Raw genomic sequence first — 72,089 nt, 5'->3', positions numbered from 1 at the left:
GACATAAATATCATTTGATCGTGGTGATCGCATGATAATCATGTCCTCGGGAATAATAAAACCCGGTTTCAAAATAAGACACTCTTTGTCAGTAAATATTGTAGTGTACTTTTTATCACAAATCTACGATACACTCAATAAGTTATGATCAACCTTGTCACAATAATTTACTTTTTCAAATGTAATATGACCATTTGAAACGTCACCCTCTTGTGTGATCATGCCCCCAGAATTCCCAGCAAACGCTACATAACCACCTTGAATATTTCTTACGTTGGTTAATAGGTCGAGATTTCCGGTGATATGACGAGAACATCCGCTATCCATGATCCAGTTTTCACCTGAAATGGTCTTGGATGAACCCTACACATAAACAAAAGTGATTAGTTCAAAAAGGCAGCCCAGGCCTCAGTCTTGGGCACCTTTTGTTTTTCTCTTTGATCATTAACTTTAACAGATTTCAATTGTTGTTCAGCCACTTGTGAATAAGTTACAGGCTTCTTAGACTTTCGTCTTAAATAAGCTGCTTGAACAATGTTTGAATTCCTGTTTTGACATAAAGGTTCAGTTGGAATGAATTTTGGTTTCACTTGACCATGTGTCTCATTGATCTGAAACACCTTCCGAGGATTCAGATCAGAGAACAAAATATGAGTATCATCAGCATACGACACAGGTCGTTTCAGAATCTCCTTAACCACTGAAATTGGCTTAGATTTGTCCTTGATAAAAGGATGAAGATTTTGAAAGTTCTGTTGATTACAATTTTTCACAACATGACCTTGTTGACCGCATAAAAAACACGTTCGCATGTCCACATGGTGATGTTTAGAAGAAATTGGAATAGATGATTGATGATGACTCACATTCTTAGTCATGCTCTTAACAAACTCATCAGATAATTCAGATTTCTTCTTTAAATAAAAATCTAAATTAGAACTGTTTGAAAAACTTTTTAGTGTATCTGTTCCAGTTGACTTAACAAAGTTAATCTTCTTAGCTTGTTTTAAAAATTGTTTTGCCTTAGTCAATGGATCAGATTGGACTGATGTTTTTGTTTGAGCATACACACGTTCAAGTTCTTGAATTTTTGAAGTTTCATTGACAAAGACACTCTCAATAAGTTCAGGTTTGATAATACTTATTGGAATGTCTTTTTCAGTGAACATTGTGTCCATTCCTTTTAACTTAAAAACTCTAGCAGCAGATGGCTTAGAATTAGAAGGATTAATGAAACGCATTAGATCCTCATCAGAAATTTTCGGTTTAACTGACTTCTTTGCCTTCATAGAGTTCACTTTCTTTGAATTTTCCTTTGTCGCTTGAAGTTTGTGTGAACCATACACTGCTTCCTCAAATTCGTGAGGTTCGCATAGAATATGATTAGAACTGGGAATGTTCTTATTCTTGTGTATGATCTCTGGTTCAAACACATCCTCGATAATGACCTCATCATTGTGTTCAACAAACACCTTTTTGCTTTGAATATGAGATTTTTGAGGAGCAACTTGGGGTTTAACAATTTCAGGTTTAACCATTTTAGGTTTCTCAGAAATCACAGATTCCTTTTGAATCAAATCCTCTTCTTTTCTTGCAAAAGGATTAATTTTATAATCATTATGAAAAGGTGGTGGAATTTCAACAAAACCAATACCTTTCTTAGAATCTTTTTGTTTTCCAGAAACTTCAATAATTTCATTTAATTAAAATGAAGAATTTCGAAATTTACCCAACTTGTTCTTCAACTCAAGAACCTCATTCTCAAGCTCAGTTATCTTAGAACGATGTTTCAAGATTTCCTGAAACTTTTGGTCATTAATGGTCATTTTCACAGATAACTCGGCTTTGAGATCATGATTACTTGTCGACAATGCTTCAATCTTTTCTCGAGATTTCATTTGAGACTCAAGAGATTGTCGATAAGTGTCCTTAAGAGAAGCAATTTCTCTTATAAGATTATCATTTTGTTTTTTCAAAACTTCTAACTTAGAATTGTTAGATTCACAATCAACACATGATGTTTTAACAAATGAAGTAGAAGAAATAGAATTACTAACCTTATTGATCTTAGCCATGCAAGCAAACATTGATTCAGAAGACTTGTCGCATGAATCGTCAGAATCAGATCCAGAATCATTATCTGAAGACATCACACTAGCAGTAGCATCTTGAGAATCTTCATGTAAACCAAATATAGCTAAATTTGCTTGAACATCATTGCACAGTAGTCGTTGTGACTAATCAGTCCCATCTGCTAACATTGCTTGTGTTGTTGAAGAAGATGGTTTCTATTCAGCATCACTTCCTCGTGGTGAAGAAGCATTTTGACTTTGACCACGAGGTCCAGTGTATTCTTTTCTTGGTTTGTCACATTCCTTCGCGAAATGCCCGAATTCTTGACAATTATAACACTTCACCTTCAATTTGTCAAACCCAACTTCTTGTTTAACGCTGGAAGATCTTTTCCAGTTCTCTGCATGAATCTTTTAACCTTACGAACGATCATGGCCATATTCCATTTCAAATCCATGATCTCTAGATCATCCGGATCTATCTGATCATAATCCTCATCTGTTAACTCACTTGTGGCAATTTTACTACTCACCAAGTTTTCATATGAAGACATAAATGCCGTCAGAAAAGCAAAGTTTTGCTCAGCTTCTTTCATATTCACACTAGGAGGTGTAGCAAATGGATTAGTACTAGTAGAACTTCCAGAACCACCTGAATTACCAGCAGAGTAGAAACAAACTTTTGGATCATTAAATATAGCAGATTCTTTTTCACTTACGGCATGAGTAAGAAAAGCAGTGATAGGTGAGACTGTTGAACTCAAAGGCATACTTCCACCATAGAAAGCCGGATCTTGATTTTCTTTGGAAGATTTTTGACACTTAAGATCATATTCTCTAGCTTCGATCTTTTGTAGAAATTCAAGTGCTGTCAAATCTTCATTCAGAAAATAATCATTCTCTTTCAAAACCATGAAAAATGTTGAATAGGAACTAGGAAGCACACTCTTTATAGTGTCAATTTTATCTCTTTCAGAAATTTCTGTTTTCATCTTGTCCATTTCAGCAATTAAGTGACTAAATCTTGTAGTCATCTCTTCAACTGTTTCTCCTTTCAATAAGTTAAAGTTTCGAAATTGAAACTTGAGCATCACTTTCTTACTCTCAGCTGTGTTTCCCATGCTTCTCATACGCAGATGTTGAAACAAAGATGCACATCTCTTGATACTTCCAACTTGATGAAAAATATTCTCTGGTAAAGCCATAGTCAAAGTAGAATATGCTTTTATCTCGATTTCTAAAGCTTTCTTCTCTTCTTGTGAGTATTGAGAGACAGCTTTAGGAGTATACCCAATAGTATCATCACCAATCATTGGTGCAACATAAACCTCATCAAGACAATATGAACAGTCAGGATGAACAGATCCCAAATGTGCACGAAACCGAGGTTCCCATTTGGCAAAGTCACTGAACTTCATCAATCTTGGACATTTAGAATGTGAACCTATCTCGGTATCAAGTTGCAACATCTGTTGCATCAACATATTTTGAGACGCCAATGCATACATACCAGCCATAGTTGAAAATAAACAAGTAATAAAATATCTTAACGAATCAGTGAACAGTAGTAGCGAATGGTGAACAGTTGTAGCGAATCAAGACTTAACGAATCAAGTCTTAACGAATGAGGAGAATAGGTTAATGAATCAAAAGTCAACTAAGCGAGTCAACTTTAACGAATCACAACTAAGTTTAACGAATCACCCAAATGGCGAAACAGATAACGAATGTGATAAAGGCTTAACGAATCACAAGTCAACTTAACGAATTGACTAAACGAATTGACCAAGTCAACTTAGCGAATTGATCAAGCGAATTGACCAAGTAAACTTAACGAATTGATCACACGAATTGACCAAGTCAACTTACCGAATTGATCAAGCGAATTGACCAAGTCAACTTAGCGAATTACTAAGGAGTGCTTAGTGAATTAAGATAACGAATCAGCTACAGTTGATAGCGAATCAACACTATAGCGAATTATAATATAACGAATTAGGTTGTTACAACCGTTTGTAACAAACTTGATTCCTTTCTGCCACGTGGCAAAAAGTTGTTATGGCACAATTTCCAAGACAAACACGTGTCAAACGAATCAGTTATCTAGTTAACGAACTAGATAACACGAATTAATTAACTCACACGAATCAGTTAGCGAACTGATTAGCGAATGGCAAGAATTGATAGCGAATCAAGTTAAAGACGTAGCGAATCGCCTAGAATTTTATAACGAATCGCATTCATCTTCAAATCTTCAAACATTCAAGAACAAATTTCCCGAAATATGAAACTCAAACCCAGAAACATATCAATTCCAGATCTGTAATACACACTCAATTGTCAACCAAAACTAACAAATAATATACCAAAATGCTCGTAATCGCAAAGCGATTTCAATCCAACACATCTCGTAACCGATTAACACCATACACGAACCAATTTCGACCAAAACAAAACCCCTGTTCACGGACTCAAACCGAAAACACAATACACATCACAAATCCAATTAACAATCCAATTCCACACAGTTGAACCTCAATAATACCTTAATCAAACCAGATTTACTCTAATCCATCCGTATTCAATCCAAAACAACCCAAATTGATTCAGATTCAATCCAAACAGAAAAATAACACAAATACTATAATAATAACAATCAAACAAAGTGAATTGAGCCCCGAAAGCTCTGATACCACTTGTTTGATCCCTGATTATCACTCGCTCTAATCAATAACTTAGATCTGATTCAGATCTATATCTTGATATCGATTATACGGATCTAACTCTTTTATACCTTAGTTTGATTGTTATTGATATATATATTATCAATATAAGATTAACGTGAAGCTTGAGAGAGAAAGAGAAATATTTCTGAATAACATTAATTCTCTCAAAACTTCCACATGTACAAGTGAACAGTGGTTCACTATTTATAGAAGACGATCTGGTTCGCTAACATCCCCTAGCGAACCAGCTTCCCCTTCGTTAACTAAAATAACTTAACGAACCACCCCATGATTCGTTAACATCCCCTAACGAATCAGGAGGGAATACATTATAAAGTCCTAGTTCGCTAACATCCCTAGCGAACTAGACTTAACCTTAACGAACTAGTCTTAGTTCGCTAACATTCCTAGCGAACTAGACCAAACATAACGAATTAGATAAATAAACATTAAATATTACATTAAAATAATAAAATAAACATTAAGGATAATTACAAAGACTCGAGACGCAAAACCGTGCACTAACAAAGTGTTTGTACTTGCTTGACATATTTTAGTGAAGGCATTTTTAACACGGCTTCTAGTTTTTCTGGGTTGGCTTTGAAGCCACCATTCGTTACGATCACCCCCATGAAGTTCCCTTCTTCCATTCCGAAGGAACATTTTCCTGGGTTGAGCTTCATGCTTATTGACCTTAATGTTTTGAAGGTCTCTTCAATGTCCTTCAACATTGTTGCTTCCGTCTTGCTTTTTATGACCAAATCGTCCATGTATACTTCTAGATTTCTCCCGATTTGAGGCTTGAACTCTTTGTCCATCAACCGCTGGTATGTAGATCCTGCGTTCTTGAGGCCAAATGGCATCATCTTATAACAATATGCTCCGCTGTTTGTTCGGAACGCCGTCTTGTCTTGGTCTTTTACTGCCATGTGGATCTGATGGTACCCTTTGTACGCGTCTAAAAAACATTTGAACTGAAAGGGTACCAGTGCGTCCACTTTAAGGTCGATCTCCGGCAAAGGGTAGCAATCCTTTGGGCACACTTTGTTGAGATCCTTAAAGTCGATGCACATGCGCAATTGGTCGTTTGCCTTGGGTACCATTACTGGATTGGCTACCCATGTTTGGTATTGGATTTCGCGGATTATGCCCGCATCTACCAATTGTTGGACTTGTTCATCGCAGGCTTTTGCTTGATCTGGCCCCATTTTTCTTTTTTTCTGTACTACCGGGACGACGGCTAAATTAACTTTTAATTCATGTTCCGCTTTGCTTCTTGGGACCCCTGTCATGTCTGCCGGAGTCCAAGCGAAAACATCAATGCTTTTGATTAACAACCTCTTGAGTGCCACCCGCGCTTCTTCGGAGATAGTCGGTCCAATGGTTATTCTTTGCTCAGGGAATTCTTTATTGAGCACCCATTTTTCCACTTCTCCATATTTGTTAGTTTTTGACATCTTTTGTGGCGGTGTTTTTCTTTCTGCCATGTTGCACTCTTTGTTGGCGTGGATTATCGCTATCCCTGTTGGGGTTGGCACTCCCAATATTCCATGGGCTGTTGAAGGGCTAGCGTTGAAATTACCAATTGCTTCCCTTCCCAATATTATATCATAATGTGAGTGGGGTGTTTCCATCACTAGGAAGTCAACGTCTTCCGTTCGTGAATGGACTCCGTCACTCAGTTCGACCGGGAATGTCAGCTGTCCTAGGGGGTATTCAATACTTTGATTGAAACCCGCGATCGGAGTGTTGACTGTTATTAACCGTTGCCTGTCTTTGTCCTCCAGTAGGTCAAAACATTGGCGGTACATGATGTTGGACGTTGCCCCCGCATCGATGAAAAAACGCGGTATCCGGTAGTGACCGAATACAGCTGTAATCACCAAAGGCGCTTTCTTGTTCGCCCCTCCTTTCACTCTTGGGAAAATGACTTGCTCTTCTTTCCAGGTCGCATATTCCGTTTGCCTGCGTTTCTTGGATTGTGCGTTGCCTGAAATCATGTTGGCGTGAAGGTCTTTGATTTTCTTTTCTGGCCTTCCGCCATCTCTTGGAGGTGGGCGTCTGTATCTTCCTTTGATACTTTTTACGAGGTGATCCAGCTTTCCATTTTTGACGTACTCTTCAATGGCATCTTTCAGGTTAGAACACTGATTTGTTGTGTGACCATGCTGTTCATGATAATCATAATAGCTTTTCACGTCTGTGTTTGGACCCTGCTTGATTGGTACCGGTTTCTTTAGTTGGATTCCCTCTGTATACATGATGTGGGCTGAGCTTTTTGTCAACGGAGTGCATCTGGATGCGTTCGTCGGACCTTTCTGTTTAGCTTTGAAAGGTTCATATGCCGCGTGCTCCTTTTCATTATTTAGTCTCGACCATACGGAAGATATTCTTTTGCCATGGCGGGCTCTATTGATGTCATTTCTGGCGTCGTTCTTCGCCAGTTCTTTCCCCAGAATTTTCTCCATTCGCGCGTACCTCTTGGTCGCGGTCATAACATCATCCCATCGCTGTGGCATGCCATCTCTTCCCGTAAGTCCGAATGAGGTCGTCACACTTTACGTTTTGGCGAAAGGCTGCCCGCAGCAGTTCTTCACTCACGCCGCCGATGTTCAGGCCCTCTTGGTTAAACCTGGTAATGAAATATTCTAGGGTTTCATTATCTTTTCTGACTACATTCAGAATGTCTGTTGGGTCGCTGATGTGACGCCGTTGTTGGCTAAACTGTTGGGTGAATTTTTTGTTAAGTCCTCTCAACTTGTAATTTGTCCATCCGACAACCTTTCAGACCATGCTCTGGTGGCTCCGAATAGTGTCAGTGTAAAAATGTGGCACCATAACGACATGGTCCACCCCGACACTAGTCAAGCAGCTGTGAAGGTTTGCAGATGATCATCTGGATCTGAGATGCCATCATACTGGCCGACCGTTGGCTGTATTTTTGGATTTTCTGGTAACTCCGCCTCAGCTATTCTTGCCACAAACTTTTATTTTCCAGCTGACGTTGTTGGTCGGTATGGTTTGGAAAAATCTTCTGCCGCGTCTGGGTGATATTTCACCAGTTTCTTGGTGTCTAGACCTTTCCAACTTTCTTCATAGTCTGGATCGTCTAGACGCGAGTCTACTTCGAGATGCGACTGATGTGACTTTTCACCTGCCTTGCTATTTTGCTGAGCAAGTGGTGACTTGTTGGTTGGTGCCTTCGTACGAATTGGCGTTGAATGTTCTTCGTACTCTTCTTCCTCGTCGTTGCTACTAGAGGCTGTGTCGAACAGCGTTCTAGGTTTCACAACGGACGCCATTTTTTTCTTGGACCTTGTCCTTCAGTTTTTGGTGTTCGGCTTCCAGCGAAGCCATGATGTCTGGAAGCATGGTTGCCTTGGGACGTGATTTGGTTTTTTCTTTGTCTGTGACGGTATGGTGAATGGTGGACGTGTTAACGAAACCTTCACCGGTACCAGTGATGTTCAAGGGTTCTACATTTCCTTCTTGGTTAGCCTTTGGGTATTGGCCAACCTCTTTTGATGTGGTCTTGTCACTCATCTGAGTCAAGAACGAAGTGATTGTTTGGTAACTGTTCTAGCTTTATGCACGGATGGCGCCAATGAAGAAACACAAAACCTCCCCTCAAGGTCTAATATCAAGTATAAAATCATTTTATGCACATGGCACCAATATCAAGTATAAAATCATTTTATGAGTTCTCTTTTCTCAAAGTTTGTAAGGTGCACACTTATTTTAACTTAATATTGTTTAAACGTCATTTTTTTAAACATGAATGGTTAAAAATCTCACATTCATGAAGTTCATTAATGTATAATTTATTAATGTAAAACCTTTTATGTTTAATAGATTTTACTAAACACAAGAACATTATGTTTTCCCTTTCTTTTCTTTTTTTATGAAAACTTATTTTGAAGTCGTAGTTCTTAATTTTTCATAGCCATCTAAATAATCTTCTTACAAAACATATTTCCTAGACTAAAATATTAGTACATAAGTTAAGAAAATTTACACCTAGTAGGAATCAAATTTAACTTGAACTACATCAGTTAATTATTTAATGAGTATAAGCAGTTTTATCTTTTAGCATCTCGTTCTCCACTATAACACAAGTTGACGTTTTGAAAATAGACCATTGGAATTCCTTATTTTTATACACTGATGTGACAAAGGGTTTGATTGCTACCTGCGGAAGTATTGACGATTGGTGGCGTTAAGGTGGTGGTGGCTCCGGTGACGAGCGATAGTGGATGTTGGCCTAAAAATCTGCAGCATAAATAAATGGTTTAAGCGGCACTTCTGGTGGTCGACTTAGGTGGCGCGCAGTGGAGGTGGCGAGTGGTAATGTCGGTTTTGGGCTTAGTGTATGAAAGGCGGTGGTAGGAGATGGCTAGGTGGTTACCTTATCTTGAAACAGAAAGAACTAGAAGTTGATGACATGGTCATCTTTAAGACCAAGCCGAAATTTATAGTGAGGTCGGTGGAACGAGTGTCATCATGACGAACGACTTTTCTCGCGAGCCATATATAATCGGTTTCTTGCAAGCAAACTAAACAGGGTATGGTCTGTACACTTTTATTCTTCTTTTGACTTTAACCATCCTATTGTTTGTCTTTCATTGAGATATTTCTTTGATTTTGAAGTTTACTTCAACTTTTGGGTAAAGGAAAGTAACGAAAGAAACCAACCCGTAGGGGAAAGTATTTAAATCAGATGGAATTTTTTTTTAAAATGGTGTTTATTTGTAAAAAAAAAGGAAAATGGGGAAGTCAAAAAATAAAAAAAAGGCTTTTGGTGTATCCTTCTCTGTCAACAGCGGATTAGGAAGAAAATGGATTAGGATCTGCCATTGGCAGGAGAGGATCAATCATTAGGACCTATTCCTTCTCTGTCAGTGGCGGATTAAGAGGAACAACTTTAAACCCCGTTTTTATTCCGTTATCTTCAAACTAACTATGTTTATATAAACAGTTTCAAAGTTCCACCTACCATCCATCTCCCATCTAATTTTAACTTTAATGTGTGCATGCATAAATCCCTTCAAAGCTTCAACTTGTCCTCAAAGCTGCAACATTTCGCATGCTCCCTGCCAAACACCATCAAATATTAAAGACGATTCAGACCCGTGATATCAAAGCTGCCAAACACCTTCAATATATAAAAGCTGCAAAAGTTCACATGCCATCTGCCATTGTCGAGACCCTTAAGGAAGACGACGAGTTTGAAAAACAAAACAATTTCTTCCTAATCCTCTCCTGCCATTGGCGGATTAGGGTTTTATGTATTGTTCCTAATCCGCTGCTGGCAGCAGAGGATTAGGGGTTTTAGGTTTTTGTTCCTAATCCGCTGGTGGCAGTACAGGATTAGGGCTTATTCCCCCCCCCCCCCTTTTAGCTTTATTAAGTATTTAAATAATTCAAATGGTGTTCTAACGCACGTCGCTGGTAGCCCAGCTGGTAAGTATATTAGTTACGGAATGGGAGGTCTCGGGTCAAACCCCTCCAAGCCCGTTTTTGGTAACATTTTTTTAAATCAATTTCCATCATTCACTTATTTGTTTTTAAACTTTCCACCAAACGTTTTTTTAAAATCATTAATATTTTACCTACTTATTAATATAAACCTACCCAACTATTAATATTTTGTTTTTTACCTACTTATTAATATTTTACCTACCCAACTAAACCTAATTAATTTTTACCTTCTTACCTACACATGCCTTCAATAAATAATCTCAAGGACCCGTGAACAAAAAAGAATTTTTTTCCTAATCCTCTCCTGCCAATGGCGGATTAGGGTTTTAAAAAAAATTCTTCCTTATCCGCTATTGTGGAAAGAGGATAGGGTTTTTAAATAATTCAAATTTGTTTCTATCCTCTGTTGGCAACAGAGGATTAGGTTTTTATATAAAACCCTAATTTGTACACGATATTTTCAAGGTGGTGTATAAATAGTGAGATTAGTTGGTAAAATTACTTGGTGATTCATAATCGACTATAATGGATCCTAACGTTGTGTATGCTACTAGTCCAACAAGAGTCATTCCCAAGGAGTTATGTTACCTTTTTGGTGCTACTACTTTCTATCATATGATTTGCGATACGTGGATCCTATATTGTGTAAGTGTTTATGTATTTATTATCTTGATCAAATATATATGTCTTTTGATTGAGTAACTAAATATCTATTTTCTTAGTGTAATTGTGAGTTTCCTCAGCCTGAAGCAAAAGTACACCCTCCCACACAACCCCCCTCACCGGAGTTAACTTTTGAACAGTTGAATCCAGATTTGTTAGAAGACCCAGAAGTGTTGAAGAGTATTTATGAAAACGAAGGGAAAAAAGAAGTTGAACTAGAGTACCACCATGACCCGTATCCTGGAGAGCACTCATCGGATTCGGAGTGGTCAAATGATGATTGCCATTGGAAGTAATCTATGTTTTATTATAGTTGTTATGTGTTTTTTAATGTGTTTTTTTAATAAAGATGTTATGTGTTTCATGCATTTGTTTTTAATCAACTTGTTTCTTAATTATAGTTTGTTTCATTCTAACACTTTAAATCTAGACTTATAACTCATAAAGTTGTTTGATGATAAGTGAGAAAACTCTTATGCCTAACCTGAAACGTACACCCTATTTTAAGTTTGTCATATATGAGACTAATGATCCAATGACCATCTTCATGTATACTTTTATTTAAAAATTAATAAACTTACAATTTTTAAAAACTAAAACAACCTACTTATACTAAAAACTAAAACAACCTACTTATACTAAAAACTATATATATATATATATATATATATATATATATATATATATATATATATATATATATATATATATATATATCACCCCCACACTTCTATAATCTCACACTCAATTTCACAAACCACATCCAACACCTCACACCCAAATTCACCTAAGAAAATGAATCCGAACTTGCATCTCAACCCGGGTCCAAGCGATGATACTCTCTTGTACCTAGGAGCGGAACACCGAGCCCGAAAATTGTTCCTCAATCCACGAGAGGGGGGAGATTTCTACATTGGACTTTAAACGGGAGGATGGTACATTTTGGGTGCGAGCCATGGAAGGTTGCATACAACTAGAGGGTAGAGTTTTGCGGTATATTGATTCATTTGGATTTGGCGGTATTGTTCGTTGTGGTAATAGGAAAGTTGACCGAGCGTTGGTAGAAGCTGTGGTTGAAAGGTGGCGTCCCGAAGCGAACACGTTTCACCTGCCATTTGGCGAGGCGGCTGTCACCTTGGAGGATGTTAACGTTCTATGGGGGTTACCCATAGAGGGCGAGGCTAGCTGGGTTCGAGGAATCGTCCTACTACAACGAACGGAGGCACATGTGCTATACTTATTTGGGTTTTAATACAAAAGAATCTGATTATAAAAATCAACTTTTAAAACTCAAATGTATAGTAGATTTTATGTTAGAAAACCCAATATACAAAGATTCTACTGATATAGAATATGAACAGCGTGCCCGTTGTATCTGCCTAATAGTTGCTTCTAGTAACATGTTAGCAGATACAAATAATGGGTACGCCTCATTACATTTACTATCTCATTTGAAAGACCCTAAAGTTAGTGAGCGACTTAGCTGGGGTTTTGCTGTCCTAGCGTGTTTGTATAGAGAACTCTACAAGGGAACCAAACCCCAAAACAAAGGCAGTTGGCGGCCCAATTTCACTGCTACAAGTATGGGCATGGACACGGATTCGAACAATGAGCCCCACAATTCTCGATCAACAAATCAATTGGAGACATCCATATGGAGCAAGGTATTACAAGATTTTATAATTTTTTATAATGTTTGGTTGTATTAAATTTTGGGTTTGACGGTTTAATAGTTTGAATCATTTTTTATAATATTAGGTTGTATTAAAAGATTTTAAAATAATATAAATATCTATTATCACAAATTTAGATTTTAAAATTGTTGATTTTAAAATAATATAAATATCTATTATTATGATTTAAAACTTTTTGCATGTTGACACTTAAAAAAAAGACGTAAAGAAAATTAACTTTTGATAATGGTTAACAAATATCATTTAAATAAATATATAAAATAGATGTATATTTGCCCACCTTAACTCTATGTGAGTTCAATGAAAGCCCGAAAGAAACCTCTTACAAGTATTAGCATATTCAACCTATTAGTCTAAGTCAAGCTTCAGTTATAAGTCATATGTTAACATGTTCAACCTATTATTCAAGGACTGGACTAGGTTTGAAAGTCACAACCAAGTGACCAACTAGAAGGTACTTTACTTTGTCAATAAATAATTATTGAAGAGGTTGTTTCAAAGTCTTAGTTGATAAGTTAAATAAAAAGGTGATTGACATATTGACATATCTCCTTATCTTAATCTTATAGATAATGGTGTAGATATTAGTGACAATAGATGGAAAATTGGTAATAGAGAGGCACGTATCATGGGTAATTTTTTTATAGAATAATTTCTCATTTTATTATTTATATAAAAAAGAAAAACATCATACAATAAAAGTCACACAGAAAAAGAGTTTGATTGATATATTTAAGAGAATTTAAAAAATGTTAAAAAAATATATTTAAGTAGTTATTATATTTATATAAATATTGTGGAAAAAGGCAAAAAGAAATAATCCTTTTAAATGAAATATATTTAATTTCTTAAAAAAATGGAGAATTTGCTTAAAGAGGATTTGAAAAGGTGGGAAAGAGTAATTATAAAGTAAAAAATGTTTGTAATTCAGTTTTAAAATTATTTACTTTTCATTATATGTTTTTTTTCATAGGTGAACTAAAATGAAAGTTTATGAAAGGGCACTATGTTTTATTTAACTATGAAGAATCTTGTAACAAAATAATATTGAAATTTTAAGTAATTTCTATAGAATAAAAAGATAAGTTATTTTAATAAACAACAATGACACTTAATTAGACCTTAGCATTATTGATATTTATTTTTTATTATATGTAATCTCCTATAATTTATCAATTTGGTAGGTTATGTCATCAAATATATATGTAAGTAGTATAAGAAAACATATAATGCATGCATTATTATTTTCAACACTTTTGAGAGTTTGCTTTTATTATTTGCATGTGAAATTAATGGATCCACTTTCACTATTTTTTTAAGGGATTATTCCAAAGATAGAGATTTAATAGGTTGAATAATTATGCACACTTTAATTTTTATTTTATTTTGAATATCCTAGATAGAGATTTAATCTCGATTTATTATTGTATTTTTGAAGGTGGACAGAACATCACATGAGTAACACGGAGACTCCTTCACACGTGCTGAAGGCCCACCATACAACACTACAAAATATACGACAGGAGAATGGATAAGACTTTGGTCTGATTGTATAGGAGTTTTTGAACTAAAAAAGGAGCAATAGCTTCCCTCTTGATAAAAAAAGAGGGCGTTATGTATTTTTTTCGTTTACCATATAGGTTTTTTAAACATTTTAGTGATACTAAATATTAACAATATTTTTGATTTAACAGTTTGATTGGATGCCTTATCGGGACGTGATGAATAGACTCCCGCAAATGTGTGTATCAGGCGTAGACAGTTGGAGGTCATCATGTTGTCTAATTTATTGGAATGTCGTTGAGTATCATCCGGTGGAACAGGTGATGAGAAAGTTTGGATTTCTTCAAGAGGTCCCTAACCCTATCCCTTTCTCACGTGAAGAGCTCCGGAGACTCCGTAAGATAGCACGGAAAGGGAGGTTGACAATAGACTGGTCTGACGTTCATGCCCAGTATGTCGAAAATTGGAACCAAAGACACCAAAATGTGGTGCAAGGTATGCCGACCAACACGGCTACGGCACTCCAAACTTACAATGAATGGTTCCATCAACATACTGTGTTATACATTAAGGACCCGAGGCACGGCCCTGGTGTTGAACATAGTGGGTTCGATGATCACGGTGGAACGGCAAGATACTTGGTTAGTATAATTACTAATGTAAAATTAAATTTAATAAATAGGTAATGTGTTTGGGTTTTAATTAATTTTTCATTTTGTAGGTGGATGGACTAGGCCACATTAGTCAAGAAGCCATCATAATTTTTCAACTAATTCTTCAGGAGTCCAAAACATGGCTTCTCAACTAATTCAATATGTTAATCATGTGGATCAGGCATCCTACATACAGACTACTGAACCAGATTTGAGAAATGATAACACGCTCCCCCAACATGCTCCGCACCCTAGGGGGCCGCGTGGTCGACCTGGACCTCAGGCAAACGCTGTCAACGATGATGATCAGGGGCGGGTCCCTCCAATGTTGGAGGCCCTACTTCCGGGTATAGGGCGGGTCCCTCCAATGTTGGAGGGACTAATTCTAGGTATGGGGCGGGTCCCTCCAATTTTGGAGGGGAATAATACCGGGTATGGGGCGGGTCCCTCCAATTTTGGAGGCCCTACACCCGACCATTAGGGGGGGTCCCTCCATATTTGGAGGCCCGGCTGCCGACTAGGGTGGGGGTCCCTACAATTTTGATTGGCAAGAAGGTTATCGACCTTCGTTTCAAAATGTTGGACATGGATCATCAAGCATCAACAAAGATAACAATTGGGCATCCTCTTTGTTTGACTACATTCCTACAAGTAGCATGATCCCTGCGATGTACACAAACACCCCTGGAGACCCCCAGAATTACGATTATACCGGTGTTAGTGTACAACAACCGCATTACCAACATTCAACTCCGGTTCAAATGAGCTTGGAACTACAGCTGAATCAACCTGAATGCTCAAATCCACCAAATGATGATGAACGCCAAGATCGAAGACCACGAAGACATCCAAGACCAGTTGGTTATGGCACGGGTGGCTGTCTGAACCCACATCCGCATAGGAATTAAAAAATCGATTCAGCATGTGATTATTTGTATTTTTATTTATTTTGTGTAAAACATTTATTAATTCACCATGTGGATTGAACATAGATGCTTTTCTGTGTATGCTTCTATGTATGCTACCCAAGTTTGCAAACTCAAAATATGTTTTTTCAATCGTAAAGTTGTTTTGAAATATTTACAAAAAAGATACAATTATAATAAAGAGGCGAATAAACAGACAACAAGCTGCATCGCCACCCTATGTAATATAAAAAAATAATTTAGTTTACCATATAGGGTTTTTATAGAGATTGTAAATACTAAATATTAACAATATTTTTGTTTTAACAGTTTGATTGGATGCCATATTTTTGTTATTAATTATCATCTAATTATTTTTATTAAAATTGTATGCTTGTCATCTTTGCCAATATTATATTGAATGAAATACATAAAGAGTCCATAAAACATAATACATAAAACGTAAAAAAAAGTTTAAATGAAAACTAGGACATAAAATGAAACAAACAGCAACTTGAATACATGATAAAAAATACAATAGTTAATGTTGTCGGTTCAGACAATTGTTGATCCTGTGAACCGTTGATTTACAACCAGAACACCTACGACCCGTCTTTTCCTCAGCGTAGCTGGCCTCCATCTCGTTGTGCATCCTCCTAGCACGTCGTCTTCCCCTTAATATGGTTATCTTCGATGGGTCCCCTTGAATTCGCCAGCCGGCGTACAACCAATCTTGTTTATGAGGCATCAGAAAATACTGTTGACTATATTGTGCACGGTAAGTTTCTGTGTAATACCTTGGATCAACCATTTGTCTTTCATTTCCACTTATTTGGTGGCATACTGCAATTGCATGGATACACGGGAAACGATAAATTTGCCACTTACCACAAGTGCAGGTTCGTTTTTGGAATTCTACCATATACGGACTGAAGCCAGATTCGTCCGATGTTTGTAGGGATGACTCCACATGGTACCGTTGATGACGCGCTGAATAAGGGCACACTCGGTGTTGCCGAGCCCTGATTTCACATTGATGGTAAACTGTCCACATGCGGTGAGGATAGTCCGTTGAACAATTAAACGCGGTTGTGTAGTGTATGGCGTATTGCTCAACATCTCTTTTAAAGGTGCATTCAATTAATGCCTTTATTGGGAGCATCCTGGCACCACGTAACACATTGTTCATGCTTTCCGATATGTTCGTGGTGAGGTTACCCCATCATTCCCACTGTCAAACAAGACTGTCCATTTTTTTATCTATCGAACGGAGGTACCGCCACGCTTCTTTATTTGTTGCCTTAAGCTCATTCATCAGAAGATCATACTTTCTTCGTTGTGTTGTGCATCCGATCTCCCAACACATCCTTTTCAAGCTCACACTCTTGAACTTCGCCATGAAATTGCTTCTTACATGCCTTAGACAAAATCGATGTAGGCGTGGGGTTCCTTCCATGATTCTAAATTATCCATGGCATGTTTTATGCCCGCATGTCTGTCAGAAATTACGCACAGCTTTCGCTTTTCTGGGTCTTCAACGTTGTCAACAAATTGTTGAAGAAACCACTTCCAGCTCTCGTTTGCTTCCTCATCCACCAACGCGTACGCAATCGGCAAGATCATGTTGTTTGCGTTTTTGGAAACCGCCATCAATATTTTTCCCTTGTAAGTGCCTCTAAGATGGGTGGCATCTATAGAGATCACATGAATGCAAAAACTAAAGGCTTCAATACTTGGACGGAATGCCCAAAATACATACTTGAATACTGAGCAGTCACTTGGACTATAGGGATGATGTAACCACTGGACAACGGTACCAGGGTTTGCTTATTGTAGTGCCATTATGTAGCTTAGTAATTCATGGAAGTTTTCATCCCAGCTACCGTATATGTTTTCGATGGCTTTTTTCCTGTCAGCCCAAGCCTTGCCGTAATCAACATTCAGTTTCTCTTTGATCAGAAACTGAATTTGTTTCACAGTATACGATAAATTTGCAAGAACTTGTTGTTGGATGTGGGTTGCTACAACTTTTGAACTTAGGGCTCGGTTGTTGTTGTTGTGAGAAACAGTGGTGAAACAGGAGTGAGCCGGTGTCCATGTTGTCATTTTGAAACAATTGGAATTTTTTAATTTTCTTGCCGTGCATGTCCAAAGACATGGTTGAGAGGCATCGTGCTGGTTGTTTGTTTGTTTGATACTTTTACATTTCGCTGTCAAAACTTTGGGTCGGGTTTCTGCCATAAATCTCTCTGTTGTGGTTGATATTCCACATTCTAACGGTGTAATCAACTTGGTCTTGAAGTGAAATACATATTTAAACGTATTTCTGGATCTTTTTCGTCCCAAAGATCCATTTCATCTTCTGCAAAATTATCCATGGGAATATAGTCTTCATCCATTCCTCTACCAACAACATTAAGGTCGGGAAAATGGGTAAGTCCCTAACTTTGTTGTTGCGGAAAAGGAGGGAGTGGTTCGTCGTCCTCTGATTCATATTCTGAGACAGATGGTTCACTCTCTGATGTGTCTTCAACTTTTTCAGCAAGAGAATCTAACAATAAAAAAATAATATATAAATTACCATTTACAACATTTTTTTGAGTATACAAATAATTAAAAGGGATGTAAAATTGAAGTATAATAACCTTCATCGTGGTCTTCAATGAATGACGAACTACCATGCTCATGTTGTTGCAAGTATGGAACTATCATCGTTCATGGCACATGAATTATACAGGTGTAACCACGAAAAAGGGAAGCTAGTTGGTATATTAAATACATATCACTTTCTTTGTGAATATGTGCGGTATAAGAACCTCCATTGAATTCGTAGTAGAGTGTTAACTCTAGACAACAACATTGACGATCAATTTGAACACATCTACATATGTTGTCAACCAACTCGGAATAATTGATCGGTTGAGAAACTAAGAAGGTAGTGCTACGAGTTCCTGGAGCACCCATAACAACCCCTTGTGTGTATGACACTTCACCACCATAATATAACTGCACGGAAAAGGTGTTGAATGGCAAAGATTAAGCCATTTGATGCTTGAATGAGCAAGCTGTAAGAGGAAGTTTAATCAGAAAGTGGATGGATTATGGTATTTTTAATTGAATGAGGGTATTTATAATTGAAGGTGGTTTCCTATTCACTGGTCTCAACTAAATAAGGCTATAAATATGGAATAAATATTTGAATTCACAATCTATCTCTAATTGAGTTGCTTATAGAAATAAATAAATAATTCGAGGGGAAAGGTGTCATAACTCTCACAATTTACTCTCACTATTTATACACCACTTTGAAAATACCGTGTACAAATTAGAGTTTTAAATAAAAACCATAATCCTCTATTTCCAACAGGGGATTAGGAACAAATTCGAATTTTTTTAACCCTAATCCGCCATTGGCAGTAGAGGATTAGGAAGATTTTTTTTTTTTGAACCCTATTCCGCCGTTGGCAGGAGAGGATTAGGAAGATTTTTTTTAAACCCTAATCCTCCAGAAAACACTACTTGCAGCTTTGAATGCATCTGATGGTCAGCTCACTCACGGGTCTTAACTGTAACTCACGGGTCATCTTTGAAACACACTATTGAAGGTGTTTGGCAGGAGCTTTTAATGGTGCATGTGAAATGTTGCAGTTTTGAAGGACATGTTGCAGCTTTGAAGGCATGCACTATATTTATGCATGCATGCAAACATTAAAGTTAGATGGAAGATGGCAGCTCCCTGTATTTATGCATGTGTAGGTAAAAACATTAAAGTTAGTTAGCTATTATTAGTAGGCAAAAAAAAAATTTAGTTAGGTGGGTGTTAGTAACGTCGTTAGTTTGAAGATAACGGAACAAAACGGAATAAGTTGGTAGAACTATACGACATAAATTTGTAGATGAGTGGTATTGTTTTGTAAGAGATAAATATATCTTGTTTCAAACGATACATTACACAATTTCAACTATAAATACATACTTCATATTTAACATTTTCACATCAACCCTTCCATCTTTCAAACACTTAATTTTCTTCCAAATGGCGCATCGAAGAGAAAAAGAAGAAAATGAAGACTTTTTTTCTTCACAACCAGTTTCCAAATCGACAAGTTGGACTGATGATGTTTGGAGGCGTTTAACGAGGCCTCGTGCAATAGCTTCGGCATCTTCTTCGATTGTTCCCGAAAACCCCCACGAAAACCCCCACCCCTACAAAAAAAATAATTTTGCAGTTTCTAATCCAGCGAAAACAAGTTGATCAAGAGATGTAGTTGAGTTTTATATTAACGGAGACGCCCCATTTTGCTATACAAAGTTTGTACCCATGAAAATACTCAATCGAAGTTTCTGGGGTACTTTGTTAGGGTACGATTCCAGTGGTTCCCTTCTGAAACGGTAAAATTCTAGAGTTTTATATACTTTTATATAAAGTTGTATATAAGTTTAGATATATGCTTCAATAAATGACTAACTAATATTTTTGATAAATATGTGTTTTAGCACATCGAAGCGTGGACAACAAAATTGATGATCGTTCGATACGCAAAGTTAAGAACTAATCCAGATTTAAGACTACGTTGGACGGTGTTGCCCCCGTGTTTTTATGACGAAATTCAAAACGAAGACTCTATAGTTGCAATAGAGCTAGCCGAAAAAAAAAGACCCGTATCCACGATTTTGGGAGGTTGACCAAGTGTATATTCCGTTTTTGTTTCATTCTGGTGGTGATTGATTACTCGTCCGTATAGATCTGCGAACGAAGGAAATTACCCAATACTTGACAGATAAAAGATGGAGAAATGAAAAACTTCAAAGAACTAAAATGGAGATGTTATCATTGTTTTTCCCATGGTTTCTTGATCGTATACGTTACTGGAGAAACTCGAATATTTCATACGAGAAAAAAGAAATGGTTATCGGTTTAAGTGAAGTTAACGTGCCTCATGACAAGGGTAACACTTCTAATTCAGGGGTTCTGGTTTGTATGATGATGGAAATGTTGGTTAAAAAGAATGCCTTAGTGATTGAAAATGACGTTGATTTGGTATGTGCTATAACTACCGACATTAGATGGCTCTTGAATTATATAAGTGGCGCGTGGAACCCGAACTTGTTTAGCGTTTGTTGTATTGTCATCATATTGTACCTCTATTTATTTTATGTTATCTAAATTTAGTTGTAAGTCGTGTCATTTGCCTTGGTTACTTGTAATATTAATCTTCAATTTATATCATGTTATCATGTTGGTTAAAGTTGGTGAAAGTTACTCAAACCAACCCTAAATGCATAACTGATAACTCAAACGGATATTTAAGCAATCAGTTTTCAAAAACTCTTAACCAGAAATTTCGGTTACAACTTAAAATCAAAATCGACCCATTCACTTATTCACTTATGCACTATGCAATATTCTCATCATGTAATCATATAAATATTTTATAAATGGTCTTAAATTTTTTAAAAGTTCCCATTGGATTGTATGACATAAGATTTATAGTTATTGAAATATCAATATGAAATTCACATATTTATCTAATATTAAATTTGAAGGTGAGGGATCGGATGACCCATCATATCTTACAATTTATGTCAAGAAACAACTTTTAGCATCAACATTAAAGTCCATGTATAAGTAAATGAATGATGGAAATTGATTTAAAAAATGTTACCAAAAACGGGCTGGGAGGGGTTTGAACCCGGGACCTCCCATTCCGTAACTAATGTACGACGTGCGTTAGAATACCATTTGGATTATTTAAATAATTAATAAAGCTAAAAGGGGGAAAAAATTAAACCCTAATCCTCTACCTCCAATGGCGGATTATGAACAAAAAATAAAAACACCCCTAATCCTTTCCTGCCACCAGCGGCTTAGGAACAAAAATATTAAACCCTAATCCGCTATTGGTGGTAGAGGATTAGGGGTAAATTGTTTTTTTTTTCAAACTCGTCTTCTACATCATGAAGGTGTTGGCAGCTTTGATATATCAGCTCATCACGGGTCTTGAATAAGGAAGGTACCCTACCATTGTTGTGCAGCTTTAACTTTAATGTCTCACAGGTCTTGATATATTGAAGGTGTTTGGCTGCTTTGATATCACGGGTCTGAACCGTCTTTAATATTTGATGGTGTTTGGCAGGGGGCATGTGAAATGTTGCAGCTTTGAGGACAAGTTAAAGCTTTGAAGGGATTTATGCATGCACACATTAAAGTTAAAGTTATATGGCAGATGGATAACAAGTGGAGCTTTGAAACTGTTTATATAAACATAGTTAGTTTGAAGATAACAGAATAAAAACGGGGTTTAAAGTTGTTCCTCTTAATCCGCCACTGGCAGAGAAGAAATAGGTCCCAATGATTTATCATCTCCTGCCAATGACGGGTCCTAATCCATTTTCTTCTTAATCCGCTGCTGGCAGGGAAGGATACACCAAAAACCTTTTTTTTGACTTCCCCATTTTCCTTTCTTTTTTTTTTTTTTTTTTTGCAAATAAACACCATTTTAAAAAAATATTTAAATTAGATGGTGGTGTCATAAGTCAAATTTGGAAAATCTAAGAAATCTTGTGAAACCAATTCTTTTGGCAGGTGTGACTGTTCCAAGAGAAGGTTCTCAAAGATGTGCCCACGTGTGTCAACTTTTGTCAAGGAAGGAAAGATAAGTTGCAGGTTGCATAATGAAGGGTGCTTGAGTACTTATTATTTTTATTATTATTATTATTATTATTATTATTATTATTTTGCGTAAATATTTTTCATAAATTACACTCTTTATTTACTTATTATTATACAACATATAATATCATACACACATTTTGTTTTTATTATTACAACTATTACCCCCTTAAAAGAAATTTCGTCCTTGAAATTTGTAGGTTAATATACAAATCATTTCAAAGGTAATGAAATTGATGGTACCACATAAACACAAGGCAAACGTTAATTCAAGTAATAGGAATCCCAGTAGCGTACATTTGGGAACAAAATTCACAATTATGTTTGTGACCATAGTTGTCAATCATATCACAATCGTGCCAGCATGTTCATCCCAAAATTTATCTTAATGTTTTATCTAAATTAACGGTGTACATATTAGATAACATAGTGGTCATGGTTCAGAGACATTCATATGAATCAGAGAATTGTAACCGATGTAGTAGCGATTTAAAACCAATTAGAGATAAGGTTCACAGTTACTTGGACTAAAGATTCTATGATTTAAGCTGAAGTAATCTACGCATAGGGTACCCAAAAGCGCACATCTGTATGCGTAATTCACAATTATGTTCTAGACCATAATTGTCAATTACTTTACAATTGTGCCCTTATGGTCCTCCTCCCCAAAGCCCTAACAGACGAACAAATCGGAACATTCAAATAGACATTAATATGCATAACAGAATTCCCATATGCACACCTTTGTAAATTTAATTCACAATTATGTTCCAGACCATAATTGTCATTTAAATTACAACTGTGTCCTAATGGTTCTTAATAATGTATCTTAATGACCTATCCAGTTATACAATACAGAGAGTTGGCAGTGAATTCTATCTCACATCTTAACATGATCTTTTTTTTTTTTTTACTTGAAAAAATATCAAGTTACTTAAGGACTATAGGAAGCTTACTGATACTTGTATCTCCTACTTAAGATATCTACAGCCCAAAGCAAAGAAGCTAACACGACTTTGCAAGATTACGTGTGAGTTATAAACCTAGAATTTGTTATTACAGACACGATCTCTTTTGACTTGAACCGCCTAGACCCGAATTAAATTAAGCATTTTTTTAATCGACCTGTTCTGATCGACTCAAACTTGCCCGACCCAATCTAGTTGCCGGTCCTGCCTCTACGGGCAACTAGGGTCTTATTAACACTTTCATGGAAAAGTTTATACCACAAGGCACAAAGGATTCCCACTTAATCTTAACACTTCTTATAAATGTTTATTTATATTTTTGTGACCGACTCCTTTGACTAGAGACAATCCTCTTAAAGTTTTACTTATATATCCAAGGTGACACGTACGTGTTTTCTTAAAATATAAAACGGCAATCGACGTGACATCAGCACCGTTGCTTTCATGAAGAATACATTATATAATCTCTATACCCTTCTTGTTTCTTCTCATGCTTGACCGAACGAAAGTGCAAGGAAAAAGAGAACCTTAGGACTAAATTTGCAGGTTGTTAAATAGATGAAGGGCTACTTTCGAAATTTTAGCATTGACCCCATGACGACTTCAGGATTATATAAACCTCAACGAACAATACATCGTACATTATCACAATATTCATTAATCAGGACAACATGATAGAAACGGTGGGTAAAGTTGTAATTTCCATTATTGTAGTTTTGGTAGTGAGATTGGGATGGAAAATACTAAACTGGGCATGGCTGAATCCAAAGAAGCTAGAGAAATTGTTAAAAGAACAAGGGTATAAAGGTAATTCATACAGGCTGTTGAAGGGTGACCTCATAGAGCTTGCAACAATGGTGAAGGAAGCAAGATCAAAGCCTATACCTATAACCCATGACATCACTTCACATGTTTTGCCATATGATGGTTATATCTTCAACAAATATGGTAACTTAATCTTGATTAAAGTTTACAATATCATGTATTAATGTTACACGTTACGCGCGTCTTTGACTTTTCGATCTAGAGTTTTTGGATTCGTCACTGATTATGATCTAACAGGTAAAAAGTTTTATATATGGTTTGGACCAAAGCCTCGGGTTTATGTGAATGACCCGGAACTCATCAAGGAGATATTAACAAGACCCGAGGAGTTCCAAAGGCCGCAACACGAGGCACTTCGGGATAGCATCATTGGTGGACTTGTGGTATTAGAGGGTGAGAAATGGGCTAAACATCGTCATATAATCAACCCAGCCTTTCATCTTGAAAGCATCAAGGTCTATTGCTTATTTTTCTATTTTCAAAAAGTCACTAGTTTTGAATTATCTAAATTAATATAAACTGATTGTATTTGGTGATTGCATAGAATATGTTCCCGGCAATTTGTTTAAGTTGTAATGAAATGATCAAGAAATGGGAAGTGCTCACAGCGGGAAGTGGTGTGGCAGAATTCGATGTGTGGCCGTATATCGATAACTTGACTGGAGATGTGATTTCACGAGCAGCATTCAGTAGCAGTTATGAGGAAGCACAAAATCTATTCAGTATCCAAAAGGAACAAATGGAACTTGCACTCAAATTGCTTTTTCTTTTATATCTTCCCGGAGCAAGGTATCAACTCTTACCAATCTTTTAATTTTATTTCTTCTGAATGATCACAAATATTAAACAATCTTTGTTTACGACGAGAATTAAATCCGGTCTCCACCTTATCAAACACGTACCAATCTTGTCTTTCTTACTTTTTTTTTTTTTTCATTATTTACTTTTTTTTTGTCTAAGTGATATAGTAAAGGAAGAAGTGTCTAGAAAAGCAAGACGTGTTTAGGTGGAATTTCGAAATCAACTGAGTTTGGTTGTTAATTCAATAAATTTATTTAATATATGATTTCATTTTTTTGTAATTTAATAACTTCTGATTTAAATTTTTTAATAATTTTCAATACACAGTTATGGTTGACCTTTTTTTTGTCGATATATACACCGATATTAATGTCATTAGAAACCAAGCTATTAAAAAATATTATATTTAAGTGACAAAAAATACTTTAACTTTGAAACTTGGTTTATAATAGAAATTATATCGGTATATCGACAAATAAAAATTAACAAAACTGTGTCTTTTGAACTTTTAGCTAAGTTAAATAAATACTTACAAGATATTAGAAAAAAAAATTGAATTATATGTTACATGGTTAATTGAATAAAAGTAAATTAAAATTAATTGAATTTGAACTCGACTACCTCTACTAGTGGACTTTAACTTTCTTCTTAAAGTTCGTTACTACCACTAGCAGACAACAAACACTTAGAAACTCCTAAGCCGTCGATAAAAAAATATTTCCTAAACCAAAAAAACAAAAATTATGATGATTTATCTTATACGTAGGTTTATACCTACAAAAGCAAACAAGAAGTTTAACGAAAATCGCAACAAGCTTCAAACTCTTGCGAGGGGCATAGTTGACAAAAGGAAGAAGGCAATCGAGACCGGAGAAGCTAGCAACAATGATCTACTTGATATTTTGCTCGAATCAAATTCAAAAGAAATCAAAGAACACGGAGTTGGAATGAGTATAGAAGATGTGATAGAAGAATGCAAACTATTTTACATTGCAGGATCCGAAACAACTTCTAGTTTGATTATTTGGACCATGGTTTGCTTAAGTTTGCATCAAGAGTGGCAAATCCGAGCTCGAGAAGAGATTATGGAAGTTTTTGGTACTCAAGAACTTCACTTTGAAGGCCTAAGACATCTCAAGATTGTAACCATGATACTAAACGAGGTTCTTAGGCTATACCCACCAGCCACCATGCTTCTTCGAGCTACCCACAAGGAGACAAAGCTAGGAGACATGATGCTACCATCGGATGTGAACATAATCATACCTATAATTCGTGTTCATCATGACCCCGAAATATGGGGAGAAGATGCAACTGAGTTCAAACCTGAAAGGTTCTCCGAAGGAATAGCGAGTGCAACCAAGGGCAAAGGATCGGGTTGCTTTCTGCCATTTGGTGGCGGTCCAAGGATCTGCATAGGGCAGAACTTTGCGTTGATAGAGGCCAAAGTAGCCATAGCGAAGATTCTGCGTAGGTTCTCGTTTGAGCTTTCTCCATCATACAAACATTCTCCCTTTGCGGTGTTCAGTCTTCCACCACAGTTTGGTGCTCATTTGATTTTACGTAACATTTGATAGTTTCATGTGGTATGTAGTTGGATGTGTGTATGCGGGTAATTTTACAATTTTCCAAATGTGTACCAAACAAGTTACATATATGTATATATGTAATAAAATATGTATGATTATAGAACTACATATCACAAATGCTATAGTTATATATATAAAATTACCTATATAGACTAGCTTGACCAACTTCTTTCAAAAACATACATATTTATTTTCGCCTACAACTTCACAATATTGTTTTTTCGTCTAATAATAAATTGCCATGTAAGAGGAGTCGATTAAGCCTTAGCCGGCTATTTTTGGGCAGCGAAATTCGTAAATAACTAATCTGTTAGATACGTAAATCAAATTGAAGAAGGACGATGCTTTAATTTTGCAGAACATCCATTATTAGTAAAGTCATTAGTCAAGCGAAAGTGATAGTTTTCAAGTCAAACTCCAACTCTTGATATAAATTATAATATCAACAGCCTTCAAATTTGAACAAAAGACTTAAAACCAATTTTGGACAACTAAAAGTCGTTTTCAGCACAGAAATCAAATCTTCAAATATTGAACAACAAAAACAAGCATTGAAAGAAACGAGGAAAAAAAACAACTCAAATAAAGAATTATGATTGGAATTATGATTGGACTCTTCAAAAATTATACTTTTCAAATCCACATTATTTGGTTATCATATAGGGTTGTGCTAGACACACCCCATACATCCTTTAATATGGGCATATAGTGCAATACGCCCCATATTAAGGGTGTTTGTCTTTTATGTTATACTTTATATGAGGCGTATTATGCAATACGCCCCATATTAACGTGTACAATACGGGGCATATTGCTTCAGTAACAATATGCCACATATTATACAATACGGGCCATGTATGTTCAGTATGAATAATTGAGCCATATGGTTTCCCCTTTCTTCTCTTTATATATATATATATGTGTGTGTGTGTGTTACCATACACAATTACATGCACACACAATTCACTATCCCCTTTCGAGAATCAAAACCAAAAAAATAAAATGTGGTTGTTCGACAATTTGTTTCCTAACAACGAGGAGGAGTCGGGATACGCGCCTAACGATCAGCCTAGCGCGTCGAGATTACCCGATTTGAACCAGGTTTCGTTGTATACTGATATAATATAAATTTGTTAGTTTGTTTATAACTAAGATATGTTACCATTACGTTTGTCAGGAGTATCGCCATTACGATAGTCGGCCTGAACAGTCTTATGGTCAGCCTAGCACGCCCGGGTTACCAAATTTAAACTAGGTAATGTATGTTTAATATAAAGTCTTCATTTGATTTTTAACTAATACATGTTACCATTACGTTTTTCAAGAGTATTTCGCTTACGAGAGTCAACCTGAACAATTTTACGGTGAGTCAATGTACCAGTTACCTATTGGCGGGTCGGATTATGGAGCCCAGTCGTCTTCTTCGTACCACGCACTAGTAGAATTATGGAGCCCAGTCGTATTCTTCGTACCACATACCACGTCGGGTGCTTAAGCACTTACAATACTTGATCACAATAACTAGGAATGAACAACCTTAACCCTGTACATGATACATCTATATATAGGGACACCAACAACCTGGTCGGCCCAAACTAACAAAAACCCACCGAGAACACATAGATGTTCTCGGCTCACATACAACCCCAAAACCCAAGCCCAAATCAAGTTAACCTAAAAGCAAACTAAGCTCAAACCACATAAACTAGGCCCAACAAGTCCTAACCAGTTGTCTGATATTCCGGTTATAGCCATCGTGAATGTTGGAGGTAATCACTGGATCTATGAAAAATTGGAAGGGAATTTCCCAATGTCGTGGCCAATATCGAATTGGGCAAGGTACACGCAACCGGATGCACTAGAATGGCAAAAGGTTTTCGAATACCGCATAAACGAGTATATCAACATAAGTCAAGCTTGGCACGCCCCGCCTATGCAATTTTATTTAGATTGACATATTTCTGTATAAAAAGTTGGAATATCGTTATGCATATTTCTGAATATGGATTAACATAATTCTATAAAAAGTTGTACGAGTGAGTGTTTGTTTTTATGATAATAATAATATATAATGATAATAAATAATTACAATAATATTTATTGTTATTACAAAAATAAATAATTATAATAATAATAACAATATTTAATAATAATAAATAATTACAATAACAACAATAATAATAAATAGTTACAATAATAATTACAATAATAACAATATTAATAATAATAATAATAATAATAATAATAATAATAATAAGTAAATGGGGAAGTAAATGGGGTTGAAAGGGGGATATATATGCCCCGTATAATATTATACGGGGCATATAATGCCCCATTTAACCCTACGTTTGTGTATACCCCCATTAAACCCCATCCTCTTCACAAACCCCCACCCCTGCCTACCTTCATCACCACCACCGTCCCCAACGCCGTCCAAACACCACCCCTGCCGGCCTTCAGCACCACCACCGTCGCCGTCCAAACACCACCACCACCATCCCATCATCGCCACCACCAGCCCCGTCCCCGTTGCATTCAACACCACCGTCCCCCGTCGCCGTCCAAACACCACCACCACCATCCCGTCATCGCCACCACCAGACCCGTCCTTGTCTCATTCAACACCACCATCCCGTCCCGTCGCATTCAACCCCACCAGCCCCGCCGTTCATCATCTCCACCGTCTGTCTCCGTCACCGTCATCCCCCGTCTCCGGCGTCCAAACCACCACCATTCTCGTCAACACGCCGTTAGTATTAAAAGGTACGTTTTCGTTATTAACTTAGATCGAATGATTTTTATTCGGGTATAATTGTTATTCAAGTTTAGTTTGTTATTGTCGGGTTGTGATTGTTGGGTTTTTGTTATTGTCGGGATGTTGTTATTGTTGGTTTACAAAGTGTGAATGGTTAAGATTGTAGGGTAGTTTTATTTTGAATTAGATCGTTTTAGTTTGTTATTTGTTGGTTATTATTATTTTTATTATTATTATTATTATAATTATTATTATTATTAGTAGTAGTAGTGGTGGTGTTATATCTTATTATTATTAATTGTATTATTATTATTATTGTTATATATTATTATTAGTTAATTATTATTAATATTATAATTTAATTAATTTATTATTATTTAATTGTTACAGATGGAGGACGAGGTGGAGATGGAGATTGAGCATGAGCAGGAGCAGGGCCAGGGGCGTTCGACGCGGACGGGGCGACGACGTGAACGACCACGTTGATGTTTACGATGCGGCATTTACGGCCTCTGGCATCGACGACACGCCGTTTTTATAGTTTGTATATATATATATATATATATTTTGTACAAACTCGATATTTTGTATATAATAATGTTTTGGTTTGATGTATATACGTGTTTATTGTTTTATTAAAAAAATTTGTTATAAAACACAAATTTTTAAACAAAGTTATTATATAAAAACAAAAAAAAAAGAAACAAAAAAACAAAATTAACACACTAAACTAAAACTTAAAACATAAAAAGAAAAATGAAAAAAAAACATAAAAAAGTAAAATAAACAAAATAAGACAAAAGTTGGTGAGGTTTTCTAAAAAACCCCTCAATATGCCCTGTATTGAGTTATACGGGACATATTAATGGGTTTTTTAGTAAAACCCTATGACGTCCCTATTAAATAGCTATCATAAAATGACATATGAATATATTATATATGGTTAACGTCGTCTTGATACAATACAATACAAATGACATCCTTATAAGTATTCACAATAGAGGGGAGGAGGGGTAGAGTACGACCGAAAGACTGACGACGAATCATGTTAGATCCGTAGACAACATTACTATAGAGGGGAGGAGGGGTAGAGGACGACCGAAATTGACTAGGGATGAGAGGATTAGGCATGATTTGATAGACCTAAACCTCTCCGAGGACATGGTTGAGGATAGGAATTCGTGGAGAAGTAGAATTAAAGTTAAGGATTTTTAGAGAGAATTGAATACCTTAGGGCTTAGACTTAACTTATTTAGGTTACATACCATAATGGTATTTCCCTTACATATATTATTATTATTATTATTATTATAATTATTATTAGCTTTTATATAGCTGTTAAACTGTGATCTTATTATTAATATTATTATAATTAGCAGTAGTTTTTATATAGCTGTTAAACTTTGATTTCCTTTATTTTGCTTCATACACATGTACTTAGAGCCGAGGGTCTCTCTGGAAGCCACCTCTTTATTCCTTTGGATAGAGGTACGGTGTACCTACATCCCACCCTTCCCAGACCCTACTTATAGCTTTGCTGTCGGTGGGATTTTACTGGGTATGATTGATTGATTGATAAGTATTCACAATAGCTCTTTTTTCTTTTAGTTGTAAAACCATGATAGAAACTGTGGGTAAAGTTGTGATTGCCATTATTGTGGCTGTGGTAGTGAGATGGGGATGGAAAATATATACTAAACTGGGCATGGATGAAGCCAAAGAAGCTAGAGAAATTATTAAATGAACAAGGGTATAAAGGTAATTCATACAAGCTGCTCAAGGGTGACGCCATAGAGTTTGCAAGAATGACGAAGGAAGCTAGATCAGCACCTATGCCTCTCTCCCATTATATCACTTCACATGTTTTGCCCTTTGAACATCATATCTTGATGTTTTATTCACTTGTTTTGCCTTTATATATTCAAAAAACTAGCTTTTATTCCAGTATTATGTGGTTTTTTTTACATTCTTCGTTTATAATATTTATATATTTTTTTGAATTTTAATTTTGTAAATAAGCTAATAATATAGTTAGGGTTTGATGATGAAAGAGTTTCACAAATAAATGAGATTTATAATCCGTTTAAAAGCTATCTGAGTTTGGTGAGACTTATGACCACTTATTTTTTTACTATGAAATTGTTTCTTAATTATTTTATAGGATTTTTATATCAAATATTTGATGAGCTTAGTTTTTAATTTAATTAGCTGCTATAACCGTTTAAGGTTTATCAGAGTTTGGTGAAACTCATCCTCGTAAATTCGGGTCAAATGCATAAGAAGTCTCCATTTATAAATAAAACAATCTGGTGGTTTGAGATGATGTACGGAGCAATCAACGAACTTTTAAAGGTTTCATTTATATATGTTTAAAATATGTAATCTTTCAAAGGGGTAGTTAATTAAATCCAGCTTACACTTGTTTATGTCGTTAAACCTCTAAAGTCTTCGGTACTTTGTTTATGTTGCACTTTATCGTACGAGTGTAGTAGTGTGGGCAGTTTTTTTTATGGCTTTCAAGTTGACAAAAAAATCAAATGAATATTCATAAAATATATCTAAGTTTTTTAGATCTGTCATTCTCTTACAGGTAAAAGTTTTATACATGGTTAGTGCCAGTTTTATACATGGTTAGTGCCAAGCCCTCGGGTCTACGTTATGGACCCAGAACTGATCAAAGAGATATTATCAAGGCCCAACGACTTTCAAGCCATACAAAGAGCCGCTCAGGGATAGCATCACCGGCGGACTTTTAGTCTCCAAAGGTCCAAAATGGACCAAACATCGTCGCATTATCAACCCGACTTTTCATCTTGAAAGTATAAAGGTTTGTTTTTATTTTCTTATTAAAAGTTGTACATTTTACTTATTTGTATGATAAAAATCTGAATCTTTAATTTGTTGGGTTTAATGGATGCACAGGGTATGTTCTCGGAAATTTGTTCAAGTTGTCATGAGATGGTCAACAAGTGGGAATTGCTGACTGTTGAAAATGGGGTGGCAGAAGTTGACGTGTGGCCGTATATTGGTAACTTGTCCGGAGATGTGATTTCCCAGTTTCCCTCCTCCTGGGAAGATGGTTGTTTCCTCGGATTTCTTTGTCTATGGAAACTTCCGTTTTCCTGTGACAGTTTTTTATGAGGATATTGGGTGCTTTTGGGATACATTTATCTCAGTTGCACCCTCGCGCTGTCATGCGAATTTGTCACTATGAATTCGTGTGTATGGCTCATGAGATGGTGCCTCGTCTTGACCGGTTCGTTGTTTTTTACCGAATGGTCAACCGAAACGGGTGGTTTACCTGTCATGCGATAACTGACAGGAGGATTGGTCGAGAAGTTGAGGGAGGTTCCAAAGATTGGAAGAACAAGTTCTTCTAGATTTCGCAGAATGTGATACCGGAGATTATGGTACGCCGTCCTGTTAATGAGGCACTCCCTAATATTGTCCCGGCTGCTCATGAGGGATAGGACTGGTTTTGAATACTTACTTCTCCGCCGACTCCGATGCGGGCGTTACCCGAAGAAGCCCTCGTGTGGGCTGGTATGAGCCGCCTATGGCCGTCCCAGTTTTTGGAGCCCGTGTTTTTTTGGCTTGAATGAGCGTAAGTTATTTTCTTTTTATTATTACAAGAAGACTATATAACTAATTTTGGTGTTTCTCTTTCTAGGTCCATGACCTATGCTAAATGCTCTGTTTGATGACAAAGGTCATGTGATGAAGAGTATTCGTGATGCGAAGGATACGCCTATCCTCGAGAAGACCGCGAAATACTTCCTCTTTTCGGTGAAGGTGCGTGCTGAACCCGTTGTTTCGGACGCTACCTTTCAAACAGGTGCGTATATTCTAAATCCTCCTCTTCTTACTGCCCTTACTTCTGAGGGGATATTCGCTATCCTGTCGTCGGGTGACAACTCATCGTCCTCAGAGGAAGAATACTTTGATGATGCTTCTGAGATTTCATCTGTGTCGCACTTGTTGGCAGAGTTAACACAGAAGAGGCCTTTCGGGGTTTCTCAGGCCAGTGATACGGGTGCGAGTACTACATACACCAAAGGTGAGCCAGTACTTAAGAAGCAGCGAACCCGTCATCCCAAGAAGCCACAATATGTTCTTGTGGATCGATTGAAGATGGTGACTGGTACGAGCTTTATTTTTTACACTTTACTTCCATAATATGTATTTAAATAAAGTTTTATTGTATGTAGATCTGTCGATTGCTAGAGACGACATATCCGAAAGGTTGCCAACTCCAACCCCAACTGTTGAGAAACAACTGTCTCCTCCTCTTCCAGAAAGGGAGGCGGAAAAAAAGCCTGCTACCCCTCTTACGGAATCAAATGTAGAGGGGTCCATTGTTCTTTCTGGGGCTAACAAATCTTTAGACTACCTTTTCTAGGCTGGAGGGGCCACTGGTTTTCAAAGTGATCATCCTGAAGTCACCGTAGAGGGCTTTAGGATTCATGAATCTCCCTCCCGATCTGCTTCTCAATTCTTTTCTACCTCCTCACCGTTAACTACGGGTGCGGAAGGGAGTTTTCAATTTGGACCATTCGTCCATTAGGTTGGAGGGGGTTCAACACAAAGTGCTCCGCAACAATCCTCCTCAATCCCTATTCGTCTTGAAACTTCAAGCTCCTAGTACTTTGGGGATGCTATTTTAGGAGGGGATTATGACCTGTTTGTTCCTCCTTGGGACATTGTCAATGGGTCCCGATTTTCCGACCCCAGGACTTGCATGAACTTTATCAAGCACTGCGTGCCGCCCGCGGAGATGGCGCACCAGCGTGACCGTTCCCGCGAAGATCCTCATGTTGATCTTTCTTTTTCCTTGGCTAAAAGTTTAGCTTGTAGCCAAGAAATCTTACGGGAGTGGCGTACAATGGGCGGGAAGCTAGGTGAGGCCTCTCGGGCCGTAGATGCTGCAAAGCAAGAGGCTGAGGAACATCGTAAAGCAGCGAGTGGAGCAAGGTGGAAATAGTCTGACACTGAAGCTGCACTCCAAAAGGAAAAAGATCGAAATCTTGATGCTGCTCAACGATGGAAGAAGGCTTGTGAGAGGCAAAATGCCGTTCTTGAGGCTGCCCTGGCTGAGACCCAAAAGAAAAAAGATGACTTGACTCGGGCTCAAGAAGCAAACTCAGCTCTTGAAAACCAAGTGAGCTTCCAGGGCAACCGGATTCAAGAACTTGAGGCTGAACTGCAGATGCAGAAGGAGCAATCCGAACTTAAAGACAAAGCCGCTACTGAGATGCAGTCTGCTTATGATTCTTTGCTGCAATCTCGTTCTGAAGCAGAGACTCGCGCCTCCGAGGTAAACAATGAATTACAAGAACTCCGGACTAAAGCGGAACATGCTGAGCAGGACCGAGAATGGTTCTTTCACCGAGGACTTGACTCTGTGAGTTTCCTTCATAGATTGTTTATGTACACACTTTATGTTTGCCATGCTAATGTATTTTTTGTATTCTCTTGTCAGGTCATCCGCCACATTAAGTGAAGCACTGAACTGACTGATTGTTTTGTGAACCTAATGACTGCTTCCTTGGCCGTGTGAAAGGTTTTCTTGAAGGGATAGAGTATGCTCAATCTGGTCAAACTTTCGAGACCCATACTCTTCATGGCCTTGATGTAAAACAAGAGTATGACATGCGGGTCAAGGAGTATGACACTCTGGTCTTTCCGCTGCTAAACATGCTCCCGGAGTTTGCATCCGCCAATGATGGCTTGAAGCAGTTGCGGGTCTATCTGGATGACGAGTCTGAAGACTCATCTGAGGATGTTTCTCCAAAGGCTCCGGCAGACAAGCCATCCCCTAACCCATAGAATAGGTCTAGATTTGTAGGGCTTGTAATTATGTTCTATCTTTTGAAATCATCTTTTCGAATATTAATGGAAAGAATTATTTTGCCTTGTGATCGTTATACTTGTTCTTGAAATAATATCTCTTGCAAGATATTTTTAATATTTGAACTTACGCGAATTGGATGATATTGATGACATGGATGAGAGAGGAATTTTAAATGGCGACTGAGAAGACATGTATGATGCCTCTTGACAGCCTGTATACACTTTTTCGAGTCTCCCGCCTGACGTGTCAATCATCCAACGACCTGCATTCTCTCTCTCCTCTGGCAACCCATCAATCGCATTTATTGCAATGAGTGTAAATAAGTCATTCACGGCCTTACATTCATTCTTATCACTTTCTTTATTAACCACAACTTTGAGACTTCCAAAATTTGAAAAACCTCTTTGATATACTTAACTCATGGCTTCTGAGAAGAAAAATACCCCGGCGATTCATGAAGTTGTTGTACATCTAAAGAAGAAGGATTACGACGACGTCGCTAACGTATACGGTTTGGCAACGGAATGGGATCCGGAACGTCCTGTGGACGGTTCCATTGCTACTAACCCTCCGGAGGGAAAAATGGCCATATATACAGATTTTTTCACGACGGGTAACTTTCGATTGCCCATAACAAAGTTTATGAGGGATATCTTGGTTTCTTATGGCCTTCATCTATCGCAGATTCATCCCTTGGGGATGCTTCGAGTTCGTCATTTTGAGTTCTGTTGTCAGGCTCACATTATCGAGCTTACCTTTGCTCGATTCGCCGTATTTTACAAACTGTCACACCGTGACGGGTGGTTTGGTTGGTCCTCCACCAATGTAAGGCCCCGTTACCGGTAACCCTACTTTCGTGTTGGATTTACTCATAAACACAGTTCTAAATATCATAGTTAATTAAAACATTTACGCGGAATATAAAACTTTCATAAAACTTTACATAATTCATAACTTGTCTCAAAAAATTTATTGTCTTTCAAATTAAGGTATTAAAATTAACACATCATAGGTCTTCAGATGCCAGATTCTTGTTCAGTGCCATGTGTCTCCTTAAGCGAGCTGCCTCATCCTACTCACCTGCGTGCATACTAAAAGTCAGCTACGCTGAGTGAGTTCTAGATAATCACATAATCATACCATTCACATAACATTATATTCTTTCATTCATACTTTTATACTTTCATACTTTCATACTTTCTTACATTCATACTTTCTTACTTTCATACTTTCTTACTTTCTTTTGTATTAACTTACTTTCATATCTTATGTTATAAAGAGCATTACGCCCTACATTCCTCGAGTATTATTAGGGCTCAGTACCCTCTTTCCTCGAGTATTATTAGGGCTCGGTACCCTCTTTCCTCGAGTATTATTAGGGCTCGGTACCCTCTTTCCTCGAGTATTATTAGGGCTCGGTACCCTTCTTCCTCGAATATTAGTAGGGTTCGGTAGTTCTCGAATATTAGTAGGGTTCGATTCCCTCTTCGTTACCATACAACCATACATCATACCTCGAGTATTATTAGGGCTCGGTACCCTTTTCGTAACCATACAACCATACATTATCATTTCTTTCTTCTATTATCTCTATCATGTTCATACACATAAACATACATAACATACTTACCTTATACATAGCGTTACAACCTGACAGTACGTGCAATATCCGAAGATCGTTCATGTACCATCAAGCAATCATTCATACATTTCACATTATCCACATAAGGCATACACTTATCTCTTAGGATAAGTGTATTAACAAACATGTTGAGTATGCACACAACCCCGAAAACATAACACATAAATGGGGCTAGAAACTCACCTGAACACGGTTACGTTCTCCGTTGATCGTAATCCCTTTCTTCAGTTGTGCACGGCTGACTGTATAACAAGTATACATATCAATTTAACTATCACTACTTATAACATCTTTCTAGTCTTAATTACTACCCACAACGAACGGGGGTCCGGGGGCAGCGCCCCTGGCAGCGGGGTCTAGGGGCGGCAGCCCCTAGCAGGGTCCAAGGGGCAGAGCCCCTGGCTGGGGTCGAGCTGCCATGTCAGCTTGGAAAAATTTTATTTCCATTAACTGTCTTAACACATTTTCATTAGATTTTAAATTTATTTTCTAAACGAACTTGGCTTTAGGCGAAGTTAAACCTCAGGCGAACTTAGCTATAGGCGAAGTTAAACCTCAGGCGAACTTAGCTTTAGGCGAAGTTAAACCTCAGGCGAACTTAGCTTTAGGCGAAGTTAAACCTCAGGCGAACTTCTCATTAGGCGAACTTAAACCTCAGGCGAACTTGTCATCAGGCGAACTTAGCTTGCAGGCGAAGTTCATCGCTTGAAGGCGAAGTTGCCCAGATGTCCGCTGTTTCGGTTTCTGATCAACATTTCGGGCGATTTTAACACCCTTATTAAGGTTCAATACCACCCACTACACTTCCCGACCATTTTCGGTCGTTTAGACACTAAAAGCTCGGATCTTTAAACTTCCAAGATCAAGAATCATACCTTTTGAGCTTGTTTGGATCTCGTTTATCTTGGTATCACCACTAATCTTTCTCTCTTACCCGGACCTCGCTCGATCCTTCCTTCTTTCTCGGCCCGGCCGGCGGCGGTTTTGGGTGTGCTTGGTGTGTGTGTATGTGTGTGTTTAGGAGAGTGGGGGAAAATGAAGATATTTTGGGATTTTGGGGGTATTTATATCCCTGAAATCCCATTCTCGTTTAACCCATCTCAATTAATCCAAGTCCAAGACCCGCTCCTTCCCCGACATTAATCAATTACGTGAAATCACTAAACATAACTTCCTTTATTCATCATTAAAATTTTAGGATGTTACAAGTCTTCCCCCCTTAAAGAGGTTTCGTCCCCGAAACCTAACTATTACATAAACAAACTAGGGTAAAACTTGCGCATCTCATCCTCGGCTTCCCAAGTTGCATCTGATCCCTTGCGGTGTTTCCATATTACTTTTACCAAATGTATAATCTTGTGACGAAGCTGCTTCTCCTTGCGATCAACGATCTCTATCGGTTGCTCGATGTAGTTCAATTGTTCATCAACCTCAATGTCCATTAATGGCACGTGAGACGTGTCATCAGCTAGACACTTCCTCAGATGAGAAACATGGAAGGTTGAATGAATTCCTTCTAACTCATCGGGTAAATCCAGTTTATAAGCTACTTCACCCACACGACCTACAATCTTGAACGGTCCAATGTACCTCGGACTCAACTTTCCTCTTTTCCTAAAACGGATAATTCCTTTCCAAGGCGAGACCTTGAGCATCACATAGTCACCCACGTTAAACTCAATTGGTCGTCGCCGCTTATCTGCATAAGACTTTTGTCTGTCTTGCGCGGCTTTCAATCTTGCTTTGATCTGATCGAGCTTTGAAGACGTTTCTTGAACTACTTCTAGGCTTCCCATTTCTTTCTGAACAATCTCGCCCCAACACACCGGGGTTCTACATCGTCTACCGTAAAGCATCTCAAACGGTGGCATACCAATACTTGAATGGTAACTGTTGTTATTGGAGAACTCTGCCAGATGCAGATGATCATCCCAACTTCCACCAAAATCTAAAACACAAGCACGTAGCATATCCTCAAGGGTTTGGATCGTCCTTTCGGACTGTCCATCAGTTTGAGGATGATACGCCGTACCGATGTTCAACCTCGTCCCCATAGCTTCATGGAATTTCTTCCAGAACCTCGAAGTAAACCGTGTATCTCTATCGGACACGATCGATAACAGTACTCCATGCTTGGTTACAACTTCCTTGATGAACAAGCTTGCTAACATTTCTGACGAGATGGCCTCTCGTATGGGCAGAAAGTGAGCACTCTTGGTCAAACGGTCCACAATCACCCAGATGGTATCATGTTGCTTAGCTGTACGAGGTAGCTTAGTTATGAAATCCATGGTGATGTGTTCCCATTTCCACTCAGGTATCTCTAGCGGTTGCATCTTCCCATAAGGCTTTTGGTGCTCGGCCTTGACTTGTAAGCAAGTTAAGCACTTACTAACATAATCCACTACATCATTCTTCATTCCTGGCCACCAGTAATCTCTTTTCAAGTCTTGGTACATCTTTGTAGCTCCAGGATGGATTGAGTACCTTGACTTATGAGCTTCATCTAAGATTCGACTTCTAAGATCACCATGGCGTGGAATCCACATACGGTCAAATCTAGTTTTAACTCCATGAGTGTTTTCCATCAATTCATCTTGCTGGCCATAAATCCTTTCTTTCTTTACTAACCCTTCGTCTACTAACACTTCTGACTGCACTTTGATGATTTCTTCAAAAAGACTTGAGTTCATGATCAACTTATATGACTTCACTGTTGCAAGGACTTCCTCATTCTTACGACTTAACGCATCAGCGACCACGTTAGCTTTACCGGGGTAATACCTAATCTCACAGTCATAATCCTTTATCAATTCTAACCATCTTCTCTGCCTCATGTTCAGTTCTTTCTGTTCGAAGAAGTACTTTAAACTCTTATGATCGGTATAGATAGTACACTTAGTACCGTACAGATAATGCCTCCATATCTTAAGAGCATGCACTACAGCTGCTAACTCCAGATCATGCGTCGGATAAGTACTTTCATGGACCTTCAACTGTCTAGACGCGTAAGCTATCACCTTCCCCCGTTGCATCAACACGCAACCTAACCCTTGATGCGAGGCATCAACACAAACAACGAAATCCTCGTCGCCATCGGGCAAAGTAAGGATTGGAGCTTGCGTGAGCCTCTTCTTCAATTCTTCAAAGGCTTCTTCCTGAAACTTTCCCCAACTGAATACTATCGACTTTCGGGTCATACCGGTCAGCGGTGCGGCTATCTTGGAGAAACCTTCGATGAATCTCCTATAGTAGCCAGCTAACCCTAGGAAACTTCGTATATCAGTCGGATTCTGCGGAGTCTTCCAATTCGTTATCGCTTCAATCTTAGCTGGGTCCACGGTAATCCCTTCAGGATTAATCACGTGACCTAAAAATTGCACTTTTCTTAACCAGAACACGCACTTCGAAAACTTGGCATACAACTTCTCTTTCTTCAGAGTCTCAAGTACCTCTCTCAGATGCTCAGCATGTTCAGACTCGCTCTTTGAATAAACCAATATATCATCGATGAAGACGATAACCGACTTATCCAACATCGGTCGACACACCCTATTCATCATGTCCATAAATGCTGCAGGAGCATTGGTTAGACCGAATGACATTACGAGGAACTCGTAGTGTCCATACCGCGTTCGGAACGCTGTCTTAGGGATGTCTGCCTCTTTCACCTTCAGCTGATGGTAGCCTGATCTGAGATCTATTCGTGAGAACCAACTTGAACCTTGCAGTTGGTCAAACAGATCATCAATTCTTGGCAACGGATATCTATTCTTTACCGTAAGCTTATTCAACTCACGATAGTCTATGCACATCCTCATACTTCCATCCTTCTTTTTCACGAACAATACTGGTGCGCCCCACGGGGAAACACTCGGTCTTATGAAACCTTTGTCGAGGAGTTCTTGCAGTTGTGACATCAATTCTTTCATCTCGGACGGTGCTAGACGGTAAGGCGCTTTTGCGACAGGTTGGGCTCCTGGTATTAAATCTATCTGAAATTCTATCTCTCGCTCTGGTGGCAACCCCGGAAGATCCTCAGGGAATACTTCTGGGTAGTCGCGCACAATAGGAACATCTTTCATTTCTTTCGTCTCGGCCGTAGCGTTGACGACATACGCCAGGTAGGCACAACACCCTCTCCTTAGCAAACCCTCGGCTTTCATCATCGAAATGACATTAAGCCCAGAACTTTCCTTATCACCATAGACCGTTACCGCGCTACCATCCAATGACTTTAACCTTATAATCCTACTCTTACATACTATCTGAGCCACAAACTCAGACAACCAATCCATTCCCAAAACCACATCGAACCCTCCCAAGGTCATAACGTACAAGGTAATCGGGAACTCATGTCCTTCCAATTCTATCTTACAGTTCTTAACCATTTTTGTTATTTTAACCGAAGTGTCAGTGGCGGTTTCTACTACAAAAGTTTCAGACACTCGGCAACATTTCATTTTAGCTAGTTTACTAAATAGTGTGGCTACGAAACTTTTGTTTGCGCCCGAATCAAATAATACAGAAGCGGAAACACCGTTCACTAGAAACGTACCTGTGACAACATCCGGAATCTGCTTGGCTTGTTCTTGGGTCAACATGTAGGCTCTAGTTCTTGGCCTAGCTTGATCGGCATCCTTCCTTCTACTACCTCCAGCTTCACTCTCGGTACACTCCCTAGCAAAATGACCCGTCTTACCACACTTGTAGCATGCAGGCTTAGAACTGCACTCATGAGCATAATGACCTGCCTTCCCACACTTGTAGCAAACATTCGACCCAAATTTACATTCTCCGGCATGTATCTTTCCACACTTATGACATGTATCCGAACCCCTTCCCCACCTACACTCACCACTGTGCGCCTTGCCACAAGTCTTGCACGACCTGTTCTCCCAAACTCTCGGCTGCTTGTTCTTAGGGTTCCACATCTGGGTACCGGGTCGTTTAGCAGGAGCGACCCCTTTCCTCTCTTTCTTCTCATCTCCCACCACCACATCATCCGCAACCAAGTCTGCGTAGACCATTTCTGCGAGTTCGACAGCAGAATCGAAAGTAGTAGGTTTACTTGTTCTGACTAACATGCGAACTCTCTGTGGTAATCCCCTCACATAACACTTGATCCTTTTAGCCTCAGTGTTGATCATATCGGGCACCAACCTAGACATTCGATTGAACTCGGTGGTGTACTCACGATGCGTCATTGTCCCAGCTTTCAAATTTAGGAACTTCATCTCCGCCCTTTCAACCTCGGCGTCAGCACAAAACTTCTTCATTACTAACTCCTTCAGGTCGTCCCACTTCATTTCTTTGATCTCTTCACGGGTCTTCCTCTGCTCCACACTCTCCCACCAATACATAGCCTCATCTTCAAACGATTGGGTGGCATAACCGACAGCTTGATCGGGACGGCACTCGCTAATGCGGATAACCTTATCCATGGCGGTTATCCACTGAAGAGTAGCGATTGCGTCTCCTAAACCAGTCAGCTTAGGCAGGTCACAACCTTTGAAGGACTTATAGTTGCAACCGCCTCGGCCCTTCTTCCTATCATCATCTTTCACAGACCTTACCTCACTTGAGTCACCCCTTTCCCTCTCGTCATCCTTCCTACCATTACCACCTGCCCCTTCAACAGTTCTTTCACGGCTTCCAGCAGACCTTCCCGGGGTAATATTTTTCACAGCAGTGGCTACAGCTTGAACAATAGCTGCTTGAATTGCAGGATCCAGTTGAACTCCTTCATTTTTTTCCGGGTTCCTTCCCGCTGCGCTTCCTTCAGCTTCAGTGTTGGAAGCGGTCTCAACCGAAGGTTGCTGGACACGACGAGGCCTGCCGCGTCGTCCAGTGCGACCTCCAGCTCCAACAATGTCTCCGGCTCCAGCCATCGTATTCTAAAAGGGAAAACACAAACATCATCATTCAAGGAACTATTTAGTACAAGGATAGCAAGGCTAACAGGTAATAACAGTGGCCTGCTGTGACTAGCTGATCACATTGCTTTCCGTGTCCTATACACTTCCCTTTATGAGTCTATTTGTGCTGGTTCTACTTAAGCAATTAGTCAAATCAACAATCAATTATTCCTATCCCTTTTGTTCACATATATTTTCTTTCTCATTAACATATATCATTTAATCATACAATTTACCTTTACTAATCTTGCTTGAGCGACACATGGCATTCTTGGACTGGCATCTTCTTTCATTTCTTACTTATATCCCATACTCTGTTCGAGTCTAAGCATGTAGGATGCTTAAATCTCTCGAACTTTGCTCTGATACCAACTTGTAAGGCCCCGTTACCGGTAACCCTACTTTCGTGTTGGATTTACTCATAAACACAGTTCTAAATATCAGAGTTAATTAAAACATTTACGCGGAATATAAAACTTTCATAAAACTTTACATAATTCATAACTTGTCTCAAAACATTTATTGTCTTTCACATTAAGGTATTAAAATTAACACATCATAGGTCTTCAGATGCCAGATTCTTGTTCAGTGCCATGTGTCTCCTTAAGTGAGCTGCCTCATCCTACTCACATGCGTGCATACTAAAAGTCAGCTACGCTGAGTGAGTTCTAGATAATCACATAATCATACCATTCACATAACATTATATTATTTCATTCATACTTTTATACTTTCATACTTTCATACTTTCTTACATTCATACTTTCTTACTTTCATACTTTCTTACTTTCTTTTGTATTAACTTACTTTCATATCTTATGTTATAAAGAGCATTACGCCCTACATTCCTCGAGTATTATTAGGGCTCGGTACCCTCTTTCCTCGAGTATTATTAGGGCTCGGTACCCTCTTTCCTCTAGTATTATTAGGGCTCGGTACCCTCTTTCCTCGAGTATTATTAGGGCTCGGTACCCTCTTTCCTCGAGTATTATTAGGGCTCGGTACCCTTCTTCCTCGAATATTAGTAGGGTTCGGTTCCCTAGTTCTCGAATATTAGTAGGGTTCGATTCCCTCTTCGTTACCATACAACCATACATCATACCTCGAGTATTATTAGGGCTCGGTACCCTTTTCGTAACCATACAACCATACATTATCATTTCTTTCTTCTATTATCTCTATCATGTTCATACACATAAACATACATAACATACTTACCTTATACATAGCGTTACAACCTGACAGTACGTGAAATATCCGAAGATCGTTCATGTACCATCAAGCAATCATTCATACATTTCACATTATCCACATAAGGCATACACTTATCTCTTAGGATAAGTGTATTAACAAACATGTTGAGTATGCACACAACCCCGAAAACATAACACATAAATGGGGCTAGAAACTCACCTGAACACGGTTACGTTCTCCGTTGATCGTAATCCCTTTCTTCAGTTGTGCACGGCTGACTGTATAACAAGTATACATATCAATTTAACTATCACTACTTATAACATCTTTCTAGTCTTAATTACTACCCACAACGAACGGGGGTCCGGGGGCAGCGCCCCTGGCAGCGGGGTCTAGGGGCGGCAGCCCCTAGCAGGGTCCAAGGGGCAGAGCCCCTGGCTGGGGTCGAGCTGCCATGTCAGCTTGGAAAAATTTTATTTCCATTAACTGTCTTAACACATTTTCATTAGATTTTAAATTTATTTTCTAAACGAACTTGGCTTTAGGCGAAGTTAAACCTCAGGCGAACTTAGCTTTAGGCGAAGTTAAACCTCAGGCGAACTTAGCTTTAGGCGAGGTTAAACCTCAGGCGAACTTCTCATTAGGCGAACTTAAACCTCAGGCGAACTTCTCATCAGGCGAACTTAAACCTCAGGCGAACTTGTCATCAGGCGAACTTAGCTTGCAGGCGAAGTTCATCGCTTGAAGGCGAAGTTGCCCAGATGAAGGCGAAGTTGCCCAGATGAAGGCGAAGTTGCCCAGATGTCCGCTGTTTCGGTTTCTGATCAACATTTCGGGCGATTTTAACACCCTTATTAAGGTTCAATACCACCCACTACACTTCCCGACCATTTTCGGTCGTTTAGACACTAAAAGCTCGGATCTTTAAACTTCCAAGATCAAGAATCATACCTTTTGAGCTTGTTTGGATCTCGTTTATCTTGGTATCACCACTAATCTTTCTCTCTTACCCGGACCTCGCTCGATCCTTCCTTCTTTCTCGGCCCGGCCGGCGGCGGTTTTGGGTGTGCTTGGTGTGTGTGTATGTGTGTGTTTAGGAGAGTGGGGGAAAATGAAGATATTTTGGGATTTTGGGGGTATTTATATCCCTGAAATCCCATTCTCATTTAACCCATCTCAATTAATCCAAGCCCAAGACCCGCTCCTTCCCCGACATTAATCAATTACGCGAAATCACTAAACATAACTTCCTTTATTCATCTTTAAAATTTTAGGATGTTACAACCAAGAAGGGCCCTATTGGTACCGAGTGGTATAGGAGCCTTTATGAGTGGAAACCCAAGTTTTTCTGGATTCGGGAGGACGTCATTCCATTCACTATGAGTCGTCGCAAAGCTAGTGACTCCTCCCCTTCTGTTACTGCTACCACTGAGATCAACCTTCCTTGGTATAATACGTTGATTCAGACGCCCACGCCTCTGCGGGCGATTCACGAGGAAGAGTTGGTGCACGCAAAGATGAGCCGCTTGTGGCCATTCCCTACCTTGGAACCATATTATGAAAACACTGACAAGAGTAAGTTTTTACTGTACCTTTCTGGATTCTTATTTCATTCTCCTGAAAATTTTCAATTGTAGGTGAAGGTTCCATCCTTTCCACTCTTTTAGACAAGGTGGGAGGCATGATGGTGCGCCGACCCATTTCCGTGCATGACTTGCCATTCCTTGAACGCACTCAACACAACTTTTTGTTCTCCGTCCGCCGAGCGGAACCTGTCGTTTCCGAGGCTATGTTTGAGAAAGGTGAGGATATCATAGCCGAAGGTAAGGGGATTCTAAAACCTCGACCTCTTACTGCTATAACTTCTAGCGGGGTGATTGTAATTCTATCCTCTAGCGAAGAATCGTTACCCCATGATGAAGGGGTACATGTCGGTACTACAAAATCTTCGCGCGTTCTGTCCTCATCTATAGGTTTAACCCGCAAACTGGGTTCAAAGGTGACCACAGGTTCGATGACGGGTGATGAGGGTGGTCATCAGACAACTGAGGATGAACCTCATGTTGCTGATGTGGAGTTTCCAAGGCAGCTGGAAAACGAAAAGTTCCATCTACCAAGGCTGGCCCTTCTAAGAAGTCGAAGAAGGCGAAAGTTGGTGATTTAGAGTCACGCCTTCACCAACTTGACGCTAAAGATGTTTCCCTAGGTAAGTCTTAACATTTTTCGAATTCGTCAATAAATATTTGTCACCCACATATCTAACGTACAATTATCACTTATCAGTGGGTTTGAAAGACTTTCCTGAAGATATTTCAGGTTTGAAGAATTCAACTGCACCAAAACTCCCAACTCCACCATCCTCACCACCAAATACTGTTCAAGATCCGATTGTGTTGACGGATACTTCTCCTCTGAATGAGAAGGAAATTGATGAGTCTGACCACCTCCGCATGTCTCCATCCTTCAATGTTCACCATTTCAAGGATCAGGGTGGCGTTAGTGCGTTTAAGTATGGGAAACAGACTTCTCCGCCTCCCGTGGAAGAAGACACTGCCCCACACAATCCGCACTGGTCCTTACTCCGTGATTCGACGTTTAATGACGTGGATTTGTGCTTTGAGTATCTGCGGGAAAGTCTTCTTCCCGCAGAAAGGGAGAGGCAACGTCGCCGTATTCGCCAGGAGTTGCTAAACTCAAACTCTTATTATCTAGCGAATACTATCTCTACATGTCATAAGATAAGCCGGGACTGGCTGGCGATGAACGAAGAGTGGGATGATCTGGAGCTTAAATTACTTGACGCCAAGAAGGAAGCTCTCGGAGCCCTGACTAAGGCTAAAGAGAACTTCCAAGTTTATGAAACTGAAAAGATTAACCGCCTTGCTACTGAGGAAGCAAAGAATATTCTCCAGAAGCAACTGGATGAACAGGCTGAGTTGATAAAAACTCTTCAAGTGACTCAGCAGCTAAGGACAAATGTTTGTCCAACCTTTCCGCCAAAAGAAGGGAGCAAGCTTTGGAATGCGCTAGCCATAAAATGGAGCTTATCCGGGTTAAGGCGGATAGGCAGTGGCTGATGGCGAAAGGGATTCCTGAGGTATTCATACTTTTCATTTTGTCGGAAATAATCACATCAATTATGATTGTTTATATCTCGATTATTCTTAACAAGTTCGAAATAGTGATGATCTTGGTGATTGTGTTGTTGTGCTCCTGAATGCTTCCAAACAGGCCGGGCGCCAAATAGGATTTCAAGAAGGCTACAACTTTGCCTCAGAAGGAAGAGTTCCCGAAGAATTAATTCTTCACGGCAAGGATACTGCTGCGATACTGTAAGGCCCCGTTCCCGGTAGCCCTACTTTAGCGTCGGATTTACTCATAAACACAGTTCTTACAAATCAGACTTCATTAAAACTTTTCGCGGAATATAAAACATCATCCATTCGTTACAAAACATTAAATCTTTTCTTTGATACCATAACCCAAAACATTATATTTAAACCTCTTTTCTTTATATCTTCAGATGCCAGCCGTTCAATCCATGCCATGTGCCAACCTCATGTCAACTCTTTAATCAAATCACCTGCGTGCATACTAAAAGTCAGATACGCTGAGTGAGTTCTAGTTAATCAAGCAACTCATCATACAACCACTTCATACATCATATATGTATCCGAAGACACATAATCCACTGTCTAACCTGTTCACCTTACCACTTAACCACTTAACTGCCCCTAACCACTTAGCCACTTGTTTACGGAAGCACATTGAGGCTTGCCCTCCCACGCACTCCCGTTATGCCACTTAATAACGAGGACACGTATAGGCTTACCCTACCACGCACTCACGTTATGCCACTTAATAATGAGGACACGTATAGGCTTACCCTACCACGCACTCACGTTATGCCACTTAAATAACGAAGGCACGTATAGGCTTACCCTACCACGTACTATCGTCATACCAATAACACTCTTAATAGACCCCTTACCACTTCTATCACACTATCATCTACTTGTCTACAACACACTTCCTATCATTTCATCATTTACATAATAAGCAAGTCACATCAACAATCATGCACACTAATAACCACTTGACAGTCACTATCCTTGGCGATACGTGCAATATCCGAAGATCGTTCACGCACCGGCAAGAATTATATATTAGCTACTTGGTATATCATCTATAGCATACACTTACCACTTAAGGTAAGTGTATTCACACTTCACATCGAGTATGCACACAGCCCCGAAAACATAACAAGGAAATGGGGCTAGAAACTCACCTGAACTCAGCTACTTCTTCCGTTAATGGTTACTCCTTTCTTTGGCTGTGCACGGCTAACTGTATAACAATTATGCGTATTGATCACTATCATTTTCCATATCGCGTTTCTAGTTTAATTATTACCCTCAACGAATGGGGGTCCGGGGCAGCGCCCCTGGCAGGGTCCAAGGGGCAGAGCCCCTGGCTGGGGTCGAGCTGCCAGGTCAGCTTGGAAAAATTTTATTTACAAAAACTGTCTTAACACATTTTCCATTAGGATTTTAATTTATTTTCTAATTCGTTAACTCATTCTTCATAGCGCATTAAGTCTGATTCGCTATCTGATCCGTTACCTTAAATGTACGCGAACATACATGTTAGGCGAACTTAACTAAGTTAAGCGAACTTAACATTCAGCGAACTTGGATTCTGGCGAACTTATCAGTAGCGAACTTATATATAGCGAACTTAACATTAGCTGCTTAGGATCAGGCGAACTTATGCACATGCGAACTTGTCTACAAGCGAATTTGTCTTCAAGCGAACTTATCCACAAGCGAACTTGTAACAACGTGAACTTCCATAGCGAAGTTATCCAGTAGCTACGACGGGTTGATTTTTATCAACCTTATCAATCATCTTGTGATTTTAATACTCTTGTTAAGGTTCGATATCACCCACTAACGTTTCCTACCCGTTTTCGTTCATTTTTAACCCGTATATACCATAAAGCTTGGACCTTTACGCTTAAAAATGCTCAATACAAGTCGCCGTACATAGCCATAGGTTCGTTAAGTTCGTTTCCAACGTCAAGTTTGCTACTTTATATTTCGTTTAGATCCGATTTACTTTATCTTTAAGTTTCAAGACTAACCGTTTATAAAAACATAAACTTTAAAGATAACGGACATACCTTTACGTGTTTTTAAGGTTACGGTTAGCTTGGTGATGAACTGCATTCCTGTATCTTGCTTGCACGCTCAAGATCTATCAAGTTATAGGCTCGGTTTGGTCTCCGATTGCACCTTAGCTCGCGGCCGCATAGGGTGTTGGAAGTATGTGTGTTTGAGTGTAGAGAATGAAATGGATAAGATGGATGGAAAATGGAAAAGGATTAGGATTTAAGGGGTATTTATACTCCCTTAAGCCCATGGACCTAAGGCCCATCTTTACTTTTTGGTCCATCTTTGCTTTCATTAAACCAAGCCCGTTACCCCTTTATCATTATAATTATTTTATTACTACCGCTCCGCTAACTCATTTAGTTCACCCGACGCAAATAATATATATTAAGTATTATCCTAGAAATTTCGGGATGTTACAGATACTTATTGATAAAACAAATACGTATGATACTTTAAAGTTTTCGATTTCAGAGAAGATATCTGCGCTTGCCGATAAGGAAGACGTCGTTGAGCAGTTAAAGGATCTTCTTGATCTAAATGAGGAGGATCAAGATGAGGCGAATAATAATAATGCCGAAGATGAAGATGTTACCCCCTAGATGTAGATGATCTTGTATTCTTCAATATTTTGTTTGTAATCTCTTTGACTAGTAAATAAGAAGTTTGTTTCCGCCGCTACACTTTGTCTTATGTGTTATAATATAAGTGTTTTGCCGGTCCTTCGTTTTGGTCAATAAAAGATTACAAAATAACATGAGGCTAACATAGAATTTCCATAGATCGGGCATAAGCAATAATACACAAATTGAAATTACATCACTTCAACTAGTCTATTTAGGCGCGCAGCCCAAAAATAAAAACAAACGAAACTGTTATATGTAGCATTTTTTCAACTGCGTCACGTTCCCAGTTAGAGGGACCTCAGTCCCATCTAACTTCTCTAACTTGTAAGCGCCCTTAGATAAAACCTGTTTTGTCTTATAAGGGCCTTCCCAAGTTGGGGCCAGCTTGCCCGGGGGTTCCTGGCAGGAAGCCTCGTTATTGCGGAAGACAAAGTCTCCCGCATCGAACTCATATTTCTGGACCCTCGAGTTGTAATACTTCTGAAGCTGTCGCTTGTAATTGTGCTCGCGGATTGATGCTAGTTCTCTTCTTTCCTCAAGTAGGTCAAGATTCATCCGGAGTTCGTGATCATTATCATCAATCAGCAGAACTCTTGCGGATGGAATCCCGATTTCGGCTGGGATCATGGCCTCAGTGCCATAAGTTAAAATAAACGGCGTCTCGGAATTGCTGGAATTCCTCTGGGTGCGAAAGGCCCAAAGTACATGAGGCAATTCGTCCACCCAGCCCGTCCGTTTAGTTCCTAATCTTGCCTTAATGCCCTCTTTGATAGTTCGGTTGGTTCGTTCGACCTGACCGTTTGCTTGCGGATGAGCTACAGATGTGAAATTTTGAATGACTTGAAGTTCTTTCAACCATTCCTGTAATCCGCTATCAGCAAATTGGGTCCCGTTGTCACTTGCCAATTCCTGCGGAAGACCAAACCGGCAAATGATGAATTCCCAAAGGAATTTTTTAACACTTGATGCCGTTATAGATGCAACCGGTTTGGCTTCCACCCATTTGGTGAAGTAATCAATGGCCACTATCAAGAATTTGACTCGTCCAGGGGCTTCTGGGAATGGTCCCATAATTAATGGCCCATTTCTGGAATGGCCAGGCGGATGTTACCGGGATCAGTTCGTTTTTAGGACGCAGGGTATTGGGGGTATGGCGCTGGCAAGAATCACACTTTCTGATTTCTTGTACAGCGTCCAAATACATGCCGGGCCCGTAATACCCCACGTTCATGATCTTTGCAACCGTCATCCTTGGGCCCGCATGTAAGCCACAGATGTCGTCATGGATCTCTCGGATCAAGTAGTTTGCGTCTTCCGTGTCTACACATCGTAATACTGGGCCAAGGAATGATCTCCGGTACAATATGCCATCATTCAGCTGGTAATTCAAGGCTTTGTGCTTTATCTTACGGGCCTCAGCTTTTTCTGCTGGAAGGGTTCCGGATAATAAATAAGCCTTGATTGGAGTCATCCATGACTCAACGCCCGTTTGAATTACCATAATTTGATTTTGTGGAACGGACGGGTTGTCCAGGACTTCAACGCGAATATCCTTAGCAAAATGTTCGAAATTTGTCAAGGCTAATTTGCTAAGGGCGTCCGCAGACTTGTTCTCACTCCTCTTGATATGGATAATGTTGAAAGAGGAGAATTGGAAGATTAAGTCCTTTTCTTGCGAGAGATATGAAGCCATAACGTCATTCTTTGCTTCGTAAGTTCCACTTATCTGTCCCGCAATCAGCATGGAATCCACCCGTGCTTCCAAATATTTCACCCCAAGCTTCTTAGCTATCCGCAGGCCTGCCAGAAAGGCTTCATATTCTGCCTCATTATTGGTGCTTTTAAAGTCTAACTTTATGGCATATGTGAACTCATGGCCTTCAGGGTCAACTAGCCTGAGGCCTGCCCCAGATCCTTCACTGCTTGAAGCTCCATCCGTGAACAATGACCAAACTTGTCCTTGTTCCGGAGGTGCTTGGGGTTGTTGTTGAATCAAACATTCCTTCTCTTTGTGTTGTGGGACTTCGGTAACAAAGTCCGCGAGTACTTGTCCCTTAATTGCTGGTCTGGGCTTGTATTCGATCACATGTTCACCCAACTCAATGGCCCACTTTGCCAATCACCCAAACAATTCAGGTTTACTCAACACATTCTTGAGTTTGTACCCAGTTAGCACGTTGATGGGATGACCTTGAAAATATCTGCGGAGACGTCTAGCAGCATAGACCAATGCTAAGACTAACTTTTCAAGCATTGAATATCTAGTCTCCAGGTCTGACATCGTTCTACTGACATAATAAATTGAAGTTTGGACACTCTTTCTGTCAGTCAGTAGTACGGCCCCGATAGCAATGTCAGAAGCAGATAGGTACAGTGTCAAAGGTTCACCCACCCATGGTGCTGTCAACGTGAGAAATTCCATTAAACATTTCTTGACTTCCAAGAAAGCTTGTTCACCCTCTATGGTCCACTTGAAATGTGCCTTTTTGAGGAAATTTCTCAATGTTAACACGAATGGGTAAGACTTGGTCGCATGATTTGCTAAGAAACGATTTAACGCCACAAGTCTTCCATTAAGCGTCTGGACCTCTTTGAGGGAAGAAGGGAAGGCATGCGTGCTATAGCCTGAACTTTGTCAGGGTTGGCTTTGAAGCCCGCATCCGTCACTATGACTCCAAGAAACTTTCCCTCTTCCATCCCAAACGAACACTTAGCCCGGTTCAGCTTCATGTTGATGCTTCTAAATGTTTCGAAGGTCTCTTCAATATCTCTTAACATTTGATCTTCTTCGATGCTTTTGATCACTAAATCATCCATATAAACTTCCAGGTTTCGACTTATCTGACATTGGAAGGCTTGATCCATTAACCGCTGATATGTGGCACCCGCGTTCTTTAACCCGAAAGGCATCATTTTATAACAAAAGGTACCATGATCGGTTCGGAATGCTGTTTCATCCTCATCACCGCCGCCATACGGATTTGGTGATAGCCTTTGTAGGCATCAAGGAAACATTTAAATTTGAACGGGGCTACAGCGTCTACCTTGAGGTCAATCTAAGGTAATGGGTACCAATATTTCGGGAAAGCTTTGTTTAGGTCTTTAAAATCAATACACATCCGCCATGTTCAGTTGCTCTTTGGAACAATAACCGGATTAGCTACCCATGTCTGATATTTTCTCTCCCGGATGATTCCGACGTGAAGAAGATCTTGCACTTGCTCGTTCATGGATTTCGTTTGTTCTGGGCCCATCTTCTGCTTTTTCTGGACAATTGGGGTAAACTTCGGGTTTACCCTTAACTTATGTTCAGCAATGCTCCACGGAACACCAGTCATGTCCGCGGGCTGCCAGGAGAAGATGTCCACGTTTTTGGTTAATAGTTGCTTCAAAAAGGTCCTCACTATTTCTGAAATAGCGGGTCCAATTGTAACTGTTTGGTCAGTGAATTTCTTGTTCAAAACCCATTTCTCTGGTTCGTTCCTCTGAGCTTGTCTTGGGACCTTGCTAGGTCTTGAACTCTCGGTTGCAAAGCAGTGTCGGTTGACATGAATTATCGCCACACCGGTGCGAGTTGGGACTCCTACTGCACCGTGGGCTGTGGACGGGTGAGCGTTGAAATCACCAATCGCCTCTCGTCCCAGAATGATATCATGTTTAGAAGTTACTGATAGGACCAAAAATTCAACTTCCTCAGTCCTTGAATGAACTCCGTCGCTGAGTGTTACAGGAAACGATATCACCCCTCGCGGGTGCATTATCTCGCCTCCAAAACCAGAAACGGGGGCATGAATTGGTTTTAATCTTTCTTTGTCTTCCTCATCTAACTGTTCGAAACATTGTTCGCACATGATGTCAGACGTACTGCCGGTGTCAAAGAACACATATTGCGATTGGTAGTGACCGAAAAGAGCAGTGACTATCAACGGGTTCTTGTTACACGGTCCTCCTCTAATTCGAGAAAAAATCACAGGTTCATTTTTTCATTCCTCATCTAAGTATTCCCTCATTTTTCCTTTAACCAAGTGTCCACCCTGAATCATGTGAACGTTCAAGTCTTTAACTTGCCTTTTAGATGGGCCCTGGCTGTCCGTTGCGGGAGATTTGCCAATCCCTGGTCGTGTATTTTTGACCAAATGTTCGAGTTTGCCATTTTTAACATCTGCTTCAATTTCATTTCTAAGGGCCACATACTCGTTTGTGTTGTGTCCAATATCATTATGATATGAGCAATGCTTTTTGTTATCGAGGAACGACTTCCTCGGTATTGGTTGAGGCTTTCTGAAGGTCAAATTCTCAGTGGTGAGGATTTCTGAGGGGGTCTTCGATAATGGGGTCCAACTATTGGAGGACCGAGCTGAAAAATTATGCTTGCTCTTATTTCCGATTAATGACCTTGCATCAAATTGCTTTGGTGATTCCGAAGTTGACTGTAGCCTTGACCAGATTATTCCCTTGGCTTGCCTATTTGGTCTTGGAGTTTGAAACTCGACCCTTGGTAATTGTTTTTTACTATTGGAGCCCAAGGTTATTTCAGTTCTTGCGAACAACTTTGCCGCTTTCATGATTTCATCCCAAGATTCAGGCATTCCGTCTCTTCCGGTGAGAGTAAGAATCAAAGCATCACTATGAACATTCTTTCGAAATGCTCCCCTCAACATATCCTCGCTAACCCCACCAATGATAAGGCTCTCGTTATTAAAACGAGTAATAAAGTCTTCAATAGACTCATTATTTCACCTTGTAACATCCAATATTTCTGAAGGGTCGCCAGTATGTTTCTTTTGTTGACTAAAATGCTGGGAAAATTTTGCTACAAAAGCTTCCAACTTTTAATCTGTCCGCCCGGAAATTTTTCAAACCATTCTCGAGCAGCTCCCGTGAATGTTAATGCAAACATGTGGCACCAATATGAAAGAGTCCAACTACTGACTCCTCCGACTGCCACAAATCTCAGCAAATGATCACTGGGGTCTGTCATTCCGTTATACGTTCCCACAGACGTTGGGATCTTTGCATTTATTAGGAATGGAGCTGTCGCGATGCTCGAAATAAACTTTGACTTTTCTACAAAGGATTCCGGACGATATGGTTTAGAAAAATCATGCTCAGCATTATAGAATTCCGCCTGACGGACGACTGGACGCGTATAACTAGCCCCTCCATATGAAGGGAGACGGCTATCCCCGCTGTAATAACTACCTTCCAGACGATAGGTTGAATCGTATCCATCCAGTTCATCCTCATAAGATGGTACCCACATATCTATGCGGGGACGAGGACGTAACCTCCGGATCTCGCCCATATTCTGCTCTGGTGGCTGACTGTATTGAATGTGACTTCCCCTTATGGAAGGAGAAATAGATCTCCTGGGAGGGTCATCATACGTCAGGGTACGGCCGTGAAAACGCTCATTCCGCACCCTACGTTCATATTCTGCTTTCAAATTATCTTGTTGGATACGAAGCCATTCGTCTGGAGACAAAAGTCCTTAGGAGTTGGAGCTGTGATGGCGAGCTCTTCTTGGATTCATATCGTAAAGAGAACGGAAAAAAATTATTGCTGTTCTAGCCAAAACACGGATGGCGCCAATGAAGAAACACGGATCTACTCCCCTTGACGGGTCTTAGATCCAATGAGTCCACAGGGTAGGATACGGTTATTTGCCAATACGATATGAAATCAATTCCCAAAGTCCAGTGACGTGAACATGCAAAACAGACACCGTGAGCTCATTACGGGAAGGACAAGAGGGGGGGGGGGTTCTTCCCGTAACCACCCTCCGGCGTGAGAATAAGTACGATTCTGATGAAGATAATGTACTCAAGTAAATAGTGAAAGTACAGTGGGAGTGAATATGTCTACCTCATGATGATTGAGAAGGTATTTATAGCCGAAGGGTGTGGGAAGGTGATTGGGCCCGCTTTCTCTTTGAAAGATGCTCTCGTAACCACCTGGACACGTGTCCTCATACTATAGGTTCAATTTACACGTTGCATGTGCATGTATAACAACCTGGACGCGTGTCTTCACAGGATTGGATGATAGACAACCCTGGCAATGTGCACGGTTATAACGGCCTGGCCAGGTGTCCTTTACTGATTGGCTGAGACGTCACGTATTGCTCAAGAAAACAGCTTGGTAGATCTTCTAGAGTGTTATTAGTTGATGACAGTTGTCCCGGGGCATTACCTCATGGTTATTTATGCGGACGGATCCTTCATCTTGCGGATGACTTCTGAGGGTGCCAGGATGCCTCCGCATATATTGTGAGGGTGTTCCTTCCTTAAATAATTATGCGGGTGATCCATATGTCCCGTGGGTACCTTATGAGGGGCTTCTGATTAACCCGCGAGTAGTACTTAAGGGTATTTGGGTCTTTTCAGTACCCTACCTCTATAGATACACTACTAGAAATAGGGCTGTTCAAAAAGTCCGTGGCTCATAGCTCGCTCGAAAATAGCTCGATAAAAACTCGATTCTAAATGAGCTCGACTCGGCTCAATTTCTAAACGAGCCGAGCTTGAGCCAGGGTCAGCTCGGCTCGTGGCTCGGTCTTGGCTCGACTCGTTAGCTCGGCTCGTTTAGATTAAACCCTAAATTTTAATATCTATATATAATAATATCATACCAAGAAATAAATAAATAAAAATTATACATATATTATGTCAATCGATAACTGAAACCTTATAAAAAAATAACGAAAATAAAACAAATAAATTTATAAATTCTCTAGTTTATAAATTTTATATAATATGTATGTTAAAATTATTTTTTTTGTATTTTATATTTCAAAATTTGTAAAATATAAAATAAAAAATAATAAATTAAAAAAAATTAAAGGAGTCCGGCTCAACGAGCTCGAGCTCAAGCTCGGCTCGAGCTTTATACGAGTCGAGCATGAGCTCGATTTCAGCTCGATAAAATAACCAGCCGATCTCGAGCCAGCTCGATTAAGTTCGAGCTCGAGCACACTCTGGCTCAACTCAACTTGGCTCGTTTACAGCCCTAACTAGAAAATGGGTGAATTTGCTACAAACATTTCTTGCAAATTTCCGACAACTCAAAATTTTTGACAAATTTTCCACAACTTTTCGGCTAAAAACAAAAAGAGAAAAAACATTAAAATGTAACACGAGTTTCCTACAACATAGCGGCATTAAGTATAGTTGTCGAAAGGTTGTCGCAAGTATCAGTTCATTTCCGACAATTTTTTTAATTATTTATTAATTTTTAACCCAAAGAATAAAAACTGAAAATAGAAATAAAATAAAACATATTTGTAGCAAAATAGTCAGATTATTATCAAATTTTGCTACAAGTTTGCCACAACCTAGTAAAAAACACGAAAGCAATAAACGAACACGAGGATTTAACGTGGTCCGGTTTAAACTGACTTACGTCCACGGGTGGCAACTAGATATTATTTATTGAGTGACAATAATTACAAATACATAACATCAAATATATATATATATATATATATATATATATATATATATATATATATATATATATATATATATGACTAGGCTTTGTATCTTATTAAAAAAGAAATCTAAACCGGGTCGGGCTTTGGTCTATCCACCCTACACCCGGGACTAAACAAAAAGCCTACGAACCCAACACTAAAGTGAGGTTGCACGCAGAGAGGGAAATGATATGTTAAGACAAAGCAATATGTAGTATAAAATAATCTCGATGTTAATGTGACATAAAGCTTTCGGATTTGAAGAGCATATACCGACGACATTTTCCAGCTATTGCACGACCAAGGCGTCGCGACAACAACTTTATCAACGACACATGCCGTTGAGAAAGGCTAAACTGGGGATATAGTGCAGTTTGTCGTAGCGTGATATGTAAGGGTTTTTTCGGTGAAGATGAAGGGTGATGGCAGGGAAGCGGGTTTACATGGGTGTTTGGCGAGACATGCTCGAGCTTTGAAAAAAAGCTCGAAACAAGTTGGGATCTTGCCTAGTCCAGCTTGAACTCGGCTTGTCTTTTTTCGTTTACACCCGTAGTTTCACACAAACTTCATGGGCACTTGGGCTTAGTTTGGGATTTTGGCCTATGTATAAGAAAGGAAATTTGGGTTGGACAGACGGCACGGACCACACCAACCCGCCCTTGCATCGCCTCTGTAACCATATGCTCGCAATTAAAAACTAAATTATACATTTGAGAAGTATGCCTAAGCTTGCAAGTTCGAGATTGATTTTATATGTACATGAAATTATTTCGTTAAATTTCCGAACTAACCAAAAACACATAACATGAAAAGCATTAACTTTCTATTAGAACCCCGCCATAGCGAGACAAAAAGATCTTAATTACAATACGTTAGCCTGTTATATATTCCAATTCCAGAAGGAACAAATTGATCTTGTGGTTCAATTTTTGTTCACTTTTTATATCCCTGGAGGAAGGTAATAAAACTTTCATATACTTGTGAATGGGCCGATTTAAGGGGGTGTTTGGGATTACTTATTTATGAGTTATAAGTTATAAGGTGTTTGAGAAAGTTAGGTTTTGTGAGTGTATAAGGAGGTAAAATAAGGAATCCCAAACACCCCCTAAGTCGTATCTTACGATATTCCTTGATTTGTTAAGCTAAAGTATTTAATGGGAAAGGAAATTAGTCAAATAGGTCGAGATTCATGGAGGTGCACAAATCGGGTTTTTCAAATACCCGGGTTCGGGTATGACCAGGTATTGGAAAATCGGGTATTGGTAATACCCGTGTCCGGGTATTGTCTCTAAAAACCAAACCCTATGCATCAGGTTCGGGTCGGGTATAAAACCGGGTATTCAAATATCCTATTTTTGGGTATTGAAAAAACCCTATTTTCGGGTTTTTTTTCCGGGTATAGGTTGGATCTTTTAAAAGTTTGCACTTTTTAGGGATATTTTTTTTTTATTTTTAAGGTATTTTTCGGTTACACATCATGTATTTGAAATACCAGGTTTCGGGTATTAGAAAACCGGGTTCCGGGTATGGAACCGATTCGGGTTTTCAGGTATTAGCGGGTACAAATCGGGTCCGTTTCGGGTTCGGGTTTCAGTACCGAAATGCATACCCTATCCGTACCCTACGGGTTGGGTCGGGTACAGGTTTGGGTATTAAAAAAACCAGTTCCGGGTTTTTTTAGAACCCGGGTTCAGATTTTTTTGCGCACCTCCAGAGTCATGAATATTCAATTTCATAAATATCCCTTTAATTGATTTATTAAACTGAAGGTGACAATTAAGTAATTAGAATTTGGATTGTCCTAAAACCATATCATGTTTGGATAATTGGATTGATTAGTTTAGCCCGATTGCAGCCCATTCATTACAAGATAGTCAAGTCGTTTATCATGTTTACAAGTTAACTAAACCATATTAATCTATCTGACCCCTTTAGATAAGTGGGCTAAATATGTCGTGTTCGGGTCTAGGTTTGGGTTGATGTTTTTCACACTAATAAGTAAATGGGATGTGCTCAGTTCAACATCAGCCCTCCAACCCAGCACAATCTTAATTAAAACAAAAGCATCATTTTAACGGAGAATTATTTTTTTAATCAACTCATACTAACGGAGTTGGACTAAGTATCGAAGACGTGATTGAAGAATGCAAACTATTTTACATTGCGGGATCAGAAACAACCTCAAACTTGGTTCTTTGGACCATGGTTGTTTGAGTATGCATCAAGAATGGCAAGACAAAGCCCGCCAAGAGATTACACAAGTATTTGGTTCTCAAGAACTACATTTGGAAGGCCTAAAACATCTCAAGATTTTGACCATGATACTAAACTAGGTTCTTAGGCTATACCCAACGGTAGTTAGAATTTTACGTGAGACCCACAACGAAACAAAGCTAGGAAACATGACTACACCATCGGGTGTGAACATAATAATACCTATAATCGGTGTTCATCATGACCCAGACGTATGGGGAGAAGATGCGAACGAGTTCAAGCCTGAAAGATTCTCGGAAGGGGTAGCAAATGCAACAAAAGGCAGAGGAACGGGTTTTTTTTATCGCCATTTGGTGGTGGTCCTAAGATTTGCATAGGGCAAAACCTTGCGTTGGTAGAAGCTAAAGTAGCTTTATTTAAGATTATGCAACGGTTTTCATTTGAGCTTTCTCCGTCTTATAAACATTCTCCCACTGCATTGTTTAGTCTCCCACCGCATTTTGGTGCTCATTTGATTTTGTAAAAGATATAGATTATATTGTGAGTATTGTATGGTGACCGGTGAGTATGGAATATAATATCATTTGGATTTTATAAAATATATGACAAGTTGTGTTTAATTATTAATAACTAAATTCATAGCCTCCATGCATTAAAGCTGAAAATGTTATGCGCGTTTGTTTTATGGAATGGAATGAAATTGAAATTGGAATTTGCATAGGATTTGAAATTTGAATGAATGGATATGGAATCTAAACATTCTAATAGGAATTGGAATTTGAGGGAATTGAAATCCAATTACATTCCTTAATGTGTTCATTTGACAAATGAATAAAATCGTTTTTTTTAACAAAGATAACGGCGAAAACATTTTAGTTATCTTAGATTTTTTGTTTTTTATTTATATTTTGCGATATGATTTTTTATTATTTTTTTAAATTTTTATTATGCGTTTTCTATTAAGATAAAAAAACCCATCAAAAAAATATTCAAAAATAACAATAAAAAATTTTAATTCCTTTGAATTTCCACGAATTCTGTGAAACGAACGTGTTAGAGCTTTGTTTAGGAATTTCATCGGAGCGCACTAACGGACGTCTCCATTTTAAGCAAGTAGTTGATCATGAAATTCAAAATACAAGCATCAACCACAGCGCCTAATCTCCTAGCATTCATATAAACCACATGATTCATCGTATCAAAATACAAAATTTAATGTTTTAGCTGTCGGCTAACAATTATATGTTGGGTCAATTATAATGTTATTCTTTCAGAACCTAGCCTATAAATCTTGATTATCACATGGTAGAAAAATCCATTAGAAAGTCTACAACTCTTCACCCATTTTTGAGATTGATTCTCTTCATTACTTATTCAATTTCATCAAAGTTGTAAAGACTTTTGAAAGGTAATTTGTCAGCACAGCGTGAGCACCATTGAGGGATGTCAAGGACGCCTCCGTGGTATGGTAACGACTTCCAGTCAATGAGAGGGGCACAAAGTGAGGGTAGGAGCGTCATTAGATGTGACCACTACATATGGTCTTATGTTTGCACATTTTAACTTTACAATTTTATATTTACCCATCAATGATATTTTGTTAAATATATTACAGTTTTTCATCAATGTTCTTTGTCCAAGTCATTCACACCGTTACAATTATATTGTTAACTTGTTATCAGTTGACCAAAATACACATATTATTAGAAAAACATAAAACTAAAAAGAAATCTTTAAATACTATTAAAGCAATACAATGTGGACACATGACATTCTTCTATGTTGTTCACATGTGCAATCCAGTCAGCATGTTACTATTCTTAGATGCTCTAATATTGTGACACATGTCCTGTTCTCCAAACACCCAAAATAACAAAACCCGGTTTATTTTTCATAAACCAAAATCAATTCCACCACTGATTCTCTCTCTAATCTCCCGATGATTATACGAACCCTAATTCTGCCGGTGAGATCCACAACGAATTCCACCACTGATTTTCTGTCTAACATCTCGATGAATATACGAATCCTACATCCGTCGTTCAGATCCACCATCGAACCTCTACAGTGTTTACCAACAATACGAGCCCTAATTCCGCCGTTCGGAATCGAACCAATTGCAGACATCAAAATCCTTGGAATTGATTCTCCGATCAATACTTTCAAGGTAATTAACAATCCTTTGTTGCAAATACATTTAGTTTATTTATCATCCGATGAATTTTTCAGGCCAATCTGTTATACTCATATTTTATGTTTACTGGTTTTTCCGGTCAATTATTTATTGCTTTGTTTATTGAATTTTAAGAAGTTTATATCCTACCAATTTTTGGATCTATTTCAGTTCAAATTCTTTATTGTTTTGTTTGTCCAATTCTTAAATTTTACGGCTAACCTGTTCTCATAGTTTTGTTCTGTAAATATCTATATTATTATTTCCGGCTAATTTCCGTTTAATTTATTTTTCCGGCCAATTTATTTTTAGTTTAAACCAAAAACAGAAACTTCTAATTTGGTTACATATATGATATTGATTTAACAGTTTCTAAATTTTCAGAAATATTATAATTATAAATTTAGTAACTTTTCTAAATCATAATTATGATTTTTTAAAAGAATCAAATAATTTTAAAATTGACTATAATAACGATAATTATGTAAAGATATATTTATGAAGTTATTTTTGGAATAAATCAGTCGGTTATTTTTTAATATAAATTTACATTTACAATAAACCGCTTTAATTATATTAATAACTGATTTTCAATATCCTTAACTATTGAAATAAAATGTTTATTGTATAATAATACATCTAAATATAAATTTTGAATATAATTAAATCGGTTATTTTTGGAATAAATAATTACAATAAACCGCTTAAATTATATTCAAACATTATTTAGAAAGTTTCTAAACATAATATGTTTACCTAATATATATTCTCTACATTCTACTATATAATATCTAACTAATCACATAAGCGTTTATCATACTTTTCATAATTATAAACCGGGCAACTATGTAAGCTCCTACCGTTTTAATAATTGTTTTTATGTTTCAAATAATTTAGTCTAATCTTTTTAATTTTAATTTTATTCATAAGACAATGGAAGCTCAAAAATTTACCATGCTAAATGAGATTGATGTTCTGAAAACATCACCATCAACTCTTAAGGTTAGAGTTATAAGACTTTGGAGCATAAAAGACAATAAAAATGTCAATGAAGATTTTCGGATCGAGATGGTGCTCATGGTTGAAAATTACGTATCTAATTATGAATATGTATATATGTTACAGATTCTACATTTTGTATATCATAATTCTTTATTGACTTGTAATTGTAATGCTCATATATATTTTGTTCTTTAATGGCAGGAGAATCGAATCCAAGCCACCGTTTACAAACATGATATCTTTAGATTCAAAAGATTCCTCAAGGAAAGCTCGACTCTGACTATAGTTAATCCCAGCGTTGGTCTAAAAGGGTCGAACAACTGTGTGATTGACTGTTCCAACAAATTGGTGTTGGGACCAAACACACATGTGAATCCATGTCAGGAGTTTGATGGTCGAATGTTTGGTTTTAAGATGATTTCTTTTGAATCACTAATCAATAAAGATATTTCTTTGAAATCCACTGTTGGTATAAATAAATTTTCTTTCAAATAACTTGATTTGTATTTTTAGCGTTAGATTTGCGTTAAATCTGTTAATTAATTATTTATTAATTTTCCTTTGTCTTAGATATTATTGGTCACGTGGTTCATGTGTTCAAGACCAATGCTTCAAACGTGAAGGACAAAAACAAGCGTACAATGGAGATATGTGATTTAAGGTATTACTATTAAACCTAACATTTAGTGACATATTTTTGTTAATATACTTTATACTTTGAACTGTTTGTAACACTTATGTATTTTCAGTGGAAATTGTGTGTATCTCACACTATGGGATCATTATGCGTCTGAGCTCTCTAAATATGTAATTGAACATTTTGATGAAGGCCAGACCATTATTGTACTGCAGTTTGGTAGTGTTAAGTATTACACCGGTTCTGATGGTAAAGGTAACTATGTCAACTGTTTTGAAGTTTCTTGAGTTTTAACATGTCACTAACTTTATCTAATGTTTCGTTTTTATAATTATCATTTTTGTTAGAGAAAGTGTATGTGTCCAATTCTTTTGGATCTAATGTTAGTTGTTTCTTTATAAACGACTTTTTATTTGAAATATAAGAATACAAAAACAGGTATATTATTAAATATAGTAATTATTGTTTTAGTTCATAGATTTTGGTATTTAAATTTTATATTATCTTACTGATTCCTAAATTCTTTTAATTTTAAATTTTTTTAGTTTGTTGGGTTTGCTAAATGGCAATGATGTTTCTGTTCGTAAACCGATTCCGGTGAAGATGCTGTCGTCTGTTGATGATGAGTTTTGAGAGCAATAGATTTTTTTAACATTGGTGATATTTGTACCATTTTTTTGTAAGTTAATCATTACACTATTTATGTTATCCTAATTATATTTCAATACTAATTGGAAATTGATTAAGTGTTTTTATACTTTAATGTAGCCAAAAAGTATCATTATCCTTGATACAATTAAGGCCATCTGCCCAGGTACGGAATGGTATTACATTGGTTGTAATACTTGTACCCGTAAGCTCATGGAAAATAATAGTGAAGGTGGAAAGGAGTATGAATGCAAAACAATAAGATGCAATGTTTTAGGTGTTATCTATACACCTAGGTATTTATTGAATTCAAATTCAAATGTGTAATTTGTCCATTGTATAAGTATATGTTTTTCTTGCTATTTACCTATTTATAAACTTTTGTAGGTTCAAAATCAAGATATGGGTGCAGGATTCCCCTGGAGTTGTGTCATTGACTCTCTTTGATAGAGATGCTAAAATGTTGACTAACAAAACAGCAAAAGCATTGATTGGTTCTGAAAATGAGGTTTGTTTTCAATTAAAATACTTTATTATTTATACATTGTCATTATATTCTTACGTTTAACAATGATTAATATTATATTTGTTTCGTTGTCATCTAATTTTATTACAGAATAATGTTGAAAATGGTGGATTCCCTGCTGAGTTGGATTGTCTTTTAGAAAATATATTTGCTTTTAAGGCCGATGTGGCAGATTTCAACTTCAGAAACAATGTCGAGGACTATGGTATAAACAAGCTTACTAATGACACTAATATTATCACTGAATTACAGAAAAGACAGAATGGTCGTTTGGTAATAATATAATCTTAATATAATTTTATTACTATTTTTATTTTACAATTATTTCAATTAACATATGTTGATGTTCCATTTTTGTATTATCAGCAATCAGATTCTAATTATGTTACCTTTGGAGCCTCTATTTCTGAATTCCAATCATCCAGTTCGGTTTCTATTAAGGTATAGATATTTTGTTTAATATAATACTTCAAACTTATAAATATAGTTAAAAGAAAGATGTGTAACATTATTGTGTATTGGCTGTTACTTTTTTAATAACAACTTTCTGATATATCGGAGATAATCAAACTCCAAGTTCAAATGTTGATGCTCAGGATGTGGCAACTGATACAAAGGGAATGTCAACGTCTTCTGACGATAAACTTAAGAGAAAACTGGATGAAGTTTTTGAAGTTGACGATGATGCTAGCTTGTCGGCCACTAAGTTGAAGTCTAAGACTATCGAGGAGAACCAATCCACCAATCAATCATGCGATGGTGCAACATTTTTAACTCCTAAAGTGGAGAAGGATTCTAAATGAACAAATTTATTTTTTTTCGGTTTACATTTATGTTAAGTCTTTTTGAGAGATTTGGATATTTTATGTTTGGTTTTTTTTTTAACTATTATTCTTGAATGTTGGTTGTTTTGAACAATTTATTTGAATTTGGTTGTTTAGTTATATTTACGTTTTTATTAAATTTTATTAAATTAATGTTTAGTTATTTTAGGTCTGAGTGTGAAAACAAGTTAAGTGCATATTAGTTTATTAACATGTTTTTTTATTTTTCTTGTATACATTTAATCTAAAACAAATTTAAATTTCAAACCTTTTACTTATATCCTAATATATTATAGTTGATTTTATCTATACTCTCGTATGTTTCCTATGCATTATATAACTTATTAATTGACTATATTAACAAGTAAAAACAAAAATAGGTTTAATGTTCATAAATAGTCTAAAACTTATAGGGTAAATGATGAGTTTCATTGATTGTTGTAAACCGCCATTCTCCATTATCATTAACAAAATTCAGTTTTGAATATCAACACACACACCATATCTTCTTCCATTAATACCTATCTTTTATTCCATCTCTTCAACCATGGGTACAATTGTTAACTGGAAAATTTTCATCCGATTTTAATAACTATCACTTTCTTCTTAGCGATCTCTCAATAATCCACAAGGATTTTGTTGAGTCTGTTATGTCTTTTAATACTCTGTTTAAGTACCAAATACGTAACATCGGTACTCGAAAACAAGTTCTAACCGATGAAGAGAAAGCTCTAATGAATGTTATTCATCAAAATATTCAACAACATGAACTACAACTACTTACGATGGTTAATGTTAGTGAGTGGTTTTATTATCCTTTGCAAAATAATGTTGTCATAAAGTATGTGAATGGGCAACAAAGTACTCTTCAACCTAAATCAATATTGCAATCCACTGATGTTTATCTTTTAAGAGATTTGGATGACTTGAAGCTTTCTAATGTGAGGAAACAAAGGGCACATTTCGATTTGGAGAATGAGGTCAATGAGAAGGTTAAATGGTTGTTAGAGTGTCAAAAATATGAATCAAAATTTGATGATATTGAAAACTATTTGAATTCTGATTCGTAAGTTTAAGGTAACACACATGAAATATGTTATTTATTTATTTGATTATTCCAAAGATTCACTTTAGTTTTGACTTTGTTTTGGTTCTTTATGTTTTTTTGAAATAGGTATTTTGGCTCGTATTGTGTTCAAGACTCAACTTGGTAAACAAAACTTGCACGTGTTTATATATTATTTTTGAATATTCTTTATATGTTTATATTTAGGTTGTGCTACAATAACAAATGGTCTTATATACTTTAACAAACTTAGGTTTTTATATTTAACTATCATACATTCATTGTGATATAAGTTTACGTTTATAAGAATGTTTTCAAAGACTTTCCATTGTTTGTTTTCTATTATCAGGTGGTTTGGGCGGATGATTTACATGAAGGAGGAAAATTTTCAAGATAATCGTTCTGATTTCATGTTAATATATAATGTTTTAATGTTTTTGATAAGACATTCAAGTTTGTGTATCTATCAACTTAATATCTAGACAATGTTATTTACTACTCCTTTTTATTTGGGCTACTTTAATGTTTTTGATAAGACATTCAAGTTTGTGTATCTATCAACTTATTATCTAGACAATGTTATTACTACTACTACTACTACTACTACTACTACTACTACGTTTTGAAATCTGTATTTATCTATAAACTTAATTTGAGTTAATATATGGTTATTTTGGAATTGTTGTTAATGTAATCCGTTTTTTTGTTTGGCCTATATATAATCTATTAATTTGTAATATGCAATGCAAGTAATATTTTAATGTGAAAGAAATATGTTTTATAATCGAAACATACTTTAATTCACAATAACCTTTTATTTTTATAATACGAAAATGTTTTTTTTTTCATTAAAAGTAAATCAATTAGATTTTTCTTTCCAACTTTTTTTTCTAACACATTTTTAATATAACAATAAATTAGTTTTTTCTTTTCAACTTTTGTCTAATTTTGTATACAACGGTTTCGTTTTAATTTTTGTATTACAAATATATAGTATATTTTTTTAAATATTTTGTATAATAAATTACTAAATGTTACACATTAATAAAAATCTTATTTATTAATTATGTGTAACATATATTCATCAATATCTTATAAAATACTGAATTTAAATTGTAATTTGGTAACAAATCAGTAACAGAAATTAGTAATTGACTTCTATAACTTTGTTAAAGATTTTTCCTAATTTTATATATATTTTAACATGATCCAATAGAAAAAAGCGCATTCCATTAGGCCCATACCCATATTTTCTGTACATAATTTCAAAAACCAACGACTCTTCGTTTATTATTGTTAATTATCATCAAAAAATAATATTACTTTGATTTTTCTGGAATTTCGGTCCATTGGAACTAAATATTGACTCAAGTTTTAGAAATCCTTCTTCCTCTTTGATATAGATCTCAATCAATAGAGAATGTAAGTACTATTATGTTAGATACTTTAATTTTTTTAATATTTTTATTTAATGCTGTTCTAATCATTTTAGCCCTAATTTATATTAACCGAAGATGAATTTTAGTCATAATCTTTAATGTTGTTGTTTAGGGTTTAGTGATAACATCAAGGTTTTCTATTTAGTTCGTCTTCAACTAAATTATAAACTGATTATACTATATGTGCATGCTTTAGGGTGTTAACTGTAATATTTGTATTTTTAAACATCGATCATTGTGTTATCAGTTTGTTGATAACAACTTATTGGATTTTGATTCTTAGATTATTATTGTTATGTGTCAATGGATTTGTTTTGTTAAGATTTTGGCATGAACATGTTTTAATAGGGCTAATTACTATATTACCATAATCATATAATTATCAATGACAATAATGTATATATAATTAAAATAATTACATATCAGTTAGTTTCTTTAACATTTTTTATTAACTCATATTCAATTTTAACTAAACAGAATGTTATTCCTGCGGTTTGCATTTTCTATCACAATTTCAACGGAGAGACGGTAAATATGATAAACTCTTTATTTATGTTTCAATTCTTGCATTATACTTTACTTACCACATAAAATTCATTTCATACACTTCCAGCTTTGTTTTGTCAAGAAATTTTTGAACCAGGTGCTAATATGCACCCGGTTGTTTTATATCACAAAGACAAAGATTAGTTTATTGAAGTTGAATTCATAAACGGACGTATTGTTTTTCAAAATGGGTGGGCTCAATTTGTTGAAGACAATCGGTTGATGTTTGGATATGTCTTGGTTCTTTCTCCAATTAACGAAAATGAATGGAGATTCGTTTACGTTAGAGATCATCTCGTTCATGACGACATGGTTGTTGATGCTGTGGTTCGTTACCCTACTCTTAAATATCTTGTAAGTAACGATGTAAATTTTGTTATTAAATACTGAACAAACCTTTTAGTCATTTATAAAAGGATTAATTTTTCTTATAGTATTTTTTAACTTATTTTTTTTATTTGTTTGTAGCCATTGAGAGATTATCAGGTTAGAAGCTACTTTAGTTTACAGCTAGGACCAATATGATGAAATCATTGCTGAGTCTGTTGATGGATTTAAAAGGAATCGATACATCCAGTGCGTCAAACTGACTACTCCGAGATTTGGATTTACTGGTATGTGAGAAAACCTGTCCAAGCATTGTAAGCTTGTTGTTAATGATTATTTGGTGTTTCAACGTCTTCAAGGTACGTGGACATTCAGAATGTATGTTTTTGATAGCCGTGGTATTTAACGTGTAAATTTTAATGATGATTTGGTATACAGTGGTCCAAATCTCCATCCCGAACTCGGTTATGTTCCAATGGTTTTTGAGATTGAAAGTGATGACGAATCTGAACAACACAACCTGGTTGAAGGTATTTTTATCAATTTTTTACATCTTATATATTTTTGTACACTTTATATTATTAATTACTTTATAAGTTATATGATGTGTATTTGTAGGAGTTGATGTTGGTATGGAAGATGTTGATGAGCCGGTTTTGGATATTATTGTTCCTCATGTTCAAGAAGACAACATTTTGGAAGTGATTGTACGGGATAGGCTGGTAAGTAAACTCATTTTATAAAAGTCTTTTAATTTCATATGATGGATGTTCAAACAAATAACTGTTTAATTCTAATTTTATTTATAGCGTTTGCCTGTTGAGTTTGCACGGAACAATAACTTGGATGTGGAAACATATTTGATTTTTATAATTCCAAATGGTGTTGGTGTCTCTACTGAAATTGCTATTGAACTTAATGGCAATAATGAGAGGTATAGGGTTAGACATTGGACAAGTTTTGTTCGGTCGAATGGGCTTCAGTTTGTAACATTGGCTGTTTTCGAGTACAATGAGGCTATTCATTCGTTGACACTCACTGATGTTCTTGGTTAATGTGGAAGTTGATCATGGATTGCTTTTTATTTTGATACATTAGGGTTTAAACACTACAATTTTGCTAACAGGTTATATAAATATATATATATATATTCTGTTAGCTTTACTTATGTAATTATCCTAATTATTTTGTTAGATTTAGTATGTATGGTTTCTACTACTAATTATAACTTTATGTTATGGTTTTTTTGTTATAAGTTTAAGTTCACTTTCATTAATTGTTTTGTATGTATCTTTTATAACTATATATATTTATATATAAGAATTATTACCTATAATAATTATTGTCATCCGTTCAATAGGAAACAAATATAGAAAACATAAACTTTAATGCCATAAAATATTTATTCTATACAATTATTCCTATATAATAATTATCTATGCCATAAATTAATTATTTATAGAAAGCTTATATATTATTTTATACGATGATATAATGTTAAATGTTTATGTTTCACTTGTACATTTTAATTAATATTTTAATAGTTTTTGTTTGTTTTTAGTCGATATGTGTATACTACTAACATTTTTATGTTTCGTAGGTTCTGGGATTTGATCGTGTTTAAAAAGGACAAAAAACGAGCTAAAAAGAGCCGAAACGGAGATCCGGAACGCGTCAGGAAGGGTCAAAACAGAGAACCGGTCAGACCGGGCTGGTCTGACCGCCCCCCTTGGTGGAGCACGCCGCGCCGCGTGACCGGGGAGGCCATAGCCAGTCGTGCGACGCCTAAGGACTGTTGTTGGATTTTTAATTCGTTTTTACTTCGAGTTGAGCCTTGTTTTGGGTATTTAAACATGTTTAACTTAAACCTAATCATAACCTGAACCCTAGGAACGATTTTAGCAGCCCCAAGACCCCTTTGCTACTGATTTTGGAGAGTTCTTGAAGTTCTTGGAGGCTTAAATCGAAGTGGTGAAGTGCAAGACACATATACGCGAAGACTTAGGGTTTTATCACTTTTAATCTTTCGTTTGCTTATTTGTTTATCATGTTTTGCTACTTTGTTTTATTTGATTTAGACTTTATGATGTTAGGCTAAATTCCATAAACTACCTAGGTCGTGATGAAGCTTAGTTCGGTTTGATTTTTGTTTGGATATCGTTTCGTTATGGATTTTATGTTCTAAGTAAACTGTTGATTTTGATGTAATTAATGCGTATGATTGCTTGGTTTTGTTTACTTGAATTTATTGTTTCACATTGCCCTTGTTGATTGTTTCATAGGATAGGGTTTTCTTAGGTCATTTACTGTGTGTTCTTGACTAGTTTGTGATTAATATCGATTAAAATCATATAAACAATAAAATCAATTAAACAAATAAAAGTGAGCTGCTAGTTTAGAAAGTTGTAATGTGATAGGCTATTGATAGATCTTTGCTTATCGGGATAACTAGATTTAGTTCTTCGTAAGGAGTCTGTCTAGATTTGATTGTCAGCTTAGTCTATTAAGTTAATTATGTCTTCTCAACTATCTTTGAATTCCACGCTGTAAGGTAGGTTTTCGTCATAAAGATACTTAGACATAAGTTATTAAATAACCGTAAGGAAGTTTAATTAATAAACTGGTGAGTCTTAAAACTTGTTAGAAATCCATAGGCGTCTTCTTGAAGTTCAAGGGTCCTGTTCGGGTTTTCTAGTCAAGGGTCTATTTTATGATCCCAGTTCCATAACTTGGGTTTTCCATTTAATTAATAAGTTTAACTTTGGAGATTCTGGCCTGGGTAGTTATCTTTATCATCTGAATTAATCCAAGTTTTCTAAATTATTTATTAGTTTAAAGTAATTAGGGTTAAGGTTTTATTAATTAATTAATTAGTTTAAGGTTATGATTATGTTTTATTATTATTATATTAATTAGGGTTAGGTTTTAATTTGTTTATTATTAGTTTAATAGTTAAGTAATCATTAGTTAATAATTATTTAGAGTTTTAGTTATTAGTATTAAAATCCCCCTCAAATATTATTAATAAATAGTCTTGTCTTGTAGTTGAGTCTTGTTTGCTAGTTTCGTAATTGAAAGAGTCTCATGGGTTCGATATCCGGACTTACTTAGCTTTACTAGAGTCGATCGGTTCACTTGCCGGTTAGTAGTTTAAGGGTCTAGAGTATTACTTAGTGTCTAGATTAGTATAATTTTGGTTAATAATTATTTGACTACTTTTAGCACATCAATTTTTTGGCGCCGTTGCCAGGGACTCTTGGCGATTGCGTTATTAGTTTTGATTGGACTTACTTGCTATATACGTGCTATTGTTTTTTTTGCTTTTGAGTTTTTAGGGTTTTAGTTAATTAGATAATTACGTGTTTTATTTTTTTTCTTTGAGTCGTAGGCGTCAAATTGCCCGTGTCTTTTGCTTGTTTAGATTCTTGTAATTATGTGTGAAATTTGTAATGGACCTCACTTTACCATTAAATGTCCATACTATAGTAACCTTAATTGTGATACGTGTG

At 37.4% G+C, this 72,089-nt stretch overlaps 2 protein-coding genes and 1 pseudogene across 2 annotated transcripts; all 3 read left to right on the top strand.

Moving 5' to 3' along the window:
- The first annotated feature begins 23,766 nt into the window (after positions 1-23,766).
- LOC143636393 (cytochrome P450 CYP72A219-like) lies at positions 23,767-26,610 on the top strand. The gene is made up of 4 exons (XM_077103996.1): positions 23,767-24,283; positions 24,398-24,615; positions 24,705-24,949; positions 25,728-26,610. Exons 1-4 carry the CDS (start codon positions 24,007-24,009, stop codon positions 26,533-26,535), a joined length of 1,548 nt encoding a protein of 515 aa, XP_076960111.1. The 5' UTR covers positions 23,767-24,006; the 3' UTR covers positions 26,536-26,610.
- A 4,313-nt stretch (positions 26,611-30,923) lies between these two features.
- Positions 30,924-59,915, top strand: LOC143636371 (cytochrome P450 72A397-like; annotated as a pseudogene).
- Positions 59,916-62,498: 2,583 nt separating this feature from the next.
- LOC143636370 (uncharacterized) lies at positions 62,499-63,837 on the top strand. Its single transcript, XM_077103984.1, has 6 exons — positions 62,499-62,567; positions 62,769-63,036; positions 63,138-63,228; positions 63,317-63,459; positions 63,552-63,558; positions 63,750-63,837. The coding sequence occupies exons 1-6, from the start codon at positions 62,499-62,501 to the stop codon at positions 63,835-63,837; spliced, it is 666 nt and encodes a 221-aa protein (XP_076960099.1).
- The last annotated feature ends 8,252 nt before the right edge of the window (positions 63,838-72,089 follow it).

This window comes from Bidens hawaiensis, unplaced genomic scaffold (assembly GCF_021521415.1).
Source record: "Bidens hawaiensis isolate Kalapana, Puna unplaced genomic scaffold, B.hawaiensis_p1.1 tig00007902_1, whole genome shotgun sequence".
In the NCBI taxonomy this organism is placed as follows: domain Eukaryota; kingdom Viridiplantae; phylum Streptophyta; class Magnoliopsida; order Asterales; family Asteraceae; genus Bidens; species Bidens hawaiensis.
This window is presented reverse-complemented; position numbering and strand designations above follow the sequence as displayed.

Bases quoted from the DNA above. Each gene is read 5' to 3' on its own strand.
- LOC143636393 (XM_077103996.1), top strand. From the start codon at position 24,007: ATGATAGAAACGGTGGGTAAAGTTGTAATTTCCATTATTGTAGTTTTG. The intron at 24,284-24,397 runs GTAACTTAATCT...ATGATCTAACAG, and splicing joins TTATATCTTCAACAAATATG to GTAAAAAGTTTTATATATGG. The intron at 24,616-24,704 runs GTCTATTGCTTA...GTGATTGCATAG, and splicing joins TTCATCTTGAAAGCATCAAG to AATATGTTCCCGGCAATTTG.
- LOC143636370 (XM_077103984.1), top strand. From the start codon at position 62,499: ATGGAAGCTCAAAAATTTACCATGCTAAATGAGATTGATGTTCTGAAA. The intron at 62,568-62,768 runs GTTAGAGTTATA...CTTTAATGGCAG, and splicing joins CATCACCATCAACTCTTAAG to GAGAATCGAATCCAAGCCAC. The intron at 63,229-63,316 runs GTATTACTATTA...ATGTATTTTCAG, and splicing joins ATGGAGATATGTGATTTAAG to TGGAAATTGTGTGTATCTCA.